Source organism: Martes martes, assembly GCF_963455335.1.
Source record: "Martes martes genome assembly, contig: scaffold_306, whole genome shotgun sequence".
NCBI classification, from domain to species: domain Eukaryota; kingdom Metazoa; phylum Chordata; class Mammalia; order Carnivora; family Mustelidae; genus Martes; species Martes martes.
The window spans coordinates 1-60,516 of NW_027666287.1; the positions used below are offsets into that span (position 1 = coordinate 1).

General features: G+C 40.1%; 1 protein-coding gene across 1 annotated transcript; it reads right to left on the reverse strand.

The window, feature by feature from the left end:
• Positions 1–931: 931 nt before the first annotated feature.
• On the reverse strand, positions 932–32,006 carry LOC308338095 (uncharacterized protein). Its single transcript, XM_080831656.1, has 8 exons — positions 31,980–32,006; positions 12,796–12,910; positions 12,465–12,638; positions 9,801–9,907; positions 8,197–8,334; positions 6,044–6,111; positions 2,015–2,043; positions 932–1,923 (listed from the first exon to the last, which is right to left on the reverse strand). The coding sequence occupies exons 2-8, from the start codon at positions 12,868–12,870 to the stop codon at positions 1,828–1,830; spliced, it is 687 nt and encodes a 228-aa protein (XP_080687782.1). The 5' UTR covers positions 12,871–12,910; positions 31,980–32,006; the 3' UTR covers positions 932–1,827.
• Positions 32,007–60,516: the final 28,510 nt, after the last annotated feature.

A 60,516-nucleotide genomic window follows, 5' to 3' on the forward strand; every position in this document is an offset into this window, starting at 1 on the left:
CTAAAGTGAATTCTCTGGAGTTTCCTTCTCAACTCCAAGACTTCTCAGCTAACGTGACTTTCCCTTTTCCCTTGTTCCCTTCGCTACGCCCCTTCAAAAAGTAATTTCTGGGAGCACCCGGACGGAACGGCGGGTTGAGCATCTGGCTCTTGATTTCGACTCAGCTCATGAGGACAGAGTCTTCAGACGGAACCCTGCATGGAGACTCCAGGTGCAGAAATGAGCCTGTTTGAGGAACCTCTCCCTCTGCCTTTGCCCCTCCCCCTGATCATTCTCTGTCTCTCTCAATCTTGCTCCCTGAAACAAATAAAGAAAAAAAAATCCTAAAAAAAGACCTATTTGTGGATCTATAGTCTTGATTGTTTTTGTTTACACCCTTTTTATTAGGGATTATCTCCACCACTTCTTTCCTTTTTAGTTAGCACTAGTATCTTACATCTATAACCTCCCTTTCTGCATCTCCTTTCTCCCGTCTAGCTGAAAACATGCTTACAAACAAAAAGAAAATAATGTTTTCCTTGATCCTGTGGTGTCTTGAAGTATCCAGTGGCCTTTCCAGGTGTCTCTACGTGGAAGTCTCCACCCTTGCAATGGAGCACATGACCAACGGACCATTGACATTTGCATCACCTGACAGGTCAGAATGCAGGATCCCAGACCTGCCGCTCACAATGTTCATTATTTTTGAAAGATTGTATTTATCTCTTTGACAGAGAGAGATCACAAGTAGGCAGAGAGGCAGGCAGAGAGAGAGGGGGAAGCAGGCTCCCTGCGGAGCAGAGAGCCGGATGCGGGGCTCAATCCCAGGATCCTGAGGTCATGACCCGAGCCCAAGGCAGAGGCTTAACCCACTGAGCCACCCACGCGCCCCTCACAATGTGCACTTCTTTTTTTTTTTTAAAGATTTCTTTCCTTCTTTCTTTCTTTCTTTGACAGAGAGATCACAAGTAGGCAGAGAGGAAGGCAGAGAGAGAGAGGGGGGGAAGCAGGCTCCCCGCAGAGCAGAGAGCCTGATGTGGGGCTCGATCCCAGGACCCTGGGATCACGACCTGAGCCGAAGGCAGAGGCTTTAACCCACTGAGCCACCCAGGCGCCCCCACAATGTGCATTTTTAACAAGGTCTCCGAGGATTCAGTAACATTGGAGAAATTCTGGTCCATACTGAGTCTGCTGCCACATTCCTTCACCTTAACTTCACCTTCGAGAAGCAAGCTTCACGTTCGTCACTATCAATTCTTCAAAACTGGAAAAGTCTTAAAAGTCACAAACTTTCTAATAGACTTTTTAGCACGGCTAAGGCTTCCTCAATTTCCCCCAAACTGACCCTGCTCTCTTCTCCTTCCAATACTCTTACTTGGCACTCAATGATACGATTTATGCAGTACCACCATTTCACATGCCATCCAGCCACACATTCTTATAGCTGACTAGAACATAGCTTTGCATCATCAACCACGTCAGTCCTTAATGTCTTCCCAGCAGCGAGGAAAGCAGTAACAGGGGGAAAATTTTGGTATCCGACTCCGACAGGTTTTGGTACCGGAAGCGCCCCTGATGCCCTTCCGGCATTTCAAACAGTCTGCTCTTCCTTTTAAAAGAATTGAGCGAAACCTTCCATGTTTCAGAAGCTCTTGTTCTTAGGCTTGTAAATATCTTCTGTTCAAATATTGTTCAGCAATAACATCTACCTTATTTATGTCAGAACCTTCACTGAAGTTTGTCCCCAAATTAAATAACTAACTAACTAAATAACTAACTAAATAAAAAGACTTCAGAATAAGAAGACTGTGAGCATTTCAAATATTTTAGTGGACTTCTTTACACCGTTCAATTTGTATTGTAAAATTTACCTGATTGGGATGCTTGAATTTCCTCCATGTCTCTGGGTTGATTAGAAATAAAACCTTTCCCCTCCACAGCAGGCTGGATGGGTATAGAAACAGTATGATTAAGACATAATGAACATTTCATGCAGTCTGTCGTTAAAGCCTCAAAATAAAAATGTAAGTTTTACCTTCCGGTGAGAATATTTTCCTGGAGAATCTAAAAAGCAAAAGGGTCATCTAGTTAGCTCCATGTACATAGAGAAGCCCACAAACACTCATGCACTTAGTACTAAGCTGAATCCTCATGCCTGGCTCAGATGACAAATGGGTTTGGGGGTTGTTTCTGCAGACAGGAAGGTGGGTTGGCCAGAAGGGCAATTTCTAATGAGAGGAACAAATCGTGACCCTGAGTGGACATACATGAAAGCCCATGGTAGAATGCTACACCACATCCTTAAGGCAGCACAGCAGAATCATTTATACCATTGGACTCTAAGTATGTATGACCTGCTTCAATTTGTCCTGTCATGTAGGAGTACACAGTGCTGGGATTAAGCCCCGTGTCAGGCTCCCTGCTCAATGGGGAGTCTCCTTCTCCCTCTCCCTCTGCCCTTCGGCCCCACTTGTGCTCTCTCGCAAATAAATAAAATCTTTTAAAAAGTCTTAAATTAAAAAAATGAGAAAGACATAAGGCCTAGAAAAAGAACAACATTGTAAATTGATTAGTTGGGCTTCCTGACTTTTTCAGTATAGAGGAGTGAACATTTCATAATGGACTGATACTAGACTACGGAAATAGAAGCGTCCTTTATCTTCCAGTCTCTTTACATGGTTTTTTCCCAATCTATCCTCCACATGAGGGGTGACCAAACTATGGCCACAGGCCAAGTCGGACCAGTCACATGTGACTGTGCTCCCATAAAACTTTATTTACAGGACCAGATGGTTGGTTCTTGCTATTCACCTACGTATTGCTACAGCTGCTTTCACACTATAATGGTAGTTGTAGTTGAGAAACCACAGGGCCTAAAATATTCACTATCTGGCCCTTTAGAGAAAAAGCTTGGTGATCCCTATTTTGTGCCACAACCAGAAGGCCCTAATTCAAATCTAATCTTGTTACCCTTCTGCTTCACATTCTCCAGTGAATCCCTGCATCAAGTACTGCTGGCTCCCTCCCCAATAACCATGCCAGAGTCTTCATTCTTGCTGGAGAACCACAACTTTATTTGGATATTTCTTGTCCCAAAGACGAAGAAGGTGGCCTTACCCCAGCTTCAAAAGGAGAAATGATTATTCTAAGCTAATCACAGTACCTGATTTACCAGCGGCTGGTTTAGGAACAAGCACGTGATATAACCTAGCTTATAAGATGTTACAGTAAATTTACTGCAAGCTTCTGAGTTTTCTTCCTATTTAAAGAAACATATAGGGATGCCTGGGTGGCTTGGTTGTTAAGCCTCAGCCTTCAGCTTGGGTCATGATTTGAGGGTCCTGGGATCCAGCCCCACGTCAGGCTCCCTGCTCAGCAAGAGGCCTGCTTTTCCCTCTGCCGCTTCCCCCTGCTTGTATTCCCTCTCTGTCTGTCTTCTGTGTCAAATAAATAAATAAAATCTTTAAAAAAAAAAAGGAACATATAAAGAAAAACAGTCCTTCCAGTCATTGAATATTGTCATGTGAGAATATGCCTCGAACTGTTGCTAATTAGCCAATCAGGAAAGGAAATATAAAATACCGCCAACCTCAAAGCTAAAAAGAGACAACTGGAATCCTGGTGACATCACTGAACCATCAAAACAATTCTGGTTCCTCCTGTTTTAGTCACTGTTTTGTTTGGTTTGCTTTCTTCAGATTTATTGATTTGAGAGAGAGTGCACGCATGCAAGAGAGAGTACACGAACGGGGGGAACGGCAGAGGAGGAGAATCGTCAAGCAGACTCCATGCTGAGCACAGAGCCCAGTGGGATGTGGGGCTTGATCTCATGACCCATGAGACTGTGACCTGAGCTAAAACTAAGAGTCAATGCATAACTGACTAAGCCACCCAGGTGGCCCCGTTTTAGTCACTATTATAAGTCACCTGTTATTCGCAGCTAAAAGCATTCGACCTGATAAATTTGCCAAGGTCTACAGCCTAAGAGCTACACCTTTCCATGGTACTGAAAAACTTTCATTAGCTTGCCTTAGCTAAGTATTCACTCATTCCAACCATTCCCATAGCACACTTTTTGTACCAGCAAAATTGAACTGCTCGTAAGTGCTCCAAAGTTCACTCGTACATCTGAGCATCTGCACTGCTGTTCCCTGTGCAAAACATGTCATCTTGATGGACGTTTCTCCTGCCAAACATGGTTCTTCTGCCTCTTTACCTGGCAAACTTAATACTCGGTCTGCATACTTACCTTAAATTCTACCCACTCTTCTAAAACTCTAACTTGTCACTATCGGCTTACATATTAAGTACCAATAAAAACATAACAATGATAATTATAAGCACTAGGGGACTCTGGCACATAGTAAGCACGGAATAAAGTAGAGTAAATAATAAAAATAGAGTAGTAAAAACAGAGTAAATAATAAGAATGACAATGATAATAACAAACTCCCGGAGGGAAGGGATTGTGTTTTTTGAATGTTTGTATTCTATATCAGAGTAACACTTAGTGGCTAAAAGACACTTGATAGTTATTTGCTAAGTGAACAAATGAAAATGAGTAAATTGCAAAACCAAACCAACCTACAGATTTTCTTTGATAAAAGTCTACTAAGTTAAAGGTTCCTTCATACATGTCAGATTGTACAATGCACTAGGTGCCACATCTAGGGAGCAGTGGTAGCATTTTTGTTATTGTGAACCATTTTTCTGCTTTTGTTATAATCTGTTGAGCCTCAGAGTTGCCCCATTTGAATTTTTATTATGATAATCTTTTTACTAATGGCAACAGAGTGTCGTGTTCTAACAAAATTACAGTATCATGACAATTATGCAACGAACAGAAGAAAACATTGTTCTAATAAAGTCAACATATCTCATTCTCTTTAACTAATGAGAAATGAAGTTGTTAATGATATCTTATTGATACAACAATATATAAAACCACCTATGATTCTCAAGGCATTTCTTTTCTGATTTCTTTACCACGGACAGTCACCTTTAAAGAAAAAAAAAACAGTCTCACTGGTATTGCTGCATACTAGCTAAGTTTTCCAGTTCTTATTGCTTGCCATTTGTTTATGGTACCAGGAAGGTATTATAGAGTTCCCAGTTTTGAGGATAGCTCCTTTTTTAATGAGACAAATCAATATGTAATAATACTTACTAAATGTAATCCACTTGTAAAAACTAAAAGATCCATTTTCATAACAAGTTCAAGTTGTTTTAATATGCTTATAAAGGAAACATAAAACATACTAACTTAAAAATCTCTCTCTTATTTACACAAAGATATAAGGGATTTTAGGGGTCATGACTAAAATAATGAATTTCTTTTCAGACAATAATGTCTCATATGTTAAATTACCTACAATTAACTTCCTTTTTCGTTGTTGTTCACACTGAGGTACCTTTTTTTTTTTTAATTATGGTCAGTTAGCCAGCACATACTACATCGTAAGTTTCTGATGTAGTGTTCAATGATTAATTAGCTGCATATAACACCCAGTGCTCATCACGACACGTGCCCTCCTTAATACTCATCACCCAGTTCCCCCATTCCCCCACTCCATCCTTCCATAACCCTCAGTTTGTTTCCTGGAGTCCGGTCTCTCTCATGGATTTGTTCCTATTGTTCATGACAGTATTTAAAGTCTTAAGTAATTCTGAATACTAGACTATTAAGAAAGAAATTAAGAAAGAAAAAAAAAAAATAGAGGCCCCTGGGTGGCTCAGTTGGGTAAGCATCTGCTTTCAGCTCAGGTCAAGATCCCTGGACTCTAGGACTGAGTCCAACATTGGGCTCCCTGCTCAGTGGGAAACCTGCTTCTCCCTGTCCCTCTGCCTGTGCTCTCTCTCTCTCTCTCTGTCAAATAAATAAATAAAATCGAGAGAGAGAGAGAGAGAGAGAAAGAGAAAGAAAGGAAGAAAGCAAGAAAGTGAGCTTATGCAATTTACACATTGGGTTTTTTTTTTCCCCCCACTGCTCTTTCATAATCAAAACTTCCTTACTCTGCCTTCATCTATGTGACCACCAAAAGTACTTCACTCTGAAAAGTCTTACCTGGATTGTTATTTTGCGAAAAATTTTTAAATCTTTCTTCTCTATGTTGGGCAATTATTTGGCGATTGCTACATATAAAAAGGGGTGATAAACAATGTTACTATTTTAATACTGATATGGAAAACATTTACCAAATATATCAATTCATAAGAGTATTTCGAATAATATCAGAGCTAATATCAAACCTTAAATTACCCCATATACTTTAAAGGAAGGTGAACCAGTCATAAAGTAGTAACTTAGCAATTAGTAGTATTAGCTTGCCATAACGGAACGTGTCTTGAACTCAGTGGTCCTAACTCTGTAACCACAGCTATTTGCTCTTGGATGAGCCACTTCTCTCTGGCTCCAAGTCTTCCTCTAGAAAACAGGCATCTTACTGCCTTATTTCACAAGGTTGTTAAGAGGATTTCATGAAATATTAGACCCAAAACATGGCCTGTCGGGAAAGGGGACACCCACCACTCTGGGAAGGGCTGTATGAGACCTTTCATCAGCCCATAAGAAAAGGCGCTCCTCAGGATTTAAAGCAGGCTTGAGATATAGGCCTAGAAACAAAGGAGAAAGGAAAGTCCAGGCTCTTCCTGTAGCATTACTTGAACCTCTCTAACAGCTTAGAAGGGTCCCAACTGCCATCTGCTAGCAGGATAGAAAAGCAAAATCCTCAAGCGGTACTTCATTATGAAGGTCTGCGCTAACATGTGGGCTTCATGTAAGGCTTTTGAGTGCGAAGGGAAGGGTGTGTGTGGCTAAAGCCAGGGGGCCCAGCGGCCAGAACAGGGTGCTGGTGCCGTGGAATAGCAGCTGAGCATACAAGCATATGTCGCAAACTAAAAAATGTTGTAACTTTGAAGTCTCATCGTGGGTCACCACGAAGACTGAGGAATGCGGATCAGCAAGGGCATCCTGGGAGCAAAGGTCAATCATAACCATAACCAAACTGCAGAAAAATAACATTGCCTTCTAGAGGACAGGTCTGCACAAAAAGTTATTTGCAGGGGTGCCTGGGTGGCTCAGTTATTTAAGCATCTGCCTTCAGCTCAGTCACGATCTTGGGGTCCTAGAATTGAGCCCCATGTCTGGCTCCCTGCTCTAACCCCTTCCCCTGCTCATGCTCTCACTCTCTCTCTCAAAAAATAAAATCTTTAGTTTTCTTTCTTTTTTTAAAGATATTTAGTTATTTATTTGAGTGAGAGAATGAGAGAGGGAGGGAGAAAACATGAGAGCGGGGAGGGTCAGAGGGAGAAGCAGACTCCCTGCTGAGCAGGGAGCCAGTTGGGGGACTCGATCCTGGGACTCCAGGATCATGACCTGAGCCAAAGACAGTCGCTTAACAGAGTCACCAAGGTACTACACACAGCAATGTTGCAGCAACAGAATCAAAGGAAACAAGGGAATGACAAGAATGTCCTTTTTTCCCTCCAAATGACTTGCGAAAGAGGATGGTCTCTTTGGTCTTAGGGAACTCCTTAGGTTCCTGGAAAATTCAAGGGGGAAAGTATAAGAGATAACCCTCAAGGGAAAGTATAGGGTTTTCTACTAAACTGAAAATCTCAAGACCCAAGTAACTAGTTAGGAAAAAAAAAAAAAAAAAAAAGATGTTGGATGTTGGGGCACCTAGGTGGCTCACTTGGCATTTGGTTAAGCATCTGCATTCAGCTCAGGTCACAGTCTTGGGGGACTGGGGTTGAGCCCCACATCAGGCTCCCTGCTCCCCAGGGAATCTGCTTCTTCCTCTGTCCCTACCCTCTCCCTCTCTGAAATAAATAAATAAAATCTACAAAGAAAGGAAGAGAGGAAGAGAGGAAGAGAGGGAGGGAGGGATGGAGGCAGGAAGGAAAAAAAAAACCACACAAATGTAACGTTCTTTGTACGCCATGCATAAGAGTTATCCTTGGAATGAAACAGATACAGTTAAGATCCCTAAAGACAAAGGTCTCAATAGTCCTGAGATAAAGAATCCTGCACCCGTTGTTATTGCTAACTAGTCTAGCCTTTGTCTTGGTTTCTGGCAAATGATGGGGGCTAACTCACTGCCATCCCAACATTGCCCAAATCAAACTACGAACTCTCAACCACTACATAAGAACTAAGAGTTAAACTATTTTAAACTTCAGTTTAGTGATAACTAACATTTTAATGTACACACTTACACATAAAATCCACAAAAATCAGCATAGTCTTCTGCCGTCCATCCACATTCATCTTGAGAAGAGGTATTAACACCTTGCTGAAGAAGAAGCCTGACTACATCTGGAGATTTAAGAGTTGCAGCAAGCATGAGGGCTGTTCTAAAATAACAGAGACATAACTTCACCCTTAGGAACTCAGAGTTATCTAAACAGCAAATTTCATATACTTTACCAGATTAATATCTTGCCTGTCGGTCCAGAATTGACCATTAACACGTTCAAGTGTTTATCTTTGTAAATTACCTCCATGGCTAAAATTAAAGGACAAAAAAGAAGCCTCTTGTCCCCCCTGGGTATGAGAGTAGAAGTTGCTAATTTAAAGTCACTTGATGAACAAGAAACTATGCTAAATTCTTTTAAAAAAGAATTCCCCATTTCTTCCTTAAGCTGATTCAGAGTACCTCCATGCCTTCTAGAGGACAGGTCTGTATAAAAAGTAATTTGCAGGGGTGCCTGGGTGGCTCAGTCATTTAAGCGTCTGCCTTCAGCTCAGTCATGAACTTAGGGTCCTGGAATTGAGCCCCACATATGGCTCCCTGCTCTAACCCCTTCCCCTGCTCATGCTCTCTCTCTCTCAAAAAAATAATAAAATCTTTAAAAATAAAAAAATAAAAAAAAAACAAAAAAGCTATTTTCAGGCTTAAAATAACAGTATTCACACTAACAGTAACAAGAGTCATAGTTGCAGTTAATGATACTAAGATAAGCATGTGTTAGGCACTAAATTAAATACTATATATGTAAGATATTATTTACACACAACAACGCTTGAAGGATATATTATCCTCCTTTTCATATGAGAGAATGTATCTGGTGATGATAAGTAATGTTTCCAAAGTCACATACCCAGCAAGTAGGAAAGGAATTAAACCTAGTCTTGTGTCTATCTAAAGTCCATCTCTTTTCTCTTTATCACCAACCTATGATTTGTCCTCACTAAAAGAAAAATCTATTCAATTAAAGTTATCTTTCATCCTTCTACCCTTACCAACGAAAACAAAACAAAACAAAACAAAAAATATACTGAACACAAAAAAGGATGATAAGCCCACACTATCTGGTAATACTAATTAATAATCACTTAGGGATCATCTAACATCAGTATTCTTAAAAAAAAAAAAGGCAATTTAAAGCAAGGAGTCATTCAAAAGATAAAACAACTCCTATTTATGTTTAATATGCATCTTTTAAGGAAAATATATATGAAGTAGAAGTTTCCAAAAAATACTATAAAAGGGTAAGAAGTTCAGTATTGTGTCATAAAATAAAAGGAGTCCACACTTTATAATAAAACTAATATGAAACCCATTTAGCTAACATAAAATCATATGGCAGAAAAAAAAAGATTGCAAATCACATCAGTTAATGATATGAAGGAATATAAATTCTGCCGTATACTGTTCTTCATATTGCCCCATCAGAATAACTGCTTTCTGCCTAACTGATGACATGTCGACATTTTTCACTATATAATTATAAATTAATCCTCTTCTTATTAAGTTAGTCTGACTTAACTGTTACCATCCTAGAACAATATAAGGTTTAAAAAAAGACAACTACTGTACCTTTTGGACTTATCAACCACATGTACATCTGCTTTTTTTCCAATTAACAATTCCACCATTTGGTGTTTGTTTTCATTTACAGCAAGTAAAAAAGGTGTGAGTTCCAACTGTAAAAGTGTAAAAACAATTTATCATTTACAATTTATAATTTACAAAGTTACATATTTCCATACTGAATTTTAAAACCTATAAAGGATCCTCTAAACTTAAACACATATATAAGTACTCTAACCCCCCCATCCTCCCCATCCCCCCATCCTCCCCACCCCCCGACCCTCCCTCACCCCCCTGCTTTCACCAGCTGCTCCTTCTCTTTACAACAGCCCGCCTCAGGGGGTCTGGGTGGCTCAGTCTGAGCTTCTGCCTTCAGCTCAGGTCATGAGCCCAGTGCCCTGGGATGCAGCCCCATGTCAGGCTCCCTGCTCCGTGGGGAGTCAGCTTCTCCTTCTCCCTCTGCCCCACACCTCTGCTCATGCTCTCTCTCCCACTCTCACTCTCTCAACTTAATAAATATTTTTGAAAAAAATAAAACAAATTAAGTTAAATAGCCCTCCTCCACCTCTTCAACAGATTAACTGTAGTCATTCTCCAAATCTTACTTCAAACATTGGCTGGTTCCAAGAATCTCGGCTTCTATCACAGCATTTAGCATTGTATACTCCAATTATTTTATTGCACCCCATCGAAACCAAGAGCGTTCTGAGGGAAGGGACTATTTTTTATCTCTATATCTCCAAACTCTAAGACATAGCTGTAAAAGTTTAAAGTATTTTTACTGAGTTAACAGCCTAAATGATTATCTCTGGAGTAGTGTTTCTCAAATTATATCCCAAAGAACACACACTTTGCTGGAAGGTGAGGATTGTGCCTCAATAGAAAGAGTCAATGATCCTCTATGTTTGAGAAATATTACAGAACTGCACTATATCTCTCGCACAAAAGAAATCGGTTTAAATTTGCTTATCCCCATTTGACAATACTTTTCACGGCAAACATTAACATTTGAGAAATTAGAGTTTCAGGGATACAGTGTCGAGAGCTTTCCAATAAAGGTGAAGGTTTTCTCCAGGTTATACCAACATGCTTGATTCTCTTCTATCAATGGTATCAGGATCCCAGATGTCAACATAAAGCACTCTTGCTCCAAATGGGTCACTGAGGAGATGCACTCTGAATTAAAAGAGCAGCTCTGGGGCATCTGGGTGGATCGGCCAGTTAAGCGTCTGCCTTCGGCTCAGGCCGTGCTCTCGGGGTCCTGGGATCCAGCCCTGCATCAGGCTCCCTTACTTTTCCCTCTCCCTCTGCCCTTCCTCCCTACTCATGTGTGTTGTCTCTCACGCTCTCTCTCAAATACATAAAATCTTTTTTTTTTTTTTAAACTTCATTAAAGTGAAATCTTAAAACTTCGAATAACCGACTTGACAGTTTACAGCACTGTTAGCCAAAGCCGGCCTCTTTCAAAACTTGAAGAAAACCAACACTTGGGTCAACTAAATCTTAGTAACTATAAGCAATTGTAGATAATTGCTGCATTTAAGAATGAAAATGTATCAAAGATTAGTGTTAATATCAACTGAATCATAGAGACATAGATCACTTCTCTATCTCTATAACAAGATCATGGTCTTAGAGCAGAATAAAGCATATTCCATGTAAAATTACTCAGAAGTGCTCCTTGGGTTAGAAGCCGAGGCATAAAAATTCTTGCTATGTGAAGAACATGCTTCTCTTCTTACAAGTCTGTATATGTGCTTTCTTCCTGCTTTCTTTCTTTACAGTTCCTACAAAAATGTATTTCCAAAAAGTACGCTCAAGAAAAAAAAATTAAAAAATAAAAATAAAGGGAAATCTTAGACAATTAAGTTATTTCAAAATATTTTCATTCAGGGAATGCTCGAGCTTCTACATATGAAAAATTGACCCTATCTATGTCAACCAACAGTGCTTCCTTAAGGGCAGTGGTAGGAGGTGACGCACGTCAAAGAAATAACAAGTGGAATAGTGAGCGCGGTCCTCCACTACTCCCCATGCACAGCTATACCCCCCCGAGGACCTACACAATGCTGAGCAGGAACTACTCTGTGAAATGGGAGACCCCATTGCGGTACATGGCAGGCAGAGTGGCTATGAGCGCAAGTAGACGCCCCTGTAGGATGTCATGACCCGATTCCCCTGCTCTCATCTTCAGAACCTTGGGGCCTGGAGTGGCCAGGGCCTGCAACCTGCTGCTTTCTCCTCCCACTTGCACTCACTCAAGTTACCCCACTGGGTCATGGACTCCCACCCATTCCCAGCAGCACCCATTTCCTAAGCCCCTGCACAGCACTCAGCCTCCATCATCACCTCACTCCCCTCCAGGCCTTCAATCCTTTGTGGGCTCTGAGCCCACCATCCACTCCCAAGCACTAATGGGAAGATTCTCCTTCTGGGGTGGAAGAGTGGCTGGGAAACAGAACTCTGCCCTTTCTGTGCGCATCGTCGATCTCTAGTTCTCCCTGCCCTGGCTTTGGAGTTGTTTCCGTGGTGATAGGACTTGATGTATCGAATTCAGTATTTATTATTTATTACATATATAAATAAATACGTAAATAAATGTTTTGTCGCTAAAAAAATTTACATGTATGTTTTAAAATTTCAAATACTTTATCAATAAAGTTGACGTACCTTGTTTCTTGCTTCAATATTTGCATGGTATAAAATCAGCTTCTCTACTATTGACGTGTTGTCACCAGCAACAGCATAGTGGAGGGCAGTATTGCCAAAGTTATCCGTAAGGTGTGGATTAGCACCGTGTTCTAAGAGAATAGTTACACATGTCTCTTCCTGGTATTGTATAGCCTGTCAGTAGTATCCCAAGAAACAGAGTGTAAATTCTGGGAATTTAAAGCAAGCATGCCACAGTTTTCACCAATTAGTTACATTTAAATGCAATAAAGTTTCATTCTACGTAATTCAATCAAACCCATCTCAGGCAGACACAGCTGCTACCACACACCTTCATTAGAGGAGTCCTACATTCTTTATCACAGAGATTAAGCTGGCATTTCCTCTGTACAAGAAGAGTCACCATGTCAGCATGGCCAATGGTACAGGCCAGATGGAGAGGAGTCCTAGGAAAGTGAAAGAACGTTTTAGGAAATTATAGTGCACTACTTCAAAACATGCAGTTAATTCATGTAATTGTAAACGTTAAATAGCATCTTATTCCTTTGACTCAAAAACAAAGATTTAGTTTTCTTTTGACGAAAGTACAATATGTATTAGTGATTAGTCACCATGCTAGTAAAAGAGCGGGCTATCTGACTAGGTAGAGCGTGACCTCAGGATTCAGCTCAACCTGGGTTTAAATCCTACTTAACTCTGTCACTTAATAGTTATTACTCAGCCTTATCCTCAATTTCCTCCTCAACAAAATGGACATGAAAATAGTTATCTCGTGTCCCCTGCCCTGCTCAGTTTGAAGGTCATGTAACTCTTGATCTCAAGGGTCATGCATTCAAGCCCCGTGTTGGCTATAGAGATTACTAAAAACTAATAAAAATAAAATAAAGAATAGTTATCTCACAAGACCTCGTCACCATGCTTAAATGAGGATCTATGCAAAGTTTGTTACATATTATTATTATAACTATTACTGTTGCTACTACTGTACAAAGACAACTCTCCTATTAGGTAAAGTGATACAATTATGCCTACTTCTCAGATATGTTTTAAATATTCACAGGAATACTATATATCAATGATTCTAGGAGGCTCATTTTGTCACCTTTTAGTATCTCTGACATTGGGATGCAATTTATAATTCAAAATGTCTTACAACTATAATTGGCAGAATTTTTTAAGATTTCTTATTGGTATATAAAATGGTGGGGCATCACACAATCAATGTGCCTTACATTAACTGAAATAATGGTATATACATACAACAGTTCTACTGCAGTTCTAGTCACATGGTTGGCATTTAAATACATTTTAGTTCTTGAAAGCATTATGGGAAAAGAGGGCTAAAATAATGAAGAATTCTTTTTAAGTAATTCTTCACTCTGATTTTCAAGAAATGTAAGCCAAAGGAAGCTCAGGATTCAAATAGACAGGACCAGTTTTATTTTTATAGATTATGTATTTTATATATTTTTATATATTAAATAATATTTTATATATCTTATACATAAATATATCATATATTTATATATGATAGATTTTATATACATTATATTAAATAAAAATGAAATTATTTTCTTCATTTTATTAGATATTTAGATTTATAGATCATATGAAAATCAAGAATTACCAATAATCAATATTAGTATTCAATACTATTATAAAAAATAAATAACAGATATTTCTCCACCACTTATGAATGATTCACCTTTTCCTACTAATATGAAATGTCACCATATTTGGGTGTTTGGCATTTTCTACTCTGCCCCATTCATTCATCTGTCCTTTCAGCTATTAGTAACCGTGTAAATTGTGGAAATTTAAGATACATTTTGATATCTGGAAGGGTAAATTTGTCTGCTTATAAAAATTTAAGTTTTTATTTTAATTCCAGTTAACATGCAGTGTTATATTACTTTCAGGTGTACACTATAGTGATTCCAAAAATTTTCTTAATGTCATCACAATGATAAAAGAGAGCAGGTGTAACCCAAAATTCTTTAAACCATGATGATTTTATTTGCTTTATGGAATGTCGATAAATACAAGAAGAGTACACATTTTCAGAAATATATCTTCCTAATCACAAACAGAACCATCTTCCCAATTCAAAATTTCTTTCGACAGCCAGTCAGTAAATAACATACATACAAAGTGGACACAGATATAAATTATATATTGGATTTTATCGAAAGAATTTGTAGCCCAGAAGTTGATCTATTATGGGAATAGATCTTTTTTTATAACATTATCGTATAAAAAGATGTCCATTAAAAATAACAGACTAACTTTTATAGAGGTAGATTAGCCGGGCTATACACAGGTGACCAGTGAGATTGCAATAGGTCTGCAACACACAGAGAAAACTGCTAGGTTACACATGAGTGGCCAACGGAATTTCAATTTACCCTAGTAGATATATGCACACCCCACTGATTGGATGTCTTCACCTGGCCTGACCCGCCCTTGTAACTGGGCTTTGCAAGTAAGTTCCTCTGGGAGGGGCAGGGTCAATCTAAGTTCACAAAATGACTCCCTCTGGCTAAGCAGGCCCTTACAGCTCTATTACCGTTTTTTCTTGTCTCTTTTATTCACGTCTTTCCCAAGCAGTAGCAACCGCTGCATTTTCAATATGTTGTTCATGACGGCAACTCTGTGGATCTTTTTGAGATCTTTCATTCGGATGTTATACACCCGCTGGGACTCGTTGAATTCTCCCTTCTTAACAAGCGGGGCCCTCAAGTCATTCATCACTTCCCTGCGAAAGGTCACGGATGACGCCCCTTCCCAGTCCCGAAACCAAAAAACTTCTTCATTGCAAAGCCTAGAGGCTTCACCAGCACTTCACCTTCCACTGGGCTTTTCACCGCTTCTACACACCAGCACCAGTGCTAGAGATAAGCCAAACCGACCTCACAATGGTTTGGAATCTTGGAGCACCTAACAACCGTAACCATGACGCCAAGCACAAATGCGCTTGCGCACCTCTGAAACCCGCGTGGCTGCGCCTGCGCATAAAGGGCCAGCGACTAAAGGTGCCCAAAGTGCATGTGCGAGGCCCAAGCCTCTCAAATCTCAGTGCGGCGGCGCGCCGCTCTGACGGGGCAGAGTGGCGGGGCCCCCGCTCGGCTCACCGCCCCGAGGCTATAAAGCTGGATAATATTATTTTAAAGACTCTGAAGACCTACAACAAACTAAGAAGGGTTTATTCATGAAGATTACTGAAGTTTGGTTAGAGCTGTGTGAGTCTGTGCTGTGCTCTCACTTCCCATGCCAGAAACTTGTCACTTAGAGAAGGGACTTGCCTGACCTGAGGCAGAGTAAGTCAAAGAGGTGGCCTCCATGCTAAGCACACAGAGTTCTCTAGCCTGAGGTTGCAATGCTGTTTAGGGGAAACAAGAGTAGCAAGGTATTTAACTGTAAGCTCTGAGAGGTCAGAGAGCCATCTGGATGGGATAAGCACTCCACATAAACTCCAGGTTTACCCGAGGCAGGCAGTAGAAACTGAAGCTGGTTCGAGCCACCCACATACCCATGGTTGCTAAGCCACGCGCATACACGCAAAGAAGCAGAAAGCTTGTTAGAAAGCAAAAACCAGGCAGCCTTGAAAATGACCCAAATGTTGCATGGACTTAGAAGCCCACACAGATCATGGTGGCTATCTCTTAACAACTAAATGTCAACTAGGCAATCATGTTATAAATAGGTGTCTCTGTCTGTTTCATAAGTAAGTATTGACAGCTTAGCAAAAATTGACCCCCAGTGGGGGGATACCTTAAAGAACTGAAGAACGATTTCCTGACCATTTAAGGGTACAACTGAACACCATTATTCTCCTACCCTCCAAAGATTTATTCCTGTTTAGTTTTTAACTTTAATCTCACATAACATGAAATTACCACTGAAAGGGAATAATTCAATGCATTTAGTGCATTCACAAGTCACCATCTCATTCCAAGACATGTCTATCACCCAGAGAAGAAAATCCCCTGTGTATCAGTTTTTCAACCTGTGGAACTCACTGATTTCGTATTTTTCTAAGTTTTTAACAAGATACAAAGAAAGTGAATACAAATTGATGCTTTCTTTTTTTTCTGTCCATTTTTCACCCTTTTCCAATTTTAACAATAAAAGTGACAATACAAATTTTAGTTACCGTTTGAATTTGTCATCTCTGCTCTCTTTGTACCATCCTAGAATAACTATAGTTGCTGGCCATGTCATACCCACACTAAGGAGCAATGGGACACAGCTCAACTGCGTCTGGCTGACAGACACTGGGCTAAAACTGCCCATAATCACAGGATTACCATTTTGCCTCATTCCAGCTCTGATATCACTTTTGTACATCACATTTTTCAAGCTGTTTTAATAATTTTCTCACTGTAGACAGAGATACATCTTGTTACATGATACAGATTTAGAACTAAGAGTAATATTTTATTTATTTACATTACTCAATTCTGGCCCACAGAAGTGAAGTGGCCATCTACCGTAATTTGGTTAACATGTAACCTCTTAAATTCATGTGCCCAAAATCCAGACACTGTATTTAATTCAAACTACATATTTTTAAACACACTAAAGCATTATCAACACTCATATTGGCCTAATCCATGTGATTTACACTAAGGCACAAGCGATCAAAACCATCCATACTGACAATTTTATAGGTAAGTCATTCTATTTCTTTTCAAATTAAGTTCTTCTTTTAACCAAGGTATTGCTAATGACACAATAAATAACTTTTATTCACTGAACGATGAATCTTTACTGGACAATTTCAGTGTGAAAGTACTGGAGCAATGATAAAGATAATTTCAGACATATTCTGAGACCTCAAAGAATTTGGCATAAATTCACAAAAGGCTTAACCAAGAAGACAAATAACAACTCAAGAAAATCTGCTAAGTTTTACAAAATGTTAAATGACTGACGAATGTGGATGATATAACTGCACTGGGGTAAAGGAAACCCTCAGACTTTCCAGAGACTACTAAACACTGGCTGTGACCTGACACTAAATCTAGGAGACCCAAAACACCACTGTGGCCCACCAGTCAGAGGAAGGGCTTATGGAGGTCAGCCGGTCAATGGAATATTAGCTCAGGTCTCACAGATGTCCCAGTGGGTCTGCAAACCCGGTCTATGGTCACATGCCCAGTGCCGGAATGCACAAGGAATAGAATTCCTGACAGAATTCCTACTGACAGAATTCCCACTCTGGTGCCCTGACCTGTGTAGTAAGGGCTCCTACAGTGGGAAACACCAAGTGGAAGCCTCCAGAATTGCCTCTAACTAGGAAAATAGTAAACCAAAAGTCATGCCACATCCCCGAAAGAAATGCAGAGATTAGTGCCACCATCAAGGGTTAGAAAGACACAAAAGTGGTGACTCCCACATCCCCAGAACAGACCTTAGGACAATGACAGTTGATTACCATAAGCCTCACTCGATGGTGACCCCCCACTGTTGCTGTTGTTCCAGCTGCTGTTCCAGATGTGGTTTCAATGCTTGAGTAAATTAACACACTGGTACCTGGTGTGTGACTCCTGGCCTCTGTCTCCATCTCTGTCCCTAAGACCCACCGCAAGTTTACTCGCAGCTGCAAGGCCAGCAAAGCGCCCTCACTGTTTTCCCTCAGGGCCCTCCCACCCTTCAGACCTGTGTCACGATTTAATGTGCAGGAATTCTGATGGCCCTTCCCTTCCCCAAAATGTCACAGGGGCCTATTCTAATGATGACATTGTGCTGACCGGATCTAGTGAGTGAGAAGTAGCAAGTATCCAGGCTTATGGGTAAGACATTTTCATGTCAGAGGTGGAGAATCAATCCAAGAATAATTCAGGGGCCTTCTACGTCAGTCAAAGTTCTAGGGGTCTAGTGGTGTGGAGCACATGGAGAGCTCTCAGGAGAAGGATGAGCTGTTGAATCGGGCTCCTCCTACAACCAAGAGAGGAACAACTGTCCACGGGCTTCTTGGGATTTTGGAGGTAACATATTCCTCACCGACCCCTCTGGATGTGTTACTCCAGCTCATTTACCGAGTGACGCCCAGAGCTGCCAGTGTACGGTGGGGTCCAGAACAAAAGAAGGTTCTGCGACAAGTATAGGCTGCTGTGCAAGCTGCTCCCCTCCTCAGGCCACCGGGTCCACAAATCCACTGGTGCCTTAAGTGTCCATGGCAGACAGGGATGCTGGTTGGAGCCTTTGGCAGGCACTAGAGACAGATCACGGCACAGGCCCTTAGGACTTTAGAGCAAAGCCCTACAGCACTACAGCCCCTGCCCCTCTGGGACATACAGGAAGATAACAGATAACCAGTCTCTTTTAAGAAACAGATCTTGGCCTGTTACTGGGCCTTCAAAGAGACTGAACACTTCATCATGAGCCACCAAGTTACCACGTGACTGGAGCTGCCCATCGTGAACAGGGTATTTGTCATCTGACCCACCGAGTCATAACACCGGATGTGCAGCAGCACTCCACCATCCAACAGAAGTGGTACGGACGTGATCAAGCCCAAGCAGGCCCTGAAGGTACGAGTAAGTCACATGAACAAGTGGCCCAAATGCCCATGGTCCCCACTCCTACTCTACTACTTCTCTCCCCCAACTTGCACCTGGGGCCTCATAGGGAGTTCCTTACAGTCAGCTGACAGAGGGAAGACTCCAGCCTGGTTTACAGATGGTTCTGCACAACAGCACCCAGAGTGGACGCCGCAGCACTAGGGCCCCCCTGAAACATCCCGGAAGGACAGCAGTGAAGGGAAATCCTCCCGAGGCTCCTGGCCGTTCACTTTGCTTGGGAGGAGAAATGGCCAGACATGGGATTATAAATTCATGCGTTGTGTCCAGTGATGTGCCACATGGTCAGGAAGAAATGACTAGAAAACTGGTAGCAAGGGAATTTGGGGCAGAGGTATACAGACAGAACTCTCTGAATGGGGAAAAAAATGTGAAGATATACATGTCCCATGTGACTGCTCGTCAAAAGAGGACACTGGCAAAGGAGGAGTTTAATAATCAAGTGGACAGGACACCAGTCAGCCTCTTTCCCCAGCACCCCTGTCCTGTTCCAATGAGCTCATAAACAAAGTGGTCATGATGGCAGGGTGGAGATTAGGCATGGGCTCAGCTATGTGCACCTCTACTCATCGGACTCATCTGGCTATGGTTACCACTGCGTGCCTAATTGCCCGCAGCAAAAACCAACACTGAGACCTCACTATGGCACCACTCCCAGGGGAGATTAGCCAGCTACCTGGTGGTGGGTTCAGTGAAATGGGCCACTCCCATCATGCAGAGGGCAACATTTTGTCCTCACTGGAACAGCCACTTACTCTGGGTACAGATTCACCTTGAACGCAAGGTGAGCTGCTGCCAAAACTACTATCTGCGGACTTTCAGAATGCCTTGTCCACCATCATCACAGGAGTGCTTCTGATCTAGGAAATACCTCACAGCAGAACAACAATGGGCCCATGCCCTTGGAATTCACTGGCCATGCATGTTTCCCGCCGTCCTGAAGCAGCTGGTTCAACAGAATGCCCTTTTGAAGACTCAGTTATGGTACTAGCTAGGAGGTAATACCTCGCAGGGCTGAAGAAAGGTACTCAAGAAGTTGTATTTACCCTGAATCTGTGTTCAATACATGGTGGCATTTCTCCCATAGCCAGGGTTCACAGGCCCAGGAATCAAGGGGCAGAAATGCAAGTGGTAGCACTGACTAGTATCCCTACTGACCCCTAGCAAACCTTCTGCCTCCTATTCCTATAACCTTAGAAACTAGTGCTGCTAGGCTAGAGGTTCTAGCTCCAAAGGGAGGAACACATCCACCAGGAGACACAACAGTGATTCCACGGACCTGGAAGCTCAGACTGCTGCCCAGCACTCTGTGGTCCTCCAGCCTCTCAACCAGCAAGGAAGGGAGTCCTGACCACCAAGTGGAACCTGGACTGCTCCTCCACAATGGAGGTGAGGAAGAGTGTGTCTAGAAAACAGGACATGACTCAGGGCATGTCTTAGTATCACCATAATTTGAGCCCATTAATGATTTTTTAAAAGCCAAGAAGCAAGCATGTCTAAGGCTGAAAAATCTTCAACCCAAGACAATCTTAGGGACTAATAATCACTCCCTCGAATGTCATTGACAAGGTTAAAGAAAGCTATGAATTTAGAAGAGAAAGATGAATTTAAAGATTCATGAAATTCACTACATGCAGCAAAGGATACAGACATACCAAAGATTTAACAGAAACAAAGCCAGGGGTCATAAAACCCTCAAGGAAAATTTCCGAGGCTTGCACCCCAGGCCTCCTGAAACCTATTCCCAAGAGTACATTTAGAAGCAGTGACATCATCTAGAAGGTTCTTCCTCTAGTTCCCCGACTTTCAGAGGATGTGGTTTACTGGAGTTCAAAATTATTGCTTATTACATTCTCATTCAACACATTTATTAGGCAATCAACTATGTGGGAATCATTGCTCTAAGCCCTAATTTATAAACAAAATATTCGAGCTTACATGCACACTTTACATCATCATGAGAAAGACTACCAATAAAACAAATATATTTACTTCCAGAGTTAAGGCCTCCAAATATATGGCATGTCATGTGTTAGTAGCTCTTACTTCCAGTCCATAAATAGAATAAAAGAAACGACCTTGATTTAGAGTATGTGAAGGTCATCAAGTATAGCACGCAATTTCTACTCAGCGAAACTGGAAACAAAGGCCAGTTGACCTGTCATACCGGTTAGCCCAGCTTGAAATCACCTGCACTGCTGGTAAAAACACCTGGAGCCCAACCCTGCAAAACATCTGTGCCATAGTACCTACAGCTTTACAGAAAGGTAGGGCCAAGCAGAACCATGCCAAACAGTCCTCCTCAAACATTTTAGACAACACATGTAAAAAACGTTTTCTAAATTATATATTATTCACATATTTTTAATAACAAATAACAAGTCATCTAAAAATAACTCACCAAAACATTCATAGAATTTACTTTCCAGGTTGTTTCCTGCCTTTCATAGTAACAGCGGACTTTTCAGTAGAAGATTTATTTTTTCTATCAATTTCAGTTTGCTTATTTGAGTTTTTTTCAATTGCTAAGCAAAAAATTAAGTCATTATTAAATTATTCATTTAATAATTAGTTCTAATGTTGCTGAATTCACTTGGTCTTCAGAGCATCATGACTCCATTTGTTTCTACTTTCAAGCACAATGGAAACCACAAAAGCCAAATTCAAATATATGATTAAACTAAAATGTTAAAATTTTTCATGTCAATAAACAGTTTAAGCAGTATTAAAGGCCATACGGGAGGAAAGTGTCTGCAATTAACCTGATAAACAACTGATTACTTAAAAAAAAAAAGCAGGTGTAAAAAGGAATGAAATCTTGCCATCTGCAACAACATGGATGGAGTGAGAATATAATGCTAGGAGAAATAAGTCACTCAGAGAAAGACAAAGATCCTATGATTTCATTCATATGTGGAATTTAAGAAACAAAACATGCACAAGCGAACAAGAGTTGAGGGGCAAACCAGGAAACACAGGAAACAGACTCTTAACTATAGAGAACAAACTGGTGGTTACCAGAAGGGAAGGAGTGGTTGGGGGATGAGTGAGATAGGTGATGGGGATGAAGAAGTACACTTATCGTGATGAGCACGGGGTGGTGTACGGAGTGCTGAATCACTATATCGTACACCTGAAACTAATATCATACTGTATGTTAACAAACAAGAATTAAAAATGTAATTTAAAAAAAGAAAAAGGGGGAAAAAACACTGTAAAAATGGGCAAAGGAAACACAGGCAGGCAGTTTACTAAAAAAGTAACTATGGCGGCTCAGACATTAAGTGTTTGCCTTCGGCTCAGGTCATGATTCCAGGTTCCCGGGATCAAGCCCCGCTTCGGGCTCCCTGCTCAGCGGGGAGCCTGCTTCTCCCTCTCCACTTCCCCCTGTTTCTGTTCCCCCTCTCGCTGTGTGTCTCTCTGTCAAATAAGTGAATAAAACCTTTAAAAAAAAAAAAAAAACTATGAATGACCTCCGAGTATGTTTTGTAAATGTTGTAAATGTCTACCATACTAGTAATTAAAGAAATGTACATTTACAAGGAGAAATGTTTCACGTTTTTGAATTGGAATGATTGTTTTAAAGATTTGTTTGGGGGTGGGGCAGAGAGAGAGAATCCAAGTAGATCGCACCGAGCATGGAACCCGATGCTCAAGCTCATGACCCTGAAACCATGACCTGAGCAGAAACCAAGACCCGGACACTTAACTGACTGTGCCACCCAGGCACCCCTTGAATTGGCACGTTTTAAGTACCGCCCACAGTTGATGAAGATGCATTCTGGGAAGACGAGCCCCTCCCCCATCCCACCCCTGAAAGTGAAACCACTAGTGGAATTCACACAGCTTTTTGGAATCAGGAAATATCTTCTCAAAACTTTTGAAGTGTGCTTACCTGGAAAGTAAACTGCAGAAATTTATCCTAAGGACAAATATTTATTTGTAAAGATGTAGCTTTTTTAGTTAAAAAAAAAATGGGAACAATCCATGCTTATAACAGCTTCAGGCACTACTGTAAATTGCACAGAAAAGTAGTTAATGGCATGGAAACCTCCCCCTTATATGCTGATTTAGGAAAATACAAATTATCAGTGAGTCCATGAAGGTTTCCATCTGGTTATGTATCCACAGGAATACACCTTACTGAAGGCTACAGGCCACAGTATTCCCAATAGCTCTGTGAGTTGTAGGGTTCTGGGTAACATTAATTTTCTTCACTGTATATTGTTTTCCAAATATTCTACAGCAAACATAGCATTTCTTTAAACACAAAGGAGTGAGAGAAAAGGTAGCCATGTATATAAATTCCAGATAAAGAGTTATGCACAAAGTCATCTTTAGAAAATGAGAGAGGGGAAGGGATTATTTGTCACATCTCAGGAAGGGAAAGGATCCTCTAAACACAGAACAATTAGAAAAACCAAAGGAAGAAAAAAGACTGCACACTGGGCAAAATACAAATGTTAATAATTTTGTCAATCAAGAAAGCAAATAAAGTTAAAAAGAAAAATAACCAGGACATATTTACAAAAATCTAATAAAAAGCTGATGTTTCGCATATAAAGAAATCATAATTCAATAAGAATAAAAGGGGGGAGGAAATGAAACATATAAAAAAGATCTATGTATTAGATCTTATATTTTATAAATTAAAATTAAAATGTCCTACTTCATCAAAAATTTCTAGAAAATGGTAGAGTCAAGATTGGAATGCAGGTCTACTTGGCCTCCAAGCAATATACCATGTTGCCCACAGCAAGTAAGTCACTTTTTTAACCACATTAATTTTAAAGTTCATACTTAACAAAAGAGTTTTTTCCCCCTTCAATTACACATTCTTAAATGAAAAAAGTAACTAAGAGAAAATAAATGAAGTAGAAAACTACGGCTAGTGTTTTTAGGTCTTAAATGGAGGTTGAGTTCTTTTGACATATCCAGATAAACCAAAATTCTCTTGATACATATTTACATGAGAACTTACTTATCAAAATCATTATTAAGTATAAAGACTGGTTCTTGATTAAGTAAAACAGAAAAGACTGTCACAACTAAGAACAGGAATAGTAAGTAAAATCTGGTTTTCTGATTTTATGAAGGACTCATGGAGGAAGATGCAAATTATGAAGGAAATTAAGAAAAGGCAAATCTAAAAATACAGTGCAGAAAAACATGAAAACATTCATTATTAAGCAATATATACTGACCATGAATCAGGGAGCCATTTAGCCACTGAATGTAGTAGTTTTGAGGAAAAGAAAGCAGGATTTCATTGCTGATTATTGAAAAGGGTAAAAGCAGAACAGCCCCAGCTGAAACTGCCAGGGTGAACGTGCTCAAGAACAACCTGGAAGAGATCATTGTCACCAGCAACTGGAAAAAGCAAGGAATACAGTAGGAATTCAAAAAGGACAAAAACTCTTAAATCTTTTAATCCAAAAGAGTTACATAAGATTTTCATTAAATACGTATAGTTGGGAGACAAATGTTATCTGTATGATACTACAAGTTCAATTAGGTATACTCCAAAACTCCTCACTCTGTGAAAAAGGTCAGTAACTCGAACGAGCAGGCCCTAGAAGAATCACATACAGAAGACAAAGTACTTTGCACACTTTACAAAGAATAAGCCATAGTTTCTCTCCTCTTTTAAATTTAAATATTTATTCCACAATTGCATTTCATTAACAACTGGCAAATACATCCTAACAGCAATGCAAAAACTGATTCAGGTGAAAAAAAATACTTGTGAAAACAATATGAAAAAACAATTCAAAATGGTTATTTCAAGGAAAAAAACTCAGCAAAGCCATTGGTCAGCTACCTCTTAAAAGAGGTAAAGGTAAAATAAATTAGACTAGCTAACAGTATCTAACTATTAAATATTCTACTATTAAACTATTTAAAACACTGCCTTGTCATTTTTAAAAATAAGATACTGCTAATAAATACTAATACAGAAAGATGTCAAAAATAAATTAAGTAAAAAAACAAAAACTGAGAAAGCATGGACAATAAATAGAATACATGCTTACACACACACACACACACACCCAAAAAATGCATTTATATACACAGGAAAACAGAGGTACCAAAAAAAAAAAAAAAACCTAGCATAATATATAACAATGCCACAGGAGAGTGGGCTTTCACACTCTCACTTATACATGTCTGCAATGTTCAAAAATTTTTTATCTAATTTTTTAAAGATTTTTTTAAAAAAAATTTTTTAAGACTAAAAGGGAAAGGAAAAGAAAACCTCACCAACATTATAGATGGAACCTTAATTTAATATCCATTCCATTAAAGTCAATATAGGAACAACGTGAAAATAAATGTAAGAAGACATAAGGAAAAAATGCATACTAAACACTGGAAATAAACATCCACTAGAGTAACTTTGAGACCAATGCCATCTTGTGGCAACCAAAAGAAGTGTTTTCCTACTTAAAAGCCAAAACAACCATGAAACCTCTCTGTTCAGTAAATCATTGATAAAGTTCAAATGTAGACCATATCATACATACCAAAAATACAACTCAAATCAGACACAGAAGAAGGCTTAGAAGCTGAGTGGGCACGTTTCCTGGGAAAAGCACTAGGAACAATGTCTACCCCGGTCCACCGCCAACTCTGGCAACTACCAGCCAGTGGCCTGAAGCACGCTTCTCTGGTTTTGTCCTTGCAAGTCAAGTGAGGAACTTACCCCAACCACTACCATTTCTGCCTTCCAATGCTAAAAACAGGATCAAACCCACAAGCTCACCATTCCAGGTCCTGCACAGCTGTTCCAGTATGTGTGCAAGGCTCCTCTCGCCACGACAGACTCCCACATACAGTGCCACGTACCCAGTCTTCTTGTACACCAAACCTCAATGCGTTTCATCGCTCTGTGCTCCAGGGCACAGTCAGCTCTGTCCCTAGGGTCCCCTTTATGTCATTTGCCCTGCGAACCACCACTCTCCACATTCCTCTCAGTAGTCAATCCCTCTCTTCTCAGCTCACATGACACTCACCACACAACCAGCAAGAAGACCAACCATAGTTTCCAAATCAAAAACTGGGTCCTGTAATCTGACAAAAAACTAAGCTTATGAGGACAAATAGGTAAAGTATTTGAAATCAACGATCCAGAAAAGCCTGAATGTATGGTCACCATAACGACGACGCCAACTCTCAACAAAACACTTCCAGAACCTACTGTATGTATTCCAGGTACCATGACTGGGCTCAGGATGTTCGGACAAGATGCTGTCACCCTCTTGCACTGCCTGTGGGCACCTAGGGTGACAGCTACTCACAGAAGGCCGGAGCAGTGCAGGTCAACGCTGGCAAGGGGTCCCTAAGGTAAGGCCCTGAGTCAAGTCGAAATAGGGCAGTAGTGGCCATGGCTTACAGACCTACTGAAGTGCCCCTCGGATTAAAGCACCGTTTCACAAACGTCACCTTCTGAAACGGAGCAGATTCTGAGGACAGAACCCACAGGACTGCCTGAGGGCGGGGGCAGAGAGGACTCAAGGCCGATCTGAGTTTTAGCCTGAGAACTGGAACGGCAGAGCGGGCACTGCCTGTGGTGGAGAAGGCCGCAGCTGGGGCAGGCTGACGGGGAAACAGGAACTCAGCTTTGGCCCAGCTTCGTCTGTCACGTCCACAAGGCAGGAGCATCACAGAAGCAATGCTTCACACTTCTCTCTGCAGGCTACCAGGTGGCCTAGACCTTGTCTGCCCCATTGCTGGTCACGTTCCGATGACCACTGGTCAGGATGGTGTCTGCCAGGGCTCTCTGACTCTAACATCACTCTTTTCCCCTTTAAATAATAAGTATTTTGTGGGAAGCTAAGTTTGAAACTAGGGAAAATAGCCTGTTCCTTGCCAAGAAAGATTATTCATCTACGGATTCCTATCAGTTTGGACTCAAGATTGTTCTATTTTATTCTGTGTAGGGTCCACTACAATCATTCCCCGGACACTGAGATTGTCCCTGATTGGTGGGAAAGCCCTCGGAGGCTTCTGGGTCTTTTTGACATGTACCCATCATTCTTGGGGCACTTCCTTGCACTCCGGCAGTACCACACGCACAGAATGAGCCTGGAACTTCCCCTCCCCTACCCTGCAGTCAGCTTCTCCCCCAAGGAGCCTGGGTCCCTATTAGTTGGAAATTGTATTTAGAAATACCGATCTGGTGCTGAATATACTCCCTGCCGCTGGGGTGTCACGCTCCCAACGGACAGGGCAAGGACTGTAAGTGCGCATTATGCATACAGGTACATATACACAGTTACCTACACCCGCCTTTACATCGAGATCTGCTGCGATAACTTTGTGTCAAAAACCATGAGGCCGCACTGATCGTCCACTGGCAAGTCCAACCGCAATGCAACAACCCTGTTCATCTTCATTTTTCTCCCCTTCCTGTAACTGCAAATGGCCCCCATCACCTTCAATGGACCAATCCCCTGGAAATGATCTGACACTCCTACCCTATCCAGAGCCACCCTCCTGCTTAGGTGACTCCCCATTCTGGACTGCCCTCCCTCCCTCCCCACTGACTTCTGATACCCATGCCAGGCCATCCCTCCAGGGACACCAGCCTACTTGGGCTCTGTCATCCTGTATGGGTGCCCTCCCCAACCTCTGACACCCTGTGACAGAGCACCCCTAAACACGTGCGGGTGCCCCTCATCACCCCCAAGCTCACACTCCACGCCGGGATTTCCCTCTGCAGGGAAAATTCCCTCCCTCCTCTCAGACCCTGAGAGCCCACACCAGGTCACCCCCCCGGGGCTCTGATACGTCATGCTAGGACCACCTCCTGCAATGGAAACCCTCCTCTCACCTGCAAAGGCTCGTAAAAGTCTCACCAGTTAGGCATTCCGATTTCACTCTCAAATCAACTAACTAGCCAACAGTAGCTCGCAGAAAATGTAGTTTTTGGTTGCAAAGTTCATCTGGAGGCACAAGCAGGTACAGGCGAAGAGCAGAACAGAGGAGCAAAGGAGAAAGCAAGCGCAGGGCTAACGGGAGGTGAGGAGGCCGAGGAACAGGCCTTCCATTTTGCCATGGGTGCTGAGCCAGCTGTGGAGACCCCGGAGTGCTGCCAACCACTGCACTTAAGAACCTGTCAAGCCCTTTCCCTTTCTTCTCCCGGTTAGCAGGACTCTCCTCCGCTTCCTCCTCTTCGGTGGAGGGGGCAAGGGAAGGAAAGATGGTGGAGAGAAGAGAGGCAACCCCGAAGTCCCACGTACAATGCCCCAGCACCAAGTCCGGATTACTCTGCAGATGCAACTTAATCCACACAACAGCATGACAGAGTAAGTGGCAGCTCTCCTTCACACAAAGAGAAAACAAATGTTTGTTTCTCAATCTCTTCGGACCTGAACTTAATCTTGAGTTCAGAGTTTGAATCCAGATCTGCCTTCCTCTTCCATTCTCACTCATTCTATCACACAAGGGGGGAAAAAAGCAGTGAAAGCCGGAAGGGTCACTGGGAGGCGGTGGAAGGGAACAGACTAGTCCTGATTCTCCTAGGTGCCCTCACCCCTCCTCCCTCTCCCATCCTTAATGTCAGTGCTCCCCCAGCTGCCTGCCTCCACTCACGGGATGCAGGAACCACCCGCCAGGAGAACCCAAAGCCCTCAGACCCACCGCAACAGCGATGGCAGCAGAACTGGTGAAAGCAGAAGGGGAGGTCAGGGCTCCTGAGCCTCCTCAGAAGGAAACGAGGCACAGCCACCATTTCATAGAATGCATTGCAGGGTAAAGCCTAAGTGCTGTGTTCTGGTCTGTTCGTAAGTGACTGATCCACAAATGCATGTATGGAAATGTACCACCAAGAGTGGAGCGCAGACTAAACAGAGAGGAGAGTGGCACACATCTCACAGGTACTTACTTCATCCCTAGAGGATTTCACTGGGAAGGAATTATATCTGCCCTTTATTCAGTGTGTGATTTGCTGAAGCTTTTTGAGGTAAGTGAATTATCTAGACCAGGAATTTAGACAGAGAAAAATGATAAATCACTGAAGAATTTTCATAAATGTCATGGTCTGAAATAAAACTATAACCCCTAATCCTATAAATTTAAATAAAGTAATAGGCCTAAGTTTTAAATCCACAAAGCAAGAAGAATTCACAATATAAAGTTACAGATGTTTTCCCCAGGGCATTTAAAATAATTTAAATGACCAAACCTAGTAAAGCAAGGTCCATTTAAATTCACTGTTCAGTTATGAATCAAATCAGCCCTATTCAAGTCACTTCTCAGTTGAAAGTATTTTTTTTATTTAAGTGAAATTCACATAACATAAAATTAACCATTTCAAAGTGAACAATCTAGTGGTATTTAGTGTAGTCACAGTGTTGTGCAAACACCACCACTTTCTAGTTCCAGAACATTTCATCACCCCAAAATAAAACCTTGTATTCACTAAGGAGTTGTTCCCCATTCTGCCCTCCCCTTGGTCCCTGGTAACCATCAATATGACATGGATGGATTTACCTTTACTAGTTTATTTCTCATAAATGGAATCACACACTCAACGACCTTTCGGGTCTGGCTTCTTCCACTTAGCATGATGTTTCTGAGGTTCCTGCACGTTGTAGTACCTTATTCCTTTTTACGGCTGAGTAAGAGTACGTGAGAGTATTTGTGTATGTGTGCGTTAAGTGCAGGCAGCCTTTCTCCCTTTCCTCACCTCCGCCCCACCCCAGGCACAAAATGAATAATCTGATACCAAGCATGAAGACACAAATCCGAACAACCGGCCTGCAGTCTTCAGAAGCATCAAGGACAGGGAAGTCAAGAAAACACTGAAGAAGGGTTTCAGTCTGAAGGCAACGAAAGGGACCCGACAACTACAAGCAGCGTGTGATTCTTTTTTTTTTTTTTTTAAGATTTGATTTATTCATTTGTCAGAGAGAGCGAGCACAGGCAGACAGAGAGGCAGGCAGAGGCAGAGGGAGACGCAGGCTCCCTGCCGAGCAAGGAGCCCGATGTGGGACTCGATCCCAAGACCCTGGGTCGTGACCTGAGCCAAAGGCAGCCGCTTACCCAACTGAGCCACCCAGGCATCCCGCAGCCTGTGATTCTTAACGGGGTCCTTTCGCAACAAAGGACATGACTGGGACAACTGGTAAATCTGAATGGGGCATGAGTGGTACAGCCTCAATTTCATTATTTTGATGGTTGTATGGTAGATACACAGGAGGACACACTGTTTGTAGGCATTATATACAAAAGTATCCTGAGGAAATGGAGAACCAGGTTGGCAAATTCTCAAACAGTTCTGGGGCAGAAAGGCTCTTTTTTTGTTGTATTTCTAACTTTTCTATAAATTCACGACTATGCCAAATAATTTTCAAAGTATCGATAAAAAAGAATCCTGGCATAAGAATCTCTCCAATGTAGTTGTATCTGTGTGATTTCAAATTTTAGTCAAGCAAAATCTGATAAAAAGAAACTTATTGCTTCCCATCCAGTTTGACACCTCAAAAAATTTAAAGGGCAGAACAATCATATATCAGCATAAATAAGCAGAAAAAGAGCTATAGGGAACCTAAAGAATCATCAGACCGTCCACCTGCTCACAGCAGGTAGATGCTCAGCTGCTACAACAGATGTCTGTTCCTTATTCCAAGACTGTCACAGTCTTCTCAGGAGACCATTAAACAACCCAGAGTTTTCTTTCTTATGGCCCAGCAACTTTCCCACCAGAAGCCCACTTCCTGGCTAAAACCTCTGAAGGTAAAATTTTCAGCTCCTCAAAGAAGCAAATTTTAACAGGAGACAATCAATCCTCATTTTTCCATGTACAGTTGATCCTTGAACAATATGGCTTAGAAATGCACAGGTCCGCTTATAAGTGAATTTTTTAAATTAAATATAATAGAGTATTATAGAGGCACCTGGGTGGCTCCGTCATGAAGTGTCTGCCTTCGGCTTAAGGTCATGATCCCAGGGTCCTAGGATCAAGACCCACATCAGGCTCCCAGCTTGAGCCCCACATCAGGCTCCCAGCTTGGCAGGAAGCCTGCTTCTCCCTCCCTCACTCCCCCTGCTTGTATTCCCTCTTTCACTATATCTCTATCAAATAAGTAAAATCTTTTAAAAAATATATGTAGTACTGTAAAAGGACTTTCTCTCCCTTATGATCTTCTTTTCTCTAGCTACTTTTTTTTTAATTAAAGATTTTTACTTATTTGACAGAAAGAAAGAGAGCATGAACAAGCAGGGGGAGCAACAGAGGGAAAAGCAGGTTGCCAGCTGAGCAGGGAGTCCGATGTGGGACTCCATCCCAGGACCAAGGGATCATGACCTGAGCCAAGAGCAGACGCTTAACCAACTGAGCCACCCAGGCACCCCTAAATATAATACAGTATTATAGGGTCCTAGGATCAAACCCCACATTGGGCTCCCTGTTTGGCAGAAGAGGAAGCCTGCTTCTCTCTTTCCCACTCCCCCTGTTTGTGCTCCCTCTTCTGCTGTGTTTCTCTCTGTCAAATAAATAAATAAAATCTTTTTTTAAAAAAATTACAGTACTGTAAATGTATTTTCTCTCCCTTATGATTTTAGTAAGATTTTCTTTTCTCTAGCTACTGTATTGTAGGAATGCAGTATATAATACACATAACATATAAAATATGTGTTAATCAACTGTTTATGTTATCAGTAAGACTTCCAGTCAATAGTAGGCTATTAGTAGTTAAGTTCTGGGGAAGTTAAATATTATACACAATTTCCAACTGCACAGGGCCAGCGTCCCTAACTCTCACGGTGTTTAAGAGTCAACTGTATATTTATATGTTTCTAAAGATAGGGTTAATATCAATAAGAAAGGTGACTGTTTCCCACATTTATGCCCAAAGGTACAAATTAAATTTGAAGAATTTATGACATCGAAATTAGAAACAGAAAAAATGAATTTTAAAATACATACGAAATCCTGTTGACTATGGCATCCTCATCTTCTTGTTCATCTGTAAAAATGGTTACGGTATTAGTTTTTTTATTCTTCAACAAAATGTTTCATTAATTTATTAGAAAATATAAACAAAAATAGAAACTTAAAGAATTACTGAAAAGAACTGATTTTCAAAAAGCACTGTATTTATTTCAGCATGGATCCAAATTTAAATCCTATTAAATTACATATGACAGAATGTAGGTAGAGAAGAGTGTTGTGATTAACCAAAATCCTGATTAACAAAACTAACATATGTAAACTGAGATTTTCCAAATATTTATTGCGCAAGAAAATAAAACTTAGTAAAACCTTAGGACCACTATCAAGTTTACTGTCATACAATATAAGTAAAATTATAATTGCTAATGAATGAAAATTTTTAATTGATAATATCCAACAAAAATCTTTATTATAAAATCATTAGTCGGAATCTTAAAACTCATGTACTTTTCTACAATTTTTGAGTCTGTCATTATTACTGGTAATAAGAAAGACGCTCTTGGACCAGTCTAAACCATTTAGATACCACTGCCTCAATACTTCATAATTATTGTTCAATCTACAGAAGGAAAGTACCAAGTTTTATGTCTTTTACAAGTAGCAGATGCCCTCTGCTCCAATGCTCACTCACCTCCCTCTCTCTCGTGGCTGCTAGCCTTTTCTTTGTCCTCCCACATAAATTACCAGCTAAAGAAAGTGTGATCCAATTACAAGAATATTGCACAACACCCCCTGACCCCTCCTTCTCCTCAATACCTAACTGGGGTTGTCCTCAAAGGCTCTCTCTCTCTAGGTCTCTGTAATTATGAGAGTCTACCTGCTTCCATGTCGATGGTGCATTTGAGCCATTCTCTGACTCCAATCTCCATTCTTAATTACAGGCTGCCAAAATAGCTTTACAACCAAAAGGACAGTCACAATTAATTTTTATACTGTTGTGCATACCCCCAATGAACCATCAACTACTTAAGAATGTTTTAATAGCTCCATATGAATTTCAGTTCTTCTCCCTAAATTCTACTAAATCCAAGGTATTCATCACCCCTCCCTGCTGCCATTACTTTAAAAATCATCTAATGGGTTGTCCCCGTAGCTCAGTCTGTTGGGTATCCAGCTCTTGACTTCCACTAGGGTCACGGTCTCAGGGTCATGGAGCAGGCCTGAGTCAGGCTCTATGCTCAGCCAAAGGGTCAGGGGAGTCTGCTTGGGACTCTCTCTCCCCTTCTGTCTCTGCCCCCCATACATGCTCACACACTCTCAAAATAAATAAATATTTAAAAACCATCTCAATCCTCTCATCTCCAATTTTCCTGCTCATCATACCCTAATTTCCCCTAAAATGATGGATTTATATTCATTAATTCTCTTTCTCCCCCTGCTTCTGTGTCTCTAATCATTAAAACCTGATGCCAAAACATGTGTAAAAACAGCTAAGATACTGTGTTGAATCTGCAGGTCTTCAAATTTTTGAAAGATTATAGATTCCAAAAAGTATTTTAGTGTAATCATAGAGCCAAACTAAAACACTAGAGCAAGTACTATTTCCTAATTGCTTTCAAAAGTCCAACAAGTTTTTTATTATTATAACATGAAGAGTTCCTATTATATGGAATCCTTAAGTAGTCACATGGTACCTACTGCAAGCGCAGCACCACAGGCAGAAAATCCTGTGATTTCTAGAAAAGAGCTGAGATTTAACAGAAGGCAGTAAGGCCATTGTTCAGATCCTTACAAAACCATGGCACAAAAAACTGACTTAATTAGCACAAAGTTCATTTAAAAAAAAAAAGAAAAAGAAGAAGGGATTGGACGCCTGGGTGATTCAGTCAGTCAAGCACCTGCCTTCGGCTCAGGTCATGATCCCAGGGTCCTGGGATCAAGCCCCACACCAGGCTCCCTGCTCAGCAGAGAATCTCTTTGTCCCTCTCCCTCTGCACCTCCCCCCACTCATGCACATGCTCACATATATGAAGATTTTATTCACTGTCATACAGTGAATAGAATAAAATAAAATCTTCAAAAATAATAAATCTTCAAAATAAATAAAATCTTCAAAAGTAATAATAATAGGGTGCCTGGGTGGCTCAGATGGTTGGCATTCGCCTTCAGCTCAGGTCATGGTCTCCAGGTCCTGGGATTGAGCCCCGCTTTTGGCTCCTGGCTCAGGGGGAGTCTATTTCTCCCTCTGCCTCTTCCCCTGCTTGTGTTCTCTCTGTCTCTCTCTCTCTCTCTCAAATTAATAAAATCTTTTTAAAATAATAATAATTTTTAATAAAAAAGGAATAAAGATTTAGTAGTCCCTCTGGTATACAGATTACTTATGAAATAATAAAAAGAAAAATATAAAATTGAATCCTCAATTGATACTAAATGGTATCATGGAGATTCTAAATTCTATATCACTTTAGAGAAAGAAAAGATAGTCTAGTAGTCAGAGTAAGGATGGAAAGTATGCTGTTCAAACTCAGAGCCAGTCACAAGAACACATATATCCTTATAAACTCTAGAACTTCCCAGATACTGAGCAGCCCCACACGACTCTTGGACATTAGAACAATGGTAAACAAGGGTTCAGGTCTAAGAGAATGATGACCCTGCAAGCAGTCAGATTCCTGAAGGTTACTGTTTACTCTCTGTACCAAGCTATTGTGTCCTTCAATCATGGCCATACTGAATATATACACTCCATACTGGCACAGTATGAAGCCCATACATCACAGACCACCTGGCATGATGATCTAAGTTTTAACTACAGTGTTTTTACTTGCCTGATTTTCTCTTGTATCTTCTGATGATGAAATAGGAAACAATGTAGAGAACGGCAAAAAGAAGGAAACATATCTGAAAAATAAAATGAACAATTCACTTACATTTGTTGCATATCTTTTTTAAAATTATAGAAGATACACCTTTGGTATTTATAGGCAAGAATGATTTGATCTATTAAAAAGTAAAAATTTTTAGATATTTTGGAAGTGTAAAGAGCCAGACCAACACCAACAATTCTGAAAACTAAAGTCAATGAGACGCTACTATCCCTTCCAAATATCGAACATACTATAAAACTTCAATAACAATTAAAGAGTGTGATGGCACCAAAACTTGACAGATAAATGAAACATTCTATCATACAAAAAATTATATAAGTTAGTTCTACATACAGGAGGCATCACAAATCAATGTAGGGGGGAATAATTATTCAATAAATACACCACATATCAAAAAAACAGCAGTTGAATGAGAAACTTAATTTTAATATTAAATTCAAATTAAATTCCATCTAATTTTATGGGGATGACAGGCAAAAGAGGATGGGTCAAGGATAGGAGATCTCATTACAGTCCAAGACCAAGTGTGCTAGAAATAGTCTTACTAGGGCTATGGATCAAAGTAAAAATACCCTCAAATGAAAAAATTCCAAGTGATGGTAGTCTAGGGAGCACCCCTACGCATGGATTTCTGAAGGAGGACTGTTGTCCACATGACTGAAAATGACCTTGGATCTGGGTGTGAACCGGCACTATACAATGTCATCCACAAAATGACAAACGGACAATGAAGAGGAAGACCATGAGTCTCATGATATCACAATTCTTCCAATGCAAGTGGAGTGGGAAAGTGACAACTGACAATAAGGACAGTGACCAAAAAGGAGCCAAGAGGGCACCTGGGTGGCTTGGTCATTAAGTGTCTGCCTTCAGCTCAGGTCATGATCCCGGAGTTCTGGGATCTAGCCCGCATCAGGCTCCCCGCTCAGCAGAAGCCTGCTTCTCCCTCTCCCACTTCCCCTGGTTGTATTCACTCTCTCACTGTCTGTGTCAAATAAGTAAATAAAATCTTAAAAAACAAAAACAAAAAGGAGCCAAGAGTCAAAAGCATCAAATTGGCCTGCTGCTGGGAGCCCATTAAGAACTCCAGATGGATAAGAGAATATTAACACCATCCCTACTTTCTCCCAAAATCCTTTGGAGTAGGGAAAATGGATCAAAAAGGAAACCAATCACCGGTGAAGAAATGTGAACAGAGGGGGTCTTCTAGGAAGATGTTAAGGGTCAGGGGAGACTGTGTACAAGGGAATGGTGACGTCTGAGTAGGGCTGCAAGAACACTGGAAAGAGGGCAACTGGCCGGAACTCGGCGACTTACAGGGTTAAAGTCAGAGGGATCGAAGGACCAAAGGAATTAATATTTATGACAGAAGCTACCTGAAATTCGATTCATTCAACAATTACTTGTCATGAGCTTCCTGTACACCAGGCACTCTTTTCAGAACTGAGCACACAACAGTGAACAAAACAAAGCTCTTGTACTCACTGAGTTTACATTCCACTAAGAAAACCGTGGATCAATAAGCAGGCGACGACGAGGCAGGTGACGACCGGTGCACGACTAAGGGAACAGGAAGTACGAGCAGGGGAGGGGGCACACCTCACTACTACGGTGGTATCTGAAGAAGGACTTGTGGGAGAAGAAAGAGAAAGACATGCAGAAATCCGGAGGGAGGATACTCAGTGCACAGAGAACAGTCACACCAAGGGTCTGAGACAGGAAAAGCTCTGGTGTGTTCAAACAGCGAGAGGGGAGAAGAGACGAGGTCTCACAGGAGTTTGAACTATGTGTCAGTTCTCACAAACAGTGAAGAGTTCCTTTTTACGCTGAGTGAGGTAAGAATGCACGGTGGGACTCTGAGCAGACGGGTGACAGGATCTGACAGAGGGCAAAAGGCTCACTGTAGGTACAATGTGGAAAGTAACTTAGAAGGGACACAGACTGCAGCAGACAGACCAGCCAGGAGGGTACTGCAATCATCCAGAAGAGAGGTCACTTGGCCCTGTGTAGCAGAAATATCAAAAATTATCAAGTTCTGGGTATGAAAACAGACCTGACAGGGTTTGCAGGGATAAGGCTTGGCCTATAAAACTGGAAAGAGAAAGTGGCCATTTTCTCAGGCAGGAAAGATTATGAGTAGTTATTTTGCTTGGGAGATAAAAAGTACAGGGTACACCGCTGAACATGAAATACCTCTTATTCACTGAGGTAGAGAGGGCAGATAAACTGGTGGATATAAAAATCTGTACAATCCAAGGAAAAGAGCCTGGCTAGATCTTTTTTTCTAAGGTGAGGACCAGGGGGGACGTAATCAGATAGGTATTTAAGGCCCTAAGACCAGATAAGATTTCCATCCTAGGGAGTGATTACATCCAGAGAAGTCTGAGAACCAAGCCTCAAACCTCTCAAATATTTAGAAGTCAACTTAACAGAAGGAATCAGGAAGCGCTAACTGAGAAGCAGCAGTCAGCAGGTAGGAGGCAAGCAAGAGACTGTGATGTCCCGAAAGCCAAATGAAGAAAGTTCATGTAAGAAAAGGGAATTATCAGCCGTGTCAAATGCTGCTGACAGGCCAAGTAAGATGAGCGCTGAGAATTGACAACTGGATTTAGCAACATGGAGGTCATCAGTGACCTTGACAAGAGCTGTTTTTCTGAAGCAGTGAACATAAAACCCTGACTGAAGTAAATTAAGACAGAAGAAGAATTGAAAATAAAATTTACATCGACAGTTCTTTCCAGGAATTTTATAGGAAAGGAAAGCAAAAGAAATGTGAGGGGAACTACGAAGGGGATTTTTTTTTAAGATGAGAAAAGTCACACATAATTGCAATAATAATCAGGTAGAAAGAAAAATTACTAATGCAAGAAAGAAAAAGGAGAAGTGCTAAAGCAATGTGTTCAAGGTAAGGAGCTAGAGATAAATGTATCCCTAGTCAGAAGGAGGAGGAGCCAAAGCAGAAGAGGACAGAACATTTGAGTTCCACTGCAGGTAGGTAAGCAGATGGGTGGTAAAAGCACAAAAATATTCCCTCCTGATGGAAGTTCCTCGAATAGAGTTACATGTGGAGAGTGGAGACAGAATTCACAGGAGGATGACACCATAAATGGAGTAGAGAATAAAAGGGAAATGAGAGCCACAGCAAGACGAAATGGAAGTCCCAGCTCCAGGCGTGCCCAAGCTGAGCCTCTGAGCCAGGCAAGAGGCCCCCTGCCGCTCTGCAACATGACATCCTGGCTCTTAGATGCCGGGGAAGCTGCAGATAAAACAAGCAGAGGTTTGAGGATTCTAACAACTACCCTCTTCTCTCCTCCCCTGGACAGCCTGTACTTGCAGACTTGCGCAGGGTACCACTCACTCACTCCTCCAATCACAGATCTGCCTTCAGGTCCGCTGCCCAACCCAAGTGCTCCCGCAGTGATCCGTCAAGACCTAGCAGCTGAATTCCACTCCCCCGGTTTCACCTGATCTCTGAGCAGTCCCCCCTATATCAGCAACCATCCTCCTCCTCTGATTATGCACCCAGTCTCGATCACTAGCTTCCCTCTTCCTGATACCCTTTAAACATTATTCTTCTAAAACAAACAAAAACAAAACAAAACACACCACACTATTATTCTTCCCTATGATTTCAGGGCTGAGCCAGAACTCTATCCTCAATCCACAAGCTCTTCACAGGTAACCTAATCTGCTCCCAGGGTTTTAACCATCAACCCCCAGAAATCCTTGGACCACAGTCTGAAAACCACTGGATTAGGGTATTAGCAGAAGTAAGTTAAGGGCACCTGGGTGGCTCAGTCAATTGGGCATTTCCCTTTGGCTCAGGATGTAATCCCCTGGGATCGAGCCTGGTGTCAGGCTCCCTGCTCAGAAAGGAGTCTGCTTCTCCCTCTCCCTCTGCCCTTGCTCCACCCCGCTTGTGCTTGTGCTCTCTCACTCTCTCTCTCTCTAAAACATAAATAAAATCTTAAAGAAAAAAAAGTGAGTGAAATGAATGGCCATAAATCCTAAGTAGAGTGAGGGGGGAAAAAAAGAAACTAAGTACAGAGTGATGGGTAAGTAGAGTTGTCTATCAACTGAGGCTCCCAATAAAACTGCAACAGAAGACCAAGGAATGTGGAAGAAGAAAAAGTTATGATTAAAGAATGTTTACAGATCTTTAAACTTAGTATTTAAGTTAGAGAACAAAAGTGTCAGAAATTCCAGAAAGTTCATGCAGAAGCAGAAGATGAGAAGACATGAGAGGTAATGAACAAAAGGCAATTAAGAAACCAAAATGCATGGTATAAAATGAAAAGACTAATGGAAAGTAATTCATTTAAGAATGGAAGTAAGGGGGCACCTGGGTGGCTCAGTGGGTTAAAGCCTCTGCCTTCGGCTCAGGTCGTGGTCCCAGGGTCCTGGGATTGAGCCCCGCATCGGGCTCTCTGCTCAGCGGGGAGCCCGCTTCCCCCTCTCTCTCTTTGCCTGCCTCTCTGCCTACTTGTGATCTCTGTCTGTCAAATAAGTAAATACAATCTTTAATTAAAAAAAAAACAATGGAAGTAAGGCTAACAATTATAAAAACATAAATATTACTAATTTAAATATAAAAGCCACCCATTAGGAAAATAAAAATACAACTATAACAGATTGAAACAAAACTCACAGAATGGGTTAGACTATTTTTCTAGTTCCAAAGATGGGACTAGGAGCCAATGCTCCTCCCCTAAATGAGTGCACCTTCAACAGACAGCAACCCACAGGGATGAGGGAAATAAAAGCAAACTGCCATAATGCCTCTTATTGTCCCTATATCTGGTGGGAATAAAAGGACATTCCTAACCAAAAAGGAGAAAGTCGGGCACCTGGGTGGCTTAGTCGGTTAAGGGTCTGCCTTTGGCTCAGGTCATGATCCCAGGGTCCTGGCATCTAGCCCTGCACTGGGCTCCCTGCTCTGCAGGGAGTCTGCTTCTTCCTCTCTCTCTGCCGCTCCCCCTGCTTGTGCTCTCTCTCTCTCTATCTCTCTCACTATCTCTAATAAATGAATAAAATCTTAAAAAGAAAAAAAGGAGAAATTCATTACAACTCCTCACCACTAACGGTGAGTAAGATACAGCTGAGAAAAAGGGAGAGGAATAGGCTCTCATCTAAAAAGGATGAACTTTCTCCCCTGGTCAGGGAGGAAGAGCAAGGTTCCCAAACCTCACAAGGAGAAACAATACCAGTTGCACATCCTCTGTGCCAGCTAAACCAGAGAGCAGAAAATTCAGCCACATGAATTTCAGTCCTGAAAATTCAGGGGCCACATGGCTTTAGTCAGTATGCTAATCGAGAGTGGCTATCCTAGAAACACACACTCTTCCAAAACTGAAACAGGAAGAAACAGAAGATTTGAACAGACCAATTTCAAGTAATAAAATTGAACGGGTAATGAAAAACTAGCAACAAACAAAAGTCCAGTACCTAATGGCCTCACAGGTGAATTCTACCAAACGTTTAAAGAACAGTTAATACCTATTCTCCTCAAACTATTCCAAAAAGATAGAAGATGGAGAAAAGCTTCCAAATTCATTCTACAAGACCAGCATTACCCTGATATCAAAATCAGACAAAAACACCGCAGATATATCTGCTGAACACAGAGGCAAAGACTCCTCAACAAAATACTAGCAAACCCAACACAACAATACATTAAAAAAAATCAGTCACCACAATCAAGCAAGATTTATTCCAGGGATTCAAACATGGTTCAATATTCACAAACCAATCAATGTGATATACCATACTAACAAGGGGAAGAATAAAAACAATATGATCATTTCATATATGCAGAAAAAGCAACTGACAACATCCATCCATGAAAAAAACACTCAACAAAGTGAGTTTAGAGGGAATATACCTCAACACAATAAAGGTCATATATGAAAAATCTACAGTTAACATCATACTCAATGATGTAAAACTGAAAACTTCCTCTATGATCAGGAACAAAGGAAGGATGTTCACTCTCACCACTTTATGCAACAAAGTACTGGAAGTCCTAGCTGTAGCAATCAAGCAAGAAAAAGAAATAAAAGGCATATATTGCTAAGGAAGTGGAGTGCCTGGGTGGCTCACTCGATTAAGTGTCCGACTCTTGATCTTAGATCAGGTCTTGATCTCGAGGTCATGAGTTCAAGCCCTGCACTGGATTCTACACTAGGCATGGAGCCTACATTTAAAAAACAAAACAAAACAACAACAACCACCAAAAAACCTGCTCATGAAGAAGTAAAATTGTTACTGTTTGCAGATGACATGATACAATATATAGAAAACCCTAAAGACTCCACCAAAAAACCATTAGAACTGATACTGAATTTGGTGAAGTTGCAGGATACAAAATTAATATGCAGAAAACTGTTGCATTTCTATACACTGATAACAAAGTAGCAGAAAGAGAAATGAAAGTAACAATCCTATTTACAATTGCACCAAAAATAATAAAATATCTAGGAACAAACTTATCAGGGAGGTGAAAGACCTATATTTTGAAAACTGTAAGACATTCATGAAATCAAGATGACACAAACAGATAGAAAGATAAAACATGCTCATGGACTGGAAGAATATTATTAAAATCTCCATACTAAAGCTATCTACAGATGCACTGCAATCCCTACCAAAATACCAATAGCATTTTCCCCAGAACTAGAACAAATAATCCTAAAATTTGCATGGAATCACAAAAGACCTTGAATAACCAGAGTAATCCTGAGAAAGAAGAACAAAACTGGAGGCATCACAATCCCAGACTTAAAAATACTACAAAGCTAAAGTAATCAAAATAGTATGGTACTGGTACAAAAACAAGACACACAGGTCAATGGAACAGGAGAGAAGGATCAGAAATAAACCCATATCTATGTGGTTAATTAATCTATAACAAAGGGGGTAAGAAGATACAATGGAGAAAGACAGTCTTTTAATAAATGGTGCTGGGAAAACTGGACAGCTACATGCAAGAGAATGAAACTGGACCCTTTTTGTACAACATACACAAAAATAAATTCAAAATAGATCAAAGACCTAAATATGAGACCTGAAATCCTAAAACTCCAGAAGAAAACAGAGCCAGTAACCATTTGGAAATCAACCTTAGCAACATACTTGCAGATATGCCTCCTGAGGCAACAGCAACAAAAGCAAACATAAACTATTGGGACTGCACCAAAACAAAAAGCTTTTGCACAGCAAGGAAAACAATCCACAAAACAGTCAACTTAATGACTGGAAGAAGATAGTTGCAGGTGAGATGGATATACATAAATGTGTGTGTATATATATATATATACACACACACATACATACACACACACACACACACACACATATATATATATATATATATATATATGTATCCAGATATATCTGAAAAGGGGTTAATATCCAAAATATATAAAGAACTTACACAACTCAACACCAAAAAAACAACAATCCAATTTAAAAATGGACAGAGGACCTGAACAGACATTTTTCCAAAAAAGACATATATGGAGCCTATGTGAAAAGATGCTCAACATCAGGGAAACGCAAATCAAAATCACCTCACACCAAAAACAAACAAACAAATAAATACCACCTCACACAAGTCAGATGGTTAGTATCAAAAACAAAAAATAACAGATGTTGGTAAGGATGTGGAGAAAGGGAAACGCTGTGCACTGTTAGTGGGAATATAAATTGGTGCAGTCACTTTGTGAAACAATATGGATGTTCCTCAAAAAATTAAAAATAGAAACACCATATGATCCCATATTTCCACTACTGGGTATTTACCCAAAGAAAACAAAAACATTAATTTGAAAAGATGTATGTACTATATGTGTATTGCAGCATTTTTTACATTAGCCAAGATATGGAGACAATCCAAGTGTCCACCAAAGGATGAATTGATAAAGAATATGTGACTTATTCATATATATATAAAATATATAATATAATAATATATATAATATAACACATATCCATATATATCTAATGCATATATATATTAGAATATTACTCAGCAATAAAAAAGAATGATATCTCGCCATTTGCAACAACATAGATGGACCTAAACGGTATGCTAAGTGAAGTTAAGTCAGACAAAGAAAGACAAAATACCATATGATTTCACTTACATGCGGAATCTAAAAAAAAAAAAAAATGAAAAGCAAACAACCAAACAAAATGGACTCTTAAAGACAGAAAATAAACTGGTGGTTGCCAGAGGGAAAGTGGGTGGGAGGATGGGTAAATAGATAAAGGGGATTAAGAGGTACAAACTTCCAGTTATAAAATAAGTAAGTCACTGAGATGAAAAGTACAGCATGGGAAATACAGTCAATAATACTGTAATAATGTTGTATGGTGACAAATGGGGACTGCATTTATTGTGATGAGCACTGTGTAATGTATAGAATTGCTGAATCAATGCGTTGTATACTGAAAACTAAGATAACATTGCATGTTAACTATACTTCAATTAAAATTTTTTTAATTAAAAAAAAGGCTAGGCATTTGAGAGTTGAATTACCCAGTCACAAGTAATCTAATAATACTTTTAAAATACATTGTTAAAGGCTAAAATTCTTAAATTCCAGGTACAAGATATGAACGTAAATTCAAACTGGTGCATTATAATCAAATGGTACTACCTAGCTTTTCATTCAAGGCTGATGGGTTTCAACTATTTTAGGGTAACCAGAGGAAGGAGTTTCATAAAAGAGTCATGGGTGCAAACAGGCTCAAGGACTGCTACCATGAACACATTTCTGACAAAATCTTGGCAGAGAAATGAGGAAATTATATTTGAGCCAAAAATCTCATACCACAGCTGAACGCCAACAGACACTGCTTTATTTTAAGGTCACTAAATCAAAAAACAGAGATGTTAAGTATCCTTCAACATTACAAGCTAACCATTAAAATAAAATTAAAATCCTTCAAGTTATCCTAAGAGCCAGGAAAACAACAATAAAACAAAGAAAAATCCAGACTATGTGGTAAAAGACAGGAAAAGACCAATACTGTGAAAATCATAACAGATTAAAGATGAAACATTAAAAGCAAAATTGTAAATAAGACAAATTATTAAAAGAAAACTCTCACAGATACAGACATATCTAAAATAAAGTAACTTGGGCACCTGGGCATCTGCCTTCAGCTCAGGTCATGATCCTAGGCTCCCGGGATGGAGTCCAGCATTGGGCTGCCTGCCCAGCAGGAAGCCTGTTTCTCCCTTTCTTCTCCCCCTCCCTCTTATTTGTGCTCTCTCTCTTGCTCTCACTCTCCCTCTTTCTCTCAAATAAAATCTTTTAAAGAAAATGAAATGAGGGGTGCCTGGGTGGCTCAGTCCTTAAGCATCTGCCTTCAGCTCAGGGTCCTGGGATCCAGCCCCACATCCGGCTCTCTGCTCAGTGGGAAGCCTGCTTCTCCCTCTACCACTCCCTCTGCTTGTGTTCCCTCTCTCCCTGTCTCTCTCTCTCTCTCTCCCTGTCAAATAAATAGATAAATATCTTTTTTAAAAAATGAAATTTTTAAAAAGTGACTCAAAAAGATTGAAAACAAAAGGATAAACAGACAAACCAGGCAGATGCTAACAAAGAAGCCATCATTTTTTTTTTAAAGGTGTGAAGACAAAATAGGACACTTTATGAACAGTATAATCCACAGTGAAGAAAGAATCCTCATGTACCAAAACCACAATACCAAAATAATTTTTTAAAACTGAATATGTGGGGCGCCTGGGTGGCTCCGTTGGTTAAGTGACTGCCTTCGGCTCAGGTCTTGATCCCAGGGTCCTGGGATTGAGCCCCACATGGGGCTCCCTGCTCAGTGGGGAGCCTGCTTCTCCCTCTACCTCTGCTGCTCTGCCTGCTTGTGCTTTCTTGCTCTCTCTGTCAAATAAATAAATAAAACTCTAAAACAAAAAAAAGAAAAAACCCTGAATATGCAAGGGAAAATGTCAACCACTACTTTGGTTGGGAGTCTTCACTCACCATGAAAGAAAAAGTAATAACCAAATACATAATACATATGTACATATTATGTACATATATTATGTACATAATACATAATAAATGTGAATTTTTTAGAAGTAATAAGATTGCTCTAGTAAATAAATGGGTTTCTCATACTCAATGCTACGTACCCCTACAAATCCACATCCTGCCACCCCAGCCCCTCACAGCTACTAATCTGCTTTCTGCCATTTGCCTATTCCAGGTATTTCATATAAAATGAAGACACAGCATGTGCCTTTTTGTGTCTGGCTTTTTTCTCTTAGCATGTTTTCAAGGTTCACACGTGCTATAGCATCATTCTTCTAGACTTTCTACAAGAAAAATAAAACCTTATTTGATTAGAAACACATTGAGTATTTTGTTGCTAGCAGCTGAAAACCTACCTTCCAGATACATTTGCTTATGTTCACTGTTTGTTTATAACTGCAACAAACCACCTTTCAAAGAGATAAGAAAACAAAATCAGCAACACTACCTCCAGAACCATTAACGTGATTTTGAAACACAAGCTGATATCTACCTCTCTGTTATTAGCACCATCATCATATATTGCCCTGTGTCCATCAGTTTGTGCTTCAATAAAGGTAAAACAGTATTTCCCGGCAAACAACTCACAGAGAACTTTAACAAGGAGTAAATAGTCTATTTTTCAAGATCATCAAAGTAAGTGTCAAATTCTGTAATGTCATCTACGTTACACTTTATCAGTGAGATTTTTGAGATTCTGTATATTCTTACATTGTACGTCACCAGCCAAAAGTTCTCTAAATCCCTTCTGAGACCCAGACTCCGGCAGAACGTAAAGAAAAGACAGCTTTATTTGAGAGAAGCTGGCATCAGAGCCACCTGCCACTCATTCTTTGTCCTTTATGTTCTACATCCCAAGCACAACTATTCTACCCACAAAGCCCCCCTTTATGAACCCCCACAATACTCCTAGTTCACAATATTTCAGCACAACCGCTGACTGCCATTAAATGTTTCATGTAAATAAAATTTGTCTCCTAAACTTTTTATTCTATATAGTTTAGGCACATTAAAGGTACTACTACAAACAGGAAATATCTTATACATCTCTTGAATCTGCCTGAGTGCCTAGATAAATAATTTTAAAATAAACTGAGTAAATTACACTCCTTCCCACTGCTGGTTCCTTAACCTCCATCAGGCCCAATCAGGGCAAGGGGAAGATACTTTGAATAGGATGAAAGACAGAAGTTTAAATTAGACTGGACTTGATTTTTCAGTATGTGAGAGTGACCATAAAGCCGTGAGATGAACCAAGGGAAAGGAACAGAGATCCAGCAAAGGATCCTTGCAAGCAGCAGTGGGAGAAAATGAAACTGCTTTACAACTGTTTCCTACCAAGTTTATCCACACAATAACCAGTTAAGTACTGACATCTGAACGATATTAAGTCTTCCTTCCAGGAGAGGAACAGCTCTCCACTAATTCAGATCTTCTTTGATTTTTTTAAATCAGAGTACAGTTTTCCTCATATAGGTCATGTACATGTTTTGTTAGCTCTATATACAAGAATTTTTTTCTTTGTGCTAATGTTAATGGTATATTTTTTATTTCAAATTCCAATTTTTTATCTTGGTATACAGGACAGCAACAGACTTTTGTATATTAACGCTATATCTTAATGTCTTATTAGTCCCAGGAGTTTTATTATTATTGACTTTCTGGGATTTTCTACCTAGACTATCATATCATCTAAGAATGAATACAGTTTGCTTTTTCTCTTCCCAATTTGTACACCTATCAGTTCCTTTTTTTCTCACTGCATTAGCTAGGGTTTCCACTGCATTGTTAAAAAGCAACGGTAAGAGAGGACATCCTTCCCTTCTTTCTGATCTTAGTCGGAGAGCTTTTGGTTTCTTCATTATTATGATGTTAACTGTAGATATTGTGTGGATGTTCTTTATCAAGCTGAGGAAGTTCCCCTCTATTCTTGGTTTATTGAGAACTTTTATCATAAATGGGTGTTGGATTTTGTCAAATGCTCTCTCTGGATAGGATATTAATAGGACCATAATATGCTATTTCTTCTTGAGTCTCCTGATGTGATGGTTTACACTAAGTGATTTTTGAATGCAGAACCAGCCTTGCATACTTGGAATAAATCCCACTTGGTCATGGTGTATAATAATTCTTTTGATATGCTGTTGGATTTAGTTTGCTAATATTTTCTTGCAGAACTGTGCATTTATGCTCCCAAGAGATACTGGTCTGTAGTTTTCCTTTATTGCAATGCTTTTGTCCAATTTTAGTATTAAGGTAATGCTAGCCTCCTAGAATAAGCTAGAAGTATTCCCTCTGCTTCTATTTTCTGTTAGAGATTACAGAGAACTGGTATCGCGTCTTCCTTAAACATTTGGTAGAATTCACCAGTGAAACCATCTAGGACTGTTTGGAGGGTCAATTGCTGATTCAATTTCTTTAAAAGATACAGACCTACTCAGATTATGTTTCTATTACACTTTATTTGATTTCTACCATTCCTTGGTTCTTTCTTAAAGTTTCCATCTCTTTGCTTACATAATCCATCCATTTTTGCATGTTGTGCACTATTTCCATTACTGCCCTGGGCATATTAATTAGCTATTTCAAATCTGGCCTTTATAATCCTCAAGTCTCTCTCATACCTAAATCTGCTTCTGATGTTTGCTTTGTCTCTTCCAAGTGTATTTTTTGCCTATCAGTTTGTTTTTAAATTTTTTTGCTAAAAGTCAGACATTATAGGGGCACCTGGGTGGCACAGTCACTTAAGCATTTGCCTTCAGCTCAGGTCATGATCCCAGGGTCCTGGGATCGAGCCCCACGTCGGGCTCCTGGCTCTGCAGGGAGCCTGCTTCTCCCTCTCCCTCTGCCGCTCCCTATGCTTGTACTTTCTCTCTCTGTCAAATAAATAAATAATATCTTAAAAAAAAAGTTAGACATTATAGATAGGGTAAAAGAACTGGGGTAAACAGGACTTGAGTGAGGTTTGTGTTTAACCTGGCTGTGAGCTAGGCTGTTTACTGTTTGATGGAGCTGTATGAGTCAGAGGCTAGAATGTCCTCCAGTGTGCTTGGTTTTATCTCCCCTGCTGTCTGGTTTTCTGTAGAGATTTCCCCCTTAAAGACAGTCTGAAGAGACTGTCTTTTTTCCATTGGATATCTTTCCTGCTCTGTCAAAGATTATTTGACCGAAGAGTTGAGGGTCCGTATCTGGGCTCTCTACTCTGTTCCATTGGTTTGTGTGTCTGCCAGTAAAGACAGTCTCTTCAATAAATGGTGCTGGGAAAATTGGACAACTATATACAGAAGAATGAAATTTGACCATTCTCTTACACCATACACCAAGAGAAACTCAAAATGAATGAAAGACCTCAATGTGAGACAGGAATCCATCAAAATCCTAGAGGAGGACAGAGGCAGTACCCCTTCGACATCAGCCACAGCAACACCTTTCAAGACACGTCTCCAAAGGCAAAGGAAACAAAAGCGAAAATGAACTTTGGGGACTTAATCAAGATGAAAAGCTTCTGCACAGCAAAGAAAACAGTCAACAAAACAAACTGGCAACCCACAGAATGTCATTTGCAAATGACATTATAGGGGTGCCTGGGTGGCTCATCGGGTTAAGCCTCTGCCTTCGGCTCAGCTCATGATCTCAGGGTCCTGAGATCAAGCCCCTCATCGGGCTCTCTGCTCAGCGGGGAGTCTGCTTCCCCCTCTCTCTCTGCCTGTCTCTCTGCCTACTTACGATCTCTGTCTGTCAAATAAATAAATAAGATCTTTTTTAAAAAATGACACTACAAAGGGCTGATATTCAAGATCTATAAGGAACTTCTCAAACTCAACACCCAAAAAACAGAAATAATCAAGTCAAAAAAATGGGCAGAAGACATGAGCAGACACTTCTCCAAAGAAGACATGCAAATGGCTAACAGACACATGAAAAAGTGTTCATCATCATTAGACATCAGCGAAATTCAAATCAAAACCACACTGAGATACTACTTTACACCAGTTAGAATGGCCAAAATTAACAGGCCAGGAAACAACAAATGTTGGAGAGGATGTGGAGAAAGGGGAACCCTCTTACACTGTTGGTGGGAATACAGGTTGGTACAGCCACTTTGGAAAACAGTGTGGAGATTCCTCACAAAATTAAAAATAGAGCTACCCTATGACCTAGCAATTGTACTACAGGATATTTACCCCAAAGATACAGATGTAGTGAAGAGTAGGGCCATATGCACCCCAATGTTCATAGCAGCACAACAGCCAAACTGTGGAAAGAGCCAAGATGCCCTTCAACAGATGAATGGATAAAGATGGTGTCCATATATACAATGGAGTATTACTCAGCCATCAGAAAGGATGAATACCCAACTTTTGCATCAACATGGATGGGACTAGAAGAGATTATGCTGAATGCAGTAAGTCAAGCAGATAAAGTCCATTATCATATGGTTTCACTTATTTGTGGAACATAAGGAATAGCATAGGGGAGGAGAAGGAAGGGAAAAATGAAGGGGGGATTGAGAGGGGCAGACGAACCATGAGAGACTGTGGACTCAGAGAAACAAACTGCAGATTTTAGAGGGGAGGTGGGTGGGGATTGGCCCAGTGATGGGTATTAAGGAGGGCACATACTCCATGGAGCTCTGGGTGGGATATGTAAACAATGAATCGTGGAACACTACATCAAAATTAATGACCTACTGTATGGTGACTAACATAATAAAAGATAATAATAATAAAAAAAGAGAATCTGAGCTTTGCAGTTTTAGCTGTAATCCCCTGTTATTATACAGAAGCCTGACTGATGTGGTAGAAAGGGGTGGTTCTGGTAAAAACAATTTCCCTTGAGAGAAGGCCTTTTGTCAAGGTGAACAAAATGCTCTGGTTATTTTTCAGAATGGTTACTTCCCCTCTCCCCTGCCAGAAGCACTAGGGGATATTTTTCTTTTTTAACCAGAGAACCTAATAGAACTCCTAGAAGTAAAACTCATCAAAAAGTGTGGGAGCACCCCATAAGAAGCCTGGACCTCTGGAGGGTCAAACTCTCTGGCTAGTCTACACTACGCCTCCACCCATTAATGAATTACAGATGAAGTGTTCCTACCAGTACTAGCTACTCAGCAGGCCCCTGCTCTATAGGCTTCTGTTCTGGGCAAGCTGATTCCAGGTATCCACCTCTCTTTCCAGTTTTCAAGGCAACAATGTGCCTTATGATCTCAATTCTCTGACGAATCTGAGAAGAGCTGCTGATTTTCCAATTCCTCAGCTTTTCTCACTACTGGACATTGGGAATGACGACTTCCAAGCTCTTTTCAAGTTGGACTGGAAACCAGAAGTCACCTGTATGTTTTATGATTTTATCTCTTACCTTTAGGTCTTTGATTTACTTGGAAATCATTTTTTGTGTACGGTGTATATGATGTAAAATACTATTTTAAAAATACTTTATTCCCTGTGGGAAACGCTCTTGGATTCATCATTTGACACCTCCTTGGGATCTTCCTGAGATACGCATTTAATCCAAATGAGTTATGGCAGGGCTTCTCTCTAACTTACTCTGTTTTACTTTTATTTTAAATAACTTTTTACTTTTATTTCAATAAGTTTTTGGTTGACAGAGTAAAAAATTATTTCAATCCTTAAAAAAAAAACACACACAAGGTGTGAGATCATAATAGAAAGTACTTTCTTTCCCATTTTAATACTAAGTAGTTTGGAATGATCTATCCTTTAATCTCTTAAGGTGCCTCCTAATTTTTTTTGAAGAGAAAGGAATTTAGTTATTACAATGTACCAATTAAATTAATATAAGCATTTCCTACTATGGCAACTTACAATAGAAAATAAGCATTACTAGGGCACTTGGGTGGTTCAGTCCATTAAGCACTCTGCCTTCAGCTCAGGTCATGATCTCAGGGTCCTGGGATCAAGCCCCACATCAGTCTCCTTGATCAGCAGGGAGCCTAGTACTCCCTCTCCACCACACTTGTGCCCTCTCTTGCTATGCCTGTCACCAACTCTCTTTCACTCAGATAAATAAATAAAATCTTTTTAAAAAGAAAGAAAGAAAATAAGCATTACTTATAAGAGGCTATTCAAATTGTGTCATATATGTAATTATTTCTGTGCTTATCTTATGTATTTCATGGCAGTTAGTCTAAGAGAGAGTTCTTCCACCCTGGCACTTTGAACATTCTAGGCCATATAATTCCTTACTGCTGTGGGGCTCTCGCATTGTAGGAGTTTAGTATTATCTTGGTCTTCTACCCACTAGATGCCAACACATAATCCAAACCCCCAAGTTGTTATATTGCTACATGTTTTCTGGAGGAACCCAGTTGAGAACCACTGGTCAAAGAAAATGTATACTAAATGTGGAAAAACGAAATAATGTAAAAATTGTATTATTTGGTGTTAATTTTTTCAAATAATGTAAATTTTCAAGTGAAAGAATGGTAGCTAAATCTCTAAGGAATGACTTAAACATCATTGTGTCAGAGATACACATGCATGTGATACTCGGACCTCAAGGAAAGACTCCCAGGGGTGCCTGGGTGTCTCAGTCGCTTAAGTGGCTAACTCTTCAGTTTTGGCTCAGGTCATGATCTTGGGGTTGTGAGATCGAGCCCCACGTCAGGCTCTACCTTCAGCAGGGAGTCTGCTTGACATTCTCTCTCCCTCTCCCTCCGCCCCTCCCCCTGCTCACACAAACTCTATCAAAAATAAATAATTTTTTTAAAAGACTCCCATTCAACCTTCCTCCATAAGCAATGTTGTTTTTCTAAGTCATTTCCACAGTACTAGGAAATGTTTCAGTTTACCAACAATATATACTGACTACCCAGTACAGAAGTTCAGAATTTACCTACTAGCTTTCTGATACTGAGGATTTATGCCAATACAATGACTATTACCACTACTACCTGTCTTCCACTTCCTCCTCTGGCATTTATTATAGTATTACTCTTTGCTATACTCTTGGGTAACCCTCTAAGGATTTAAATCTTTACTTCTTGTTTTACCAGTTTATTCACAAAGGTGTAGGCCAACAGATGTTTCCTGTTCTTAAATTCTCTAGTGGCTGTTATTACATTATTGATATTATTAACATCATCATTAGTAAAAAAAAAAAAAAAACAAAACCTAATTCTCTAACAATAGATGAATGGTTCTCTTTAGTTTTTCATGGTTTAAGATAATGAGACAACGAAAATTTTAATGCTACAAGCCACCGTTTTGAAATAACTGCAATATAAATTGCCAGGAACAAGATTATTAAATCATAGTGTATAAATACTCCATCATATTGCTTTCCAGCATGGTTATTAGAATCCATTTTATTTTGTTCATATTGAAAATAGTATTATTTTTTCCCAATTATATAAATAAAAATCCTTATTAAAATTTCAATGTATTCAGGGGCACTTGGCTGGCTCAGTGGGTAGACCATGCAACTCTTGATCTCAGGGTTGTAAGTTCAGGCCCCACATTGGGTACAGAGATTACCTAAAAATAAAATCTTTAAAAAACTTGAATGTATTCAAAGGAGTATAAGGAAGAAGGTAAAAATATAAAACTCCACTACTCTGAAACAAGTACCTCTTTCTTTGTATATCTACATAGCTTAAATAATTTTAGTCAGATTATATATGTATTGGTTTTATATAGCAATTTCTTTTAATTTTTCTCTATTATTTCTGGCTTATAATCATACTTTTATTACACACTCTCCCTCTCTGACAACTTTATCATCTCCTCAGGTAGCCAGCAGGAAGAACAGTCTGGTGTGTAGCTTTCCATTCTTACTGGCTCCAAAATATTCCACAACATGTGTAATCGGAAGTATAGGCTAGTTCTCCTAAAAAATTATTTTTACATGTAAGTCTCTAATCCACCTGGAACTTCTTTCTTTTTTTTTTTTTTTAAGATTTTATTTATTTATTTGACAGAGAGAGATCACAAGTAGGCAGAGAGGCAGGCAGAGAGTGTGGGGGGGGGGAAGCAGGCTTGCTGCCGAGCAGAGAGCCCAATGCTGGCTCGATCCTGCTCAATCCCGGGACCCTGGGGTCATGACCTGAGCTGAAGGCAGAGGCTTTAACCCACTGAGCCACCCAGGCACCCCTGGAACTTATACTTATTTCTTATGTATGACATGGGAGCTCAAGTTCACATTTTGTTCCTAAATGGTGAGTGATTAGGCCAAAACAATTTATTAAATCAACCATCTTTTCCCACTGTCAATAACTGCTGTTGCTGTAGACTGAATTCCCGAGTACGCTAGGACATGGTTCTTACTCTCCGTTATGTTTCTTTGTTCTCTTTGACAACTCCTATAACAACAACATGAATTTTTAATAATAATGATTAGATAGCTTAATTGCTCTCTGGGCAAACCTCTCTCTAGGAGTTTCATTTTTCATAATTTCCTAGGCTAGTCTCAGATTTGGGGTTTTTTTTGGGGGGGGGAGGCAAAATTTTAAACAATCTTCCATATAAATTTTAAGATCATTTTTATTCAATTCCAAATAAAACTCTGACTCTAAATGCAACTGCATTAAATAGATAATTTTGGAAGAGTTAACATTTGCATGATATTTGCTTGTCTTTCCCTCCAGAAATGTGGACTATCCTTTCATTTGTCAGATCATGTTGCATACCCTTCATAAGATTTTTATGGTTTTCTGCATATAGTCTTTATTCCTTTCATGTTTAGTTCTGTTTCACAGTTTTTGTTGCTAATGTGAATAAAGTATTTTTACTATTCTGACTTGTGGCTGGTGATTGCTAGTATAGAGAAAAGCTCTTCACTTAGATATAGTTAAATTGTTTCTAGTCAGTTTACCAAACACACTCATAATTTCAGAATCTCGTGGTTTTTCTAGTTATGCAATCATATCACTATTTAAAAGAGATCACCTTCTTTTCTAATAATTATAATCAATATTAATTTTCTTAGCCTTCTGAATTCCCCAGAATCCTGAAAATAATGTCCAATGCTAATAGGAGCAAACATATCTTTTTTCTCTTGATAATGGAAAAGGCTTTTCAGTTTCCACATTTAGTATAATGCTTCCTCTTGGTTTTTTAACAAATATTTAAGTAATTGTCATTAATTTCCATCTTATTTAGCATAAGCCAGCTACAGGAAAGTGATATAGCTATGGAGCACAAAATCTGAACTTTTAGAAGTCTTCTCCAGTGAGAGATGCCCCTGCCTGAAAAGTGCTCAGGTGGCAAAGTGGGGGAGAATCCTAGGTGGGACAGGGTGGTCTCAGGTCACAGGTCACAGAAAGAACAGGGTGCCTGAGCCGGCAGAGTTCCCAAGCATTGGAGCAGGGAAATCAGCTACAGCCAGTGAGCCCAGGAATGGGCTCTCAGCTTGGTTTGTCATGAACCCTGGTATAATCAGGAGACCACTCTCTGTATAGATGCCCTGCAAAGGGCAGAAACACAGTGACCTTCTGCCTTCCCCTTCCCCTGGGGAGCAGCGGTGTGGGTGGGCACTGCGGGAGTCTGCAGAGTTTGGCACACACAAAAGTGAAGATCGCTTCTCCCTGAGGGTTTACTGAAGAGAGGGGCCACAGTCTTTCAGTTCCAGGGCTGGAGATCAGGGTAGGGCCATTTTTATCTTCATCCTCTGAAGTAGCGCACAAAGCCTTCAGGGAACTAAAGTCACATAGAACAACCCTAAGCAGCTTACACTGAGCTCAAGTCCCCTGGCAAGGGGTAGTGCGAAACAAACTTCGCCCAAGCAAAGACACTTGAGAGTCAGTGCAGCAGGCCCCTCCCCCAGAAGACCAGCAGGAACAGCAGGCGAATACCAAGTTTACTGAACACACAGAACTGCAAAACTCTCAATTCGTGGGGTTTTTTCATGATTCTTTTCTTTCCATTTAAAATTTCCTTTTCTTTTTTCTTTTTTCCTTTTCAACTAGCTTCTGATTTTTATCAACTCTGTTTTTAAGTCTTTTTTAAACTTTCACTTTTACATTAGCATTTTATAGATATAGTCTTCATTTTTGGCTTCCCTTCACTGTATTCAATTTTATTTTTGTACAGATATAAGCTATGCCTTCTTTACAACTTTGGGAGTTCGTGCTTTCTAACAGACCAAATACCCCCAGGACCAAGAAGATCACCCTGTTTTGTCCACCTGGGAGATTATATTCTTTTTCCCCACTTTTTCTTTTTCTTTTCTTTTTTGGTTTCCGACCTCCTCAGATTTCTCTAATGTGTATTTCACTTGGGTTGTGGTTGATATGTTTTTTTAAGATTTTATTTAGGGATGCCTGGGTGGCTCAGTCATTAAGCGTCTGCCTTTGGCTCAGGTCATGATCCCAGGGTCCTGGGATTGAGCCCCACATCAGGCTCCCTTCTTGGTGGGAAGCCTGCTCTTCCCTCTCCCACTCCCCATGCTTGTGTTCCCTCTCTCACTGTGTCTCTCTCTCTGCCAAATAAATAAATAAAATCTTAAAATAAAAAAAGATTTTATTTATTTGAGAGTGAGAGAGCAAGTATCAGTGGGGGGGAAGGCCAGCAATACCATAAAGTGAAACAATATTAGAATTATTGGTGTCCCTGAAGAAGAAAAAAGAGAGAAAGGGACAGAAGGTATATTTGAGCAAATCATAGCTGAGAAATTCTCTAATCTGGGGAAGGAAACAGGCATTCAAGTCCACGAGGTAGACTGGACCACTCTCAAAAATCAATAAAAAAAAAAAAACATCCCAACATAATAGTGAAGCTTGCAAATTTCAGAGATAAAAAGAAAAATCCTGAAAGCAGCTCAAGTCAAGGGGATCTTAACCTACAGGGGTAGAAACATTAGGCTGGCAGCAGACCTACCCACAGAGATCTGGCAAGCCAGAAAGGGCTGACATGATATATTCAGGGTACTAAATGAGAAAACTATGCAGCCAAGAATACTTTATTCAGCAAGGCTGTCATTCAGAATGGAAGGAGAGATAAAGAGTTTCCAGTACAAACAGAAATTAAAAGTATTTGGGACCACTAAACCAGCCCTGCAAGAAATATTAAAGGGGATCCTGTACGCAAAGAGAGAGCCCACACGTAACACAGATCAGAAAGAAACAGAAACAATCTACAGAAACAGAAACTTTACAGGTAATACAGTGGCACTAAATTCATCTTTCTATACTGACTCTGAATGTAAATGGGCTAAATGCTCCAATCAAAAGACACAGGGCATCAGAATGGATTTAAAAAAAAAAAAAAAGGGCAAGACCCATCCATATGCTGTCTACAAGAGACTCATTGTAGACCTAAAGACACCTCCACATTGAAAGTAAGGAGGTGGAGAACCATTTATCATGCCAATGGACCTCAAAAGAAAGCTGGGGTAGCAATCCTCACATTAGACAAATTAGATTTTAAACCAAAACTGTAGTAAGGAATGAAGAGGGACATTATTATCATAATAAAGGGTCTATCCAACAAGAAGATCTAATGATTATAAATATTTTCATGTGCCTAATTTGGGAGCAGCCAATGATATAAACCAATTCATAACCAAATTAAAGAAACACACTGATAATAATACAGTAATAGTAGGGGACACTTCAACAGCCCACTCACAGCAATGCACAGATCATCTGAGCAGAAGACCAACGTGGAAACAAGGGCTTTGAATGACACCCTAGACCAAATGGACTTCACAGATATATACAGAGCATTCCATCATAAAGCAACAGAATACACATTCTTTTCAAGTGCACATGGAACCTTCTCCAGAATAGATCACGTACTGGGATACAAATCAGGTCTCAACCAGTACAAAAAGACTGGGATTATCCCCTGCATATTTTCAGATCACAATGTTATGAAACTTGAACTCATTCACAAGAGGAAATTTGGAAAGAACTGAAATACATGGAGGTTAAAGAGCATCCTACCAATGAATGGGGCAACCAGGAAATTAAAGAATTTTAAAAATTTATGGAAACAAATGAAAATGAAAACACAACTGTTCAAAAACTTTGGGATTCAGCCAAGGCAGTCCTAAGAGGGAAGTACATAACAACACAAGCCTTTCTCAAAAAATTAGAAAAGTCTCAAACACACAAGTGACTCTTACACCTAAAGGAGCTGGAGAAAGAACAGCAAATAAAGCCTAAACCAAGCAGGAGGCGAGAAATAATAAAGATTCGAGTAGAAATCAATGAACTAGAAACCAAAAGAACAATAGAACAGATCAATGAAACTAGAGCTAGTTCTTTTAAAGAATGAATAAGATTGATAAACCCCTGGCCAGACTTATCAGAAAGAAAAGAGAAAGGACACAAATACATAAAATCATGAATGAAAGACGAGAAATCACAACCAACACCGAAGAAATATAAACAATTATAAGAACATATTATGAGCAACTATATGCCAACAAAATAGGCGATCTGGAGGAAATGGATGCATTCCTAGATACATGTAAACTACCAAAACTGAACCAGGAAGAAATAGAAAACCTGAACAGATCCATAACCAGCAAGGAAATTGAAGCAGTGATCAAAAATCTCCCAACAAACAAAAGGCCAGGGCCAGATGGCTTCCCAGGGGAATTCTACCAAACAATTTACAGAAGAATTAATACCTATTCTTCTGAAGCTATTTCAAAAATAGAAATGGAATGAAAACTTTCAAACTCTTTCTATGAGGCCACAATTACCTTGATCCAAAAACCAGACAAAGACCCCACCAAAAAGGAGAATTACAGACCAATATCCCTGATGAACATGGATGCAAATATTTTCACCAAAATACTAGCCAATAGGATCCAATAGTACATTAAAAGGATTATTCACCATGACCAAGTGGGATTTATTCCTGGGCTGCAAGGGTGGTTCAACATCCACAAATCAATCAATGTGATATACTACATAAATAAAAAGGACAAGAACCATATGATACTCTCAAGAGAGTATGCAAAATGCAAAAAAAGCATTTGACAAAGTACAGCATCCTTTCTTGATTAAAACTCTTCAGTGTAGGGATAGAGGGAACATACATCAACATCATAAAAACCCACAGCGAATATCATTCTCAGTGGGAAAAAACTGAGAGCTTTTCCTCTAAGTCAGTAACACGGTAGGAATGTCCACTCTCACCACTGCTGTTCAACATAGTACTGGAAGTCCTACCCTCAGCAACCAGACAACAAAAAGAAATCAAAGGCATCCAAATAGGCAAAGAAGAAATCAAACTCCCACTCTTTGCAGATGATATTCTACATGGAAAATCCAAAAGACTCCACTCCAACTTGCTAGAACTCATATAGGAATTAAGCAGAGTTGGCAGGATATAAAATCAAGGCACAGAAATTAGTTCCATTTGTATACACTAACAATGAGACAGAAGAAAGAGAAATTAAGAAGTCTATCCCATTTACAATTGCACCAAAAACCATAAGATACCTAGGAAAAAAACCTAACTGAAGAGGCAAAGGATCTGTATTCAGAAAACTATAGAACACTCATGAAAGAAGTTGAGGAAGACACAAAGAAATGAAAAAACATTCCATGCTCATGGATTGGAAAAACAAATATCGTCAAAATGTTTACACTACCCAGAGCAATGCAATCCCTATCAAGATACCATCAACCTTTTTCACAGAACCGGAACAAATATTCCTAATATTTGTATGGAAACCGAAAAGACCTGAAAAGCTAAAGGAATGTTGAAAAAGAAACAAAACCTGGTGGCTTCACAATTCCAGACTTCAAGCTCTATTACAAAGCTGTCATCATCAAGACAGTATGGTACTGGCACAAAAACAGACACACAGATCAATGGAACAGAATAAAGAACCCAGAAAAGAACCTTCAACTCTATGGTCAACTAATCTTTGACAAAGTAGGAAAGAATATCCAAAGACTCTTCAATAAATGGTGTTGAGGAAATTTCACAGCCACTGCAGAAGAATGAAACTGTACCATTTCTTTAAACCATACACAAAAATAGACTCAAATGGCTAAAAGACCTAACTGTGAGACAGGGATCCATCAAAATCCTGGAGGAGAACACAGGCAGCAACCTCTTCAACCTCGGCTGCAGCAAATTCTTGCTGGACATGTCTTCAAAGGCAAGGGAAACAAAGGCAAAAATGAACTATTGGGACTTCATCAAGATAAAAGGCTTCTGCACAGCAAAGGAAAGAGTCGACAAAACCAAACAACCAACAGAATGGGAGAAGATATTTGCAAACGACATATCAGATAAAAGACTAGTATCCAAAATCTATAAAGAACTTATCAAACTCAACAGCCAAAAGACAAATAATCCAATCAAGAAATGGGCAGAAGACATGAACAGACATTTCTGCAAAGAAGACATCCAAATGGCCAACAGACACATGAAAAAATGCTCCAAATCACTCGGCATATACACTCAGGAAATACATACCAAAACCACAATGAGATACCACCTCACACCAGTCAGAATCGCTAAAATTAACAAGTCAGGAAACAACAAATGTTGGTAAGGATGCAGAGAAAGGGAAACGCTCCTACTCTGTTGGTGGAAATGCCAGCTGGTACAGCCACTTTGGAAAACAGTGTAGAGACTCTTCAAAAAGCTGCAAATAGAGCTATCCTACGACCCAGCAATTGCACTACTGGGCATTTACCCTAAAGATACAAACGTAGTGATCCGAAGGGGCACCTGCACCCCAGTGTTTATAGGAGCAATGTCCATAATAGCCAAACTATGGAAAGAGCGGAGATGTCCACTGACAGATGAAGGGATAAAGAAGATATTAGATAGATAGATAGATAGATAAGATATATATACATACAAAGGAATATTAGCCATTAGGATGAATACTTAACATTTACATCTACATGGGTGGAACTGGAGGGTATTATACTGAGAAATAAATCAATCAGAGAAAGGCAATTGTCATATGGTTTCATTCACATGCGGGACATAAGAAACACCATCAAGGATCACAGGGAAAGAAGGGAAAACTGAATGAGAAGTCATCAGAGAAGGAGAAAAACTATGAGAGACTCTTAACTATAGGAAACAAACTGAGGGTTGCAGGAGGGGAGGTGAGTGGGGGGATGGGGTGACTGGGTGACGGGCATTAAGGAAGGCATGTGATGTGATGAGCACTGTGTTATACATAACTGATGAACTATTGAAAATTACATCTAAAATTATGATATACTATATATGTTTGCTAACTGAATTTACTTAAAATATATATATAAAGAAAATTAATCTAGACACAGACCCTATAACTTTCATGAAAATTAACTCAAAATAGATCAGTCTTAAATGTAAAACATGAAACTGCAAGAAATGCCGGTGATCCTGGGTTTGACAATGACTCTTCAGATACAACTCGAAAAGCATAGTTTATAAAAAAATAATAATAATAAATTGGACAGGATTATAATTAAAAACTTCTGCCCTGTGAAAGACACTGGTTAAGATAAGACAAGCCACAGGCTGGTGGAAATTTGTACAAAACACATAGCCAGTTAAAGAAGTTGAACCCAAAATACAGAAGGAACTCTTAAAACTCAAAAAACAACCCAATTAAAAAGTGAGCTAGAGATCTAAAGAGACAGCTCACCAAAATAGATATGCCCCTTTCTTTACCATACACAAGAATTAACTCAAA

Coding starts and splice junctions, on each gene's coding strand:
- LOC308338095 (XM_080831656.1), bottom strand. CDS start 12,870: ATGGTGACTCTTCTTGTACAGAGGAAATGCCAGCTTAATCTCTGTGAT. Junction 12,639..12,795: donor GTAGGACTCCTCTAATGAAG/GTGTGTGGTAGC, acceptor TACTACTGACAG/GCTATACAATACCAGGAAGA. Junction 1,924..2,014: donor GAAAATATTCTCACCGGAAG/GTAAAACTTACA, acceptor ATACCCATCCAG/CCTGCTGTGGAGGGGAAAGG.